Source organism: Lynx canadensis, chromosome X, assembly GCF_007474595.2.
Source record: "Lynx canadensis isolate LIC74 chromosome X, mLynCan4.pri.v2, whole genome shotgun sequence".
Classification (NCBI taxonomy): domain Eukaryota; kingdom Metazoa; phylum Chordata; class Mammalia; order Carnivora; family Felidae; genus Lynx; species Lynx canadensis.
This window is the reverse complement of record NC_044321.2, coordinates 98,944,309-99,005,374: the sequence shown is the minus strand read 5'-3', so window position 1 is coordinate 99,005,374 and position 61,066 is coordinate 98,944,309. Positions and strand designations below refer to the sequence as shown.

The 61,066-nt window shown below is 40.7% G+C and overlaps 1 protein-coding gene across 2 annotated transcripts; it reads right to left on the bottom strand.

Annotated features, from left to right (window-relative positions):
• Window positions 1-9,069: 9,069 nt before the first annotated feature.
• Window positions 9,070-55,005, bottom strand: LOC115507053 (X-linked inhibitor of apoptosis). 2 transcript variants are annotated; one of them, XM_030305150.2, is made up of 9 exons: window positions 54,896-55,005; window positions 54,507-54,633; window positions 30,964-31,076; window positions 26,148-27,056; window positions 24,984-25,083; window positions 23,891-23,969; window positions 23,171-23,213; window positions 17,282-17,482; window positions 9,070-9,905 (listed from the first exon to the last, which is right to left on the bottom strand). In XM_030305150.2, the coding sequence occupies exons 4-9, from the start codon at window positions 27,022-27,024 to the stop codon at window positions 9,712-9,714; spliced, it is 1,494 nt and encodes a 497-aa protein (XP_030161010.1). In that variant the 5' UTR covers window positions 27,025-27,056; window positions 30,964-31,076; window positions 54,507-54,633; window positions 54,896-55,005; the 3' UTR covers window positions 9,070-9,711. The 2 variants fall into 2 exon arrangements, with proteins under 2 accessions (XP_030161010.1, XP_030161009.1); XM_030305149.2 differs by lacking the exon at window positions 30,964-31,076.
• Window positions 55,006-61,066: the final 6,061 nt, after the last annotated feature.

The following is a 61,066-nucleotide window of genomic DNA, read 5'->3' as shown; positions in this document are numbered from 1 at the left end:
CTCTTTCTCACTCCCAAAGTTTTGAGATCAGAAACATACATTTGGGGGCACCCGGCTGGTTCAGTCAGTAGAGCATGCTACTCTTGATCTCAGGCTCGTGAGTTAAAGCCCCACATTAGGGGTAGAGCTTAGTTTCAAAAATCTGTTGGGGGGCGGCTGGGTGGCTCAGTCGGTCAAGCGTCCGACTTTGGCTCAGGTCATGAGCTCACCGTTCGTGAGTTTGAGCCCCACGTCAGGCTCTGTGCTGACAGCTCAGGGCCCGGAGCCTGCTTCGGATTCTGCGTCTCCCTCTCTCTCCGACCCTGCCTGCTCGCACTCTGTCTCTCTCTCTCAAAAATAAATTAACATTAACAAAATTTAAAAAAAAAATTTTTTAAAGAAACAAATTTTGTTTTTTTTTTTAAAGTTACTTTAAATTTTGCAATTCTAGTCGAGTAGCTGCTAAGGACTGCATAGACCTATTTATTACTTCTATGTGGTTTTCTGGTTTGGTATCATATGGCCAGCCAGGTCTTGCCATCGAAAACGGAGCCTGGATTTGGACATATATCCTCTAAGTTCAGACAGTGAGGCAGCCAATTTAGCTAATTCATGCCAAAAATTAGCTAAAAACATTCTCAGTGCCTAGAAGAACAGCTTGACTGGTGAATCACCATATGATGTAGGTGAGTCACATAACCTTTATGTCTGGGGTTCCTTAGCTGTAAATTACAGAGATGCTAGGACTATAATGAATGACAGACACAGTGCCATAGTGCAAGAATACCATACCAATTATTTTATTGTCCCTAAATTTAATCTGTTTTATACATTCTTATTTTCACATGTTAGAAAATAGAGTTGACCTGACTGCCTGAGTAGATGTGTTAGAGAGCCACTTGATTGGCAGGGTTTATGAATACAATTTCCACAATGGTAACACAGCACCGATTTCTCCAATTATCTCGGTGCCATTACCCATACACTTCTGATTTAAACACAAGGAGTGACCGTGTAGAGAGTGGAAGACACTGAGATAATGTATACAAATGTTTTTGAGAGTCATGGAAATGACCACGAAACTTTACAAGGGAATTTCATCACTGGATATCCCTGATTAATCAGATACTGGTCCAGGAGTGTTTCATTTTGTGTAAAACGAACCCACAATTAGTCCAGTAAACTCTAATTAGAGGAATGATTCCTTGGGCCTACAGAGAGGGTTTATACTTTTTGAAGCTCTTTCATGTACGTTTACTCATACGATCCTTGCCACAATCTTCTGAGGTAGGTGGAGAGGGATTATTATCCCTCATGTATTAATCTTTTTGTTACATTTTATTTTACATATTATTTACATATATGTATTACATACATATAAATAATATTTACCTATTATTATATACCTAACCAAATCTTGCTTTATAACCCAGGCTTAGCATAACTTAATTCTTATAGATCACATAACATAATCAAATGACAAACAAACAAACAAAAAACCTAGATGAAAGAAAAACAGGTTTTTCCAGATGAGTTAGGTCATTCTCTTAATGATTCACACAGGCCTTTGTTAAATTTCTACTAGGAAATCTATGCACAATGTCTATGTAACAAAAAACGAGATGATTTTTCGTAAGTTCTTCTCCAATTCAGATTAATTTTATGGGGAAGAATTAGGCTCTTTTGTTTTGAAAAGAAGTTGCTCTGGAAAAAAAGTAATTTAAGTTCCTCTGAAACATCAGTAAGTGTTCATGAACATACTTACATGTTCTTCGCTCCTCAATACGACTGTCAGAAATCTGGCAGAAGCAGAGCCTAATCGCTGCCAAACAAAATTCCAATATTTAATGAGAAAATACATTTTTGATGCTTTAGCCAAAAACGCAAAGCCCCTTATATAAGCTAATGGAATTAAAAAGAAATCCCTCGTACCTGGCAATGGAATAAAGTTAAAGAAATGCAGTGCACAGACTTAAAGAAAAGTAACTGGCAAAACTTTATGTAACGAATGGACGTCGGTTATTTTGTATGTGCAGCAGTCCCCCCTTATCCGCGTGGGATACGTTCGGAGGTCCTTGATGCTTGAAACTGCGGATAGTACCCAACCCTAAATATACTATGTTTTTTCCTACACCTACATACCTATGATCAAGTGTAATTTATAATTTAGGCACAGTAAGAGATTAATAATAAAGAACAATGATAACAAGACTGTAATGAAAGTTATGTGAATGGAGTCTCTCTCAAAACATCTTTTCTTCCCCACTCAAAACATCTTGTTGTACTGTGCTCGCCCTGCTTCTTGTGATGGAAGGTGATAAAATGCCTATGTGGGGAGACGAAGCGAGGGGAATGACGTAGGCATTGTGACCTTCTGATGATTCGTCGGAAAGAGAGTCATCTGTTTCCAGACCACAGTTGACCACAGGTGACTGAAACCGTGGGAAGGGAAACTGAGTAAGGGGAGACTACTGGAAAATATATCTTTCGAATATCGAATAAAGTTTATTATTCAATATTCAATAAAGTTTATTGAAACGAAACTTAGATTTTGGAGCGAGATCATTGTTTAAATACTATTAACCTCAATTGAGTATACTCTAGCTGTGTTTTGTTTTGTTTTTTTCAAATTTAAACTCCTTTGGGAAACTTTGAATGGGGAAAACAATGATCAGAGTCTGGTTTCTCTTAGATTTTTATTCCTTATTTGTTTTGAACCAGTATCCTTCCAGTATTTATTCATAAGCCAAAGTTAACAGGTATAGGCCCAGGCAAAAGAGTTTTTATGCTGTCATCATTAATTATGCTGCATACAACATCTTGGAAATCTCAAATTAACCAGGATAAGATTGGGGGAAAAAAACACCTCTGAGCAGACCAAACCTATAGAAGCCAGATGTCCAGTTTATGTATTTGTTATAAGCAAATTAGCGGTTCACAGGAATAGAACAGAAAACCACCGACTTTCATCTAGCCTGAAGACTTTAGTTTTGGTTACAGTTAAAGAGACCAGTAGTGACCTATGAGTGTGGATTTCTTCAACTCGAAAGGCTTGACGCCACTAGAGGAAAAAAGAATTCAGAACTGCTAGTTATTAACATTAGAGAGGCTTCCGACTTCATCGCAGAGTAACTGTTCACATTTCATTGAAACTTCGGCTCTTTCTAGAAGTGCAGGTCTGTTCTGTACCATTTCAAGTGATTGCTGTCACACTAAGTGCTCATGAGTGTGTCGAGTGGGTCTTCGAATCTTTAACTCTTCCACGGCTTGATTGGAGGATAGTTTAACGGCACGGGCAGCGTGGGGCTATTCTGAATTTAGCAGTGAAAGGGCTGAAGGTTTATACTCATAAAATTCAAAGAGTACTGTATGCAAGAAAGTTTTGTTGAAAAGTAGAATCAGAAGGGACTTTCAGGATGTATTTTGTGTCGCGTTTTGCTAACAGGAGAAAATACAGGACTGGATCAGCACTAAGTTAGAAGGAAAAGAAAGGTGAGGAGGGCAGTCGTTTGTAGAGGGCTGGGCCAATTTGATTTACAGGTTTCAGCCATTTAATTCTTTCTGGATTCGGACCCCTTACGATATCCCAGTGATTTCCAAACTTTAGCCTGCATCAGAACCACCTAGAGGGCCTGTTAAAACACCGAAAGCTAGGTCAAGCCCCAGAATTTCTGATTCAGGAGGTGTGAGATGGGGCCCACACATCTGCATTTCTAACAAGCTCCTGGCTGACGCAGATGCTGATCCCCGGACCGCACTTTCACAACAAGCCATCCATATACCATGCAGTTAGCCTACTAACCGCATTTTATATATATATATATATATATAGATAGATGTACACATACATCTATATATACAATTTCTTTGTATTAAATAAACTCTGTGCCCAATGTGAGGCTTAAACTCATGACCTCAGATCAAGAGCTGCATGCTCTACCGACTGAGCCAGCCAGGTGCCCCCAGCCTACGAACTTTTAGTAAGTACCACGTTTATTCCATCATCTATAAGCAAACTACAAATGATACAGTGAGAACACAGTTTTGGGTTTGTTTTTTTTTAACATTTTGAAGTAATCTCTACACCCAATGTGGGGCTTGAACTTACAACCCCGAGATCAAGAGTCACAGGTTCTACCGACTGAGCCAGCCAGGTGCCCCAAGAACATAGTTTTAAAGTATTTTCATTTTACGTTTGGAGGGAGAGAGAGCGCGCACAAGCATAGGGGGAGAAGGGCAGAGGGAGAGAGAGAATCCTAAGCGGGCTCCCCGCTCCGGACGGAGCACGAAACGGGGCTCGATTCCACAACCCTGGGACCACGACCTGGGCCCAAATCAAGAACCGGATGCTCCATCAGAGCCATCCAGGCACCCCTTTAAGTATTTTTAACTATCGGTTCTGAGGGGTTTATTTACACTAATTTTCAAAGAGGGGAAAGGGGGAATAAAGTTGCCTTTAATTCTTGTGTAGATGTCCATTAAAATTTAGCAATAGCGGGCAGTTAAAAATTCAGTGCTTGTAAAAAATGTTCTGATTACAGGACAAATGACACAAGGGCTAGGATTTGTTCTAGAATATGCAAGTGAACCAAGGATGGGGGATGGGGGAATCCCAGATGAAACGAGATGGGCAAAGTGTTGATATTTATCGAGGCCGAATGAGGAGTGCCATGGGATTAGCTCTGCTTTCCTTTCTATTTTTGTGTAAGTTTGAAAATTTCTGTAAGAGAAAGCTTTTTTAAAAATTTTGTTTTTGGTGTCTTCTTTGGGGCTTGAACTGTAAGAGAAAGCTTTGAAAATTCACATCTTTATCAATATTCACTGAGAGTATAGTTGACACGTATGAAGAAAGGTAGACTGCATTTAAATGGTTTGTTCGAGATTTGTTATGGTGACTATATGATCCCTTGGGACAAACAGGCCACTCTTTGTGGGGAGGGGGTGTTACTAGAGTTCATGTTTTTATACATCTTCAAAACTGTGCTTTTCATGCACAGACAGAATTCTACAAATTAATATGAAAACAGATGTCTGTTTTAACATGCCATGACTTGATGCGTACCTTGATGCCTGGCCCAATGGCAGAAAATGTATGTTATGGTTGGGTTTCATTTGCCTATTTTTAAGAAGGCTATTTCAGCTTCTCTGAGAAAGTAAAATAAATACAAAGTAATATGGTACCATTTTAAAGAATAGTGCTTTATTGAATAAGTTTTATTCACAGAAAAATAAGCTTTAATCTATGATGACTGCCAGATTATACAGTGGAAAGCAATTTTCTTAGTTTTCCATACTGATGGAAAGGTTTCTACTAAATGAAAAAAGCCATAAAATTATATTCACAAATATAGCACTCTATCTCCAAACATTTCACATGATTATTCACAACACTAATACAATGACATAAGAACCTGTCATTCTGTCAGATTAGATAAAATATAACAGTAATGAAAAAAATGCAAAATCTTCTAATAAAAATTACATTAAAGCCTTTATTACAGCAAATTGAAAATGCAAATTTGTTACTAAGCATAGAGAAAATGACAAAATATACTTATATAATCTTAAATGTTACATTAATGATACACAATAAGAATGTAGTAAATGCCAAAAAAAACTATATGCATATCTGCAAACATTAGTCATCAAAATAGAATCTTACCACCCAAAACATTAATGTAGTATTGTACAATTTGAAGATATATGTATTTAAGATTGTCCTATGGTATTAGTCATAAAGTGTCATTTAATATGTAGTGAAAGCTACGGTATAGAAGAAAGAAGAGTTGAAAAAATAAACATCTGAGACCTCCCAGGAGAGGTAACTTGAAGTTTTTCACCTTCAAACTATGTCCCAGTCTGGGCTGCCACTAATTAGCTATACAGCTTTGAGTAAATCACTTCACTTTTGAGCCTCAGCTGCCTCACCTGTGAAATGAGGGGGATGAATCAGATACTCTCTAAGGTCACTTCTAGCTCTGACCCTCTATGATTCTATTAGGCCGCTAATGCAATTCACATTGTGCTAAGTGTACAAGAGTCAAACTGAAACTGATTATGAAAGTGGGAATAAGCCAGTTGTTTCTATTAGGAAAGCTCACCTGAATTTGATAAGAACAGTTTTTTCAAATTTTTTAAAAAAGGAACTTAAATATTTTTAAGGACTTGACCTATTTATTATAATTTACATCTTAACTATGAGAAACACCAAAAAAGAGGAGTTAAGAGTCACTGAAAGAGTTATCATCTAAGCGGTGGCCCAAATTTCCAGAGTCAAGGCAAACCCATGATGGGCGAGGGTGTGCTAGGAAGGGAATTAACATTTGTAGCAGGTATTTTACATACACAGTCTCCCCTGAATTCTCATAATTTTGTAAGATAGGTGAAGAAATAGCTCTTTTTAATCTTTAAAAAAAAATGTTCATTTATTTTTGAGAGACAGAAGAGAATGCAAGCAGGGAAGGGGCAGGGAGAGGGGGAGACAGAGAATCCCAAGCAGGGTTCCACACGGTCAGCGGAGAGCCCGATGCGGGGCTCGAACCCACAAACCGTGAGATCACGACCTGAGCCGACACTGAAAGTCAGACACTTAACTGCCTGAGCCACCCCAGCGCCCAGCTCTTTTTTACAGCAGAGTTGGCTAAAAATAACTACCTCTGTCAAATATCCCCTCTCGTTTTCTTATTTCTCTAGGGGAAATGAAAAGCCTACCCTAGCTCTCCCGTTCCTCCACCCCTTCCCCCTCCTATTCAGCACCTGGGTAATCAGGACACAAATCGGTGATTTGGGCCTAAGGAGTCCCACGCATGCAACTAATGGCGTGATGGCCATTCAGAGAGTTCAAAATTCCAATTTTACCCACTAGAATGAAAACGGGAACAGAACCACCAAGATTTAAATAATGTAACAACAAAAACAAGATCATAACATGCAGGGCCAAATCATATTATACACACCCATTACACCCACCCTACCCCACCTCAGCCCCTAGTCAAAAGGGAAAACAAACCCAAAAAAATCCAAATTTAGCAGTGAAGGCAATACAAAACCGTTAATTAAGAAACTGGGAGTTTACTTTATAAACATTAAACCCATTTTTCAAAAATTGAAACAAGGCTTTTGATCAGCACACCAAATTATTACGAATAAAGAGAACTACTTATCACGGAACAACTTGACTCTTCACGTGACTGAAATGTAGTAAAATAGGTGGTGACTTCTTAATCTTTAGCGTGGACTCTAGAGCAGAAAAGAATGTCTACATGTAGATATGGAGACCTATTTTGGGAAAGGGGAGGCACAGATTTGGATCTGGGTGTATTTGTGACCTTGCGAGTGATCATTTTTTTTGCACAACCGGATGGAAAGGGTCCAGTGCTTTTTATAGTGAGAACACAAACATCGGTAAGTCTTTAAAAAAATTTGATTAGAAGTTGGAGTGTGGAGTGATTTCAGGGTCTGAAGCAACAGCATTTCTAAACAATTCTTAAAATAAACTTGTTAGCCACATCAGCTTCATGCATTACATTTCACAGCTCACGGGGAGAAAAAAAAGGTCTTTCTTAACTCTAAACATACAAGTTTTAAAAAGAAGAGTTTTAAATGAACTGAGGCTCCCAGAACAGGAAAAGCCTTATGTTAAAACAATTCAGTCCTTGGCCAACAACTAGATTGAACTACCTACCTGCCTCGGAGCTGACACGTTCTGGAAAATGCATTTAAAACACGTTAACACTTTTCTCCCCTTATCATTTAAATCCCAAGCTTAGCCTACATATGTAAAATTTAACTTAATGAGTATATAACTACACCTGAGAGGATGTGCAGAAGGTAAAGAAGTGGGAACTTACACAACGGAACAAGAACAGGGCAGTCAGTATTTAATTTAAAAAGTTCTCACTGAAATTCGCAATGCCTTAAATGAGTATCACTGAAAATTGTCATCGACAGAGGTTAGGAGAACATGACGGTACTCTTAGAATATACAATGAAAACAGAACTTGGAAATTTCACTCTCAAATGTTTCTCTGCAGTAAAATGCCTCACTCACCTCTGTGACAGGTCAGTTTAAGAATCCGATTAAGAAAACCCTGGGTGTTCTAGGAAGCACTGTTAAACTTCCATTTTTTATCTATACTGACTCCTATTCAAGTTTTATTTTAAGATTTAAGCAAGTATTCTCGCTTTCCTGTCAATATTTTACAATTTCCAAGAGATTTTAAGGATCTTGAGAGAACATTTCAGAAGTATCCACTACTATTACTAATCAAGAAAAGAAAACAATTAGGTCAAGACTTGACATTTTGTCCTATATACATCTTAATTATCCTAACAGTAAAAACGCACATGAAACTTTAAGATACAAGACGATATGGGAACCTCAACACAGAAAGCTGTCACTCTAACTACAAGCAGTGTACAAACATGCGTCTACTTTTTCCTACATAAGCTGACAGATGTTTAAAATACTGGGTTAACAAAGATCTTTTAGTAAAGTGACTTAGGCAGGCTTAAACTAGCAAGGATTAAGGCTGAATCCTTACTAATTAATTGGAAGATCTGAGACATATTTTATATTTCATTTTACAAAATCAGGAATATTTATTTTGAAACAAGAGAAGAAGACATGGTCTACCTGTCAGAAAACTACCACTCAGAAATATTTTTCATCCACAAAGCAGGAAAAAACATAAAAACATTTAAATTTCACATTGGCACCAAAAAGGTTAACTGCTCTGCCTTCCTGGATTAGAAAAACTAAAGCTGAGCAATAAGTAGTTTTGCAGGCGTTTGAACATGCCTAAGCCTTTAAATCAGTAAAATACTTTCTAAAAATTCTGATTACAAAAGTAATACATACTTATAAAAAATTCAAACAGAACAAAATGAAAAAAAAAAAAAAAAAAAAAGAAAGTGAAAGGCCCCTGCAAACCCCCCCCCCCCCGGGACCCACCCCTTCCCATCAAGAGAAACCACAATTAACAATTTGATGCATCATCTTTTCAAATCTTTTGTTCTATACAAATACAAAACACACACACTTTCATCTGGCTCATTCTATACATAGTGTTTTGCCACTTCCTTTTACACTTAATGTAGCTCTGACATCTTTCCATGTCAGTACGTGTTGGCTACATGCTATTCTATCCTTAAATACCCTTTTGACAATGGCAAAATCATTTTTTAAAATCACCCACCCAAGCACGTGTGTGTAATTTTAAAAGAGAATGGACAGAATCCTAAAACACAAAGACAAACGTCTAAAAATAATCTCTATCTTTCCACCAGTGTGGAACAGTTCATTCCTTTTTCACACAAAACAAATTATGTGATTGGGGAGATTAACTCTAATCTCCACGTTTACACAGAATGCTCCATTTGTTAAGCCTATATGAAAAGAATGAGAAATTCAGTTGATTAATTCACTTACACTTAGAAACCAAGTTAGTGTACTACAAATACACACTGCAGTCAGTTACAATATGATGCTTAGCCTAGCTTTCAATTAAATAACAGTAAAAAAAATAAGATATATAACATAGCTAATATCTCCCTCAAATCCAATCCAGAAATTCATATTTTAGATTACAAACTAGAGCAGCATACTTTACATTTTGTCTACTTGGTAGCAAATGTTAATGGCATTCAATGCTGATTACTTAAAGTCGGTTCACATCACACACTCAATCAGGGTAATGAGAAGAACATAATGCGCCTAACTGTAGAGTTAGATTAAGACATAAAAATTTTTTGCTTGAAAGTAATGATTGTGTAGCACATGGGACATTTGTCAACTGCTTCAGCACATTGTTTACAAGTGACCAGATGTCCACAAGGAATAAAAACCACAGCAATATTTCTATCCATACAGATTTTGCAAAGCTTCTCCTCTTGCAGGAGCCTTAGCTGCTCTTCGGCACTAATCTCTGCACAAAGAGAAAAGAAATGGGTTAATTTTAGACTTCCTTAGCTGCCGACGTTGACTGAAACAACGTGAACCCCTACTACGTGCCAGGCACCAATCAGGTGCTGGGAGACAGGAAGACTCACGTGGGACACCTGTTCCTGAGTAGCTGGTGTGCCGGGGGAGAGGACAGGAGCGGAGGCTGTGCAGGGAAGCACAAAGTACAGAGTGATAAGTGCTATAATAAACTATGTATAAAGGACTCTGGGACAAGATGAGAGGCCAAGTTCTTCTGTTCAGATGCACCGGGGAGGGCTTCCTGGGCTGGTGGCTGCGCGGTGGGGACCTGGGTGATGTGGAAGAGTGACATTTACACACGGCCGGCGACTTGCCCGGCAGAGAAGCAAGGGTGAAGTAAAAGAAGGGACACATGGAAAGGCTATGGCTCACCCCGGAAGCAGAAGCGGATGGATGGGTCTGAGGGACACTTCTGAAGTGAGACTAGGAGGATTTGGTGATTGACTAGATGGCTGAGTGGGGGGGGGGGGGGGGGGGGGAGAAAAAATATGAAACGGGTTGATTGTAAGACTTCTAGTGTGGCTGGCAAGGGGATGGGAATGCCAAAAGGAAATCTAGAAGGAGGTACTGGCTTGGCATTTTTCAAGTTATTTTTGAGATGTCTGCAGGGCATCCGTACATAAAATGTCACTGGACAGCCATGTTTTGAGGTCTGAAGTCAGGGCTAGAGACAGAGATCTGGGTGACATCAGCACACAGGTGGCACTAAGGTACTTGCTTAATTCAGCTTTTCCCAAACTAGGTTTTGTGAAATGTTAAATATGTTACAAAAATGTGTTTTGTGGCCGTAGTAACTGTAATGACCACAACCTCAATGATGGCAGCAGTTAACAATAATACAGTACTTATTACTATGTGCTAGACACTATTCCAAAGGCATTACGTATTTTAACAATCTTTGTAATCTTTGTATACATGTGGTTTCCAAATCTGGCCTCCCATGAGAATCACCTGGGGCATTTTTAAAAAATGTTTCTTCTATTTTGAAAGAGAGAGAAAGCTTGAGCAGGGGAAGAGCAGAGAGGGAGGGAGGGAGAGAGAATCCCAAGCGGGCCCCGTGCCAGCGCAGAGCCAGACGTGGGGCTTGATCCCACTGAACCGTGTGAAATTATGACCTGAGCAGAAATCAAGAGTCTGACACTTAACTGACTGAGCCACCCAGGCGCCCCAGGGCATTTTTAAACACTAGATTGCTAGGCTCCATTCACTAAATCTAAAATTTCTAGGGTTGGTTTTATTTTTTATTTTGTTCTGAAATTAAAGTATGCAAAAAGAAACAGATACGGTTTTATACAACAACAATTTCTGGGCTTGCACACACTGGCGATGGGGAACCACTGCTATGAAGTACAGGACAGTACAACACAGTATATGTCCCCTCTTAGAAAATCACAATGCATGTCCCTATTTAACTACAGAACTCCTTTGTCACCACATTCCTTTTAACATGCTAGGGAATACTATTTTGAAAACAAGTCTGGGAAACAGTGGTTGAGTTTCATTCAATAAGTATTTACTCAACACTTAACTAGGTTCTAGGGACTAGAGATACAATAATTAACATATCTAGACCCCAGGCCCCTAATCGTTCATAGACAAGAAACACAAGTAGACAGGAAATTATAAGAGAGCGTAAGGATAAAGGCAATTACAATGTGTTATCAAGAACACAGGAAAGGTGCAAGCGTGTGCTGGAGTGTGTGCACACACACATAAATGGAAGGCCTCCTGGAGGAAATGATACTTAAACTGGGTCCTAAGGGACGAGTTAACTAGGAAAGAGAGAGAGAGAAGGCCCTGGGGGATGGAGGCAGTGGGAGAAGAGTGTCTAGGCAGGGGAAATGGCATAAGCTGGCTCCAGGAGGAGGGACGGAACCAGACGTGCAAGTACAAGGGTAGGGCTTGGGAAGAGAGTCACAGGGAAACAGCATGACAAGAGGCTATAGAAGGTTAACAGGGGCCCAGTCATGGAGATTTGGAAACCCATGGGGCGCCTGGGCCGCTCAGTTGGTTAGGCGTCCAACTCTTGACCTCGACTCAGGTCATGACCTCACAGTTCTGGAGTTCGAGCCTCGTATCAGACTCTGCGCTGACCGTGCAGACAGACCCTGCCTGGGATTCTCTCTCTTTCTCTCTCTCTCTGCCCATCCCCTGCTCATGCTCTCTCTCTCAAAATAAACATTAAAAAGAAAGATTTGGCCACCCATGTAAAGGAGTTTGGACTTGTTCCTGAGGACGCTGGGAGCCAGGAGGAGAGAGATAGGAGGAGATTTGCGTTTTGGAGAGGTATGCCTGACTAGGGGTGGAGGGAAAGTATTATTTAATCTCTTTCTCCTTCTTCTTTTTTTAAATCTCTTTCTTCTTAAAAAGCAACCTAGAGGGCATAATCAAACCTATGCTCAAACATAGAATGCATCAGAGATAAGATCAAGTGCCTGTCCTCAAAAAGCTTAATCTAATGGGCAGGACAGAAAACAATGTTACAGATGCTCTAATAGCAGGTAAAATCGAGAAGAGGGAGCTCCAGAACGCTCTTCTGGGTAAGCCTGAAAGAATGACCTCTCAGTGGAGCTGGGAAGGAGAAGTTCACAAGATGGATTTAAGGGTGAGAAGGGATGGGGAGGTGTTTAACGGGGACAGAGTTTCGGTTGTGTAGATAAGAAGAGCTATGGAGAGTGGGTGCACAATGTCAATGTACTCAACACTATTGAACTGTATACTTAAAACCTTAAACTTTTTTAAGTTTATTTATTTAGAGGGGAGTACATGAGCACAAGTGGGAGATGGGCAGAAAGAGAGAGAGAGAGAGGATCTCAAGCAGGTTCTGTACTCCTCACCAAGTGTGACGTGGGGCTCGATCTATTGACTGTGAGATCATGACTTTAGCCGAAAGCAAAAGTTGGAGGCTTAACTAAGCCACCCAAGTGCTCCATAAAAATTTTTTTTAAGGAACGCTGGGGGCGCCTGGGTGGCTCAGTCAGCTAAGCGGCAGACTCTGGCTCAGGTCATGACCTGACCTCTGGGTTCACGAGTCAGAGCCCGCATAGGGCTCTCTGCTGTCAGCACAGAGCCCACTTCAGATCCTCAGTACCCCTCGCTCTCTCTCTCTTAAAAAAATAAGGAAACCTGAGTTTTATTCCCAGCTATCTGAATGATGCTGGGCAACAGCATAACTAGCTTCAGTTTTTTCACTGAAGCGATGAAAGTTATTATATGATCTTTCAGGTTCATTCTGGCTCTGATGGTTTGTGATTCCATTTTACAGACCACAGGAGAATGAAATGTGAGGCCTACCAACCACTGTTATCATCAACCTTCTGTACCTCGTTTTGGCCTTATGGACAGCCACTTAACTCAGATGGTTTTACCCCCTCAGACCAATAGTTTACCTCTGAAAATTATAGTTCATTCAAGCCTTAAGGCAACTATCGGATTCTACATCCTTCACTTCGTGCCTTTCCCCTTCAACTTTCTACAAGGCTTTCTTCTAGGTCAGGAGGTTCCTGGCACGTGAACTATGAAGGCAAGACCTAGATAACTTCGGATGGTATTTGCTAATATTTTTACTACATTATTTAAAACTTTCTAGAATATGGGGCACCTGGCTGACTGAGTCGGTGGAGCAACTCTTGATTTCGGGGTTGGCAGTTTGAGCCCCATGCTGGGTAGAGAGATTACTTAGAAAAAAAAAATAAAAACTTAAAAAAACCCATTTCTAGAATAAATTGATGTTACAGAAAAAAAAATAAAAACTTAAAAAAACCCACTTCTAGAATAAATTGATGTTACTCATGTTACTATCAGAGCAGATCCATGTGGACAGGTTGATAAGAAATATGTATGGTGGTTGATTTTTATATACAGTAATACATACATAAAGGTTAAAATAAGCACTTTAGAAGTAAAGGGCTTTACAGCACACTATGTAATCTTGAAAAAGAAAGAATGAAAGATACTATTTGGTACTATTTTTAGAAGACCATTTACTAGGACATTCTCTGTCACACAGCCATTGGGATAAAAGCTAGCGCTGGATGCAGGATTTCTCGGTAAGCAATACAGTGCAGTTTTTCTAATAACTTCCACCTGCTCGACTTCAATTAGACCTGCCTTCTATTTTGCATAAAGATTCCTAGCGCCAGTCTTTCCTCCTCAGCCTTTGAGAAGAGGAATATGCAGCAGCCCTAGTGTGAGAAGACAGCCTGTAGCAGTGACCCTGCCTCGCAATTTAGTGAGACTAAGGAGAGGTCAACTCCTGCCTCTGAGAGCTGCCCTTTGCTCAGACCCTGCTTCCCACACCATCCTAGCTTGCTGTGGTCTCAGTGATTATAGGAGCCGCCAAGGCCTCCTGCTGGCTAGAAAACAGACACTCCCCAGTGCACTCTGTCCCTGCCCCCCGCTGCTACACCCCACTAACTCATTCTGTTGCATTCAACGCCTTCGGGTGTAAAAGCTAACACTTCAACTGTCAAACTTGAGTTACGGTTAAGACGCAAGGAAAAATGATACAATCACTTGAATTTCTATTGCACTAGAAAGATGACTGAGTCAGTGGTCCATTTTACCATCTCCAAGACAAGTGGAGCTATTACAGGTTTTAAATAAACGCATCGTTAGGAAAAGGGTGGTAAGCTTTCTGCTGCATGTTTTATATCAACTGATCTAATTTTAAAAGCCATTAAAATCATCCTGGTTTTTGACTGAGGTAATTATCCGAATAATGTTTTAGAAGCATTTGAAATAACTTAAAGATCAAAAGGGTCTATTTTTTTAAATAAGCTCCACACGCAAAATGGGGCTTGAACTCAGAACTCTGAGATCAAGAGTTACATGTTCTTCCAACTAAGTCAGCCAGGCACCCTAAAAGGGTCATTAATGTAAAAAAAAAAAAATTAGTAAACTTTAAGGTTTATTAGCACTGGGAGAATTTTCAACCTTTGGAAGAGGTGGTTAAGAGCTCAGAGAACAAAGATTATTATTATTTTTTTATTTTTTAGAGGGAGAGAGATAGTCCCAAGTAGGCTCCACACTCAGCGAAGAGCCCAATGCGGGGCTTGATCCCACGACCCTGGGATCAAGAGTCGGACACTCAACCAACTGAGCCACCCAGGCACCCCTCAGAGACCAGTGATTATCACAACGTAACTCACTACCCAAAATGTATTCACAATTTGAAACCTTTTAACCTTCAATGTTGCTGTCAAACATTAGAGTTGCTATCATCCTTAAAGAAGGAACCTGTATTTTTAATTTTTTTTTCCTAAAGGGAGTTCGTATGATTCTCTTGCACATTATTTAATACACTTTCTAGGGATGCCTGGCTGGCTCAGTTGGTAGACAATGTGACTCTTGATGTCAGGGTTCTTGAGTCTAAGCCCCATGATGGGTGTGGAGCCTACTTTAATTAATGTTTTTATTTACTTGTGAGAAACAAGAGTGTGAGTTGGGGAGGGACAGAGAGAGGGAGACAGAATCTAAAGTAGGCTCCAGCTGACAGCTCAGAGCCCGATGTGGGGTTTGAACCCACAAACAGTGAGATCATGACCTGAGCCAAAGTCAGATGCTTAACTGACTGAGCCACCCAGGCGCCCCAATATATGATTTACAGTGTTAGAGTGCCACTCATTCAAGCTCTATTTAGTAATATAGCACTTTTATATGTTCACACCACATGAAAAGTTGCAGAACATTCAAAATCCATTTCAACTACAAAACTTACAGATTCTATACACAGTGATAAAAGCCTTTTTTAAAAAATTTATTTTCAACATTTACTCATTATTGAGAGATACAGAGAGACAGAGCATGAGCATGGGAGGGGCAGAGACAGGGGGAGACACGGAACCCGAAGCAGGTTCCAGGCTCCAAGCTGTCAGCACAGAGCCTGACGCGGGGCTCAAACTCATGAACTGCGAGATCATGACCTGAGCCGAAGCTGGACGTTTAACCGACTGAGCCACCGAGGTGCCCCAATAAAAGCCTTTCTTGTTCTTTATCTAAACTAAAACACATACCCACACTCTAAGATTTTTTTTAAGTATTTATTTTGAAAGAGTACGCAAGAGACAGCACACGAGAGGGAATCCCAAGTAGGTTCCATGCTGTCAGCAGGGCTCGATCTCATGAACCATGAGATCATTATCTGAACCAAAATCAAGAGTCGGGCATTTAATCAACTGAGTCACCCAGGTGCCCCCACACTTAAAATGAATAAATCAGTGGCTCTTACTTGGATCCCGATTAGAAGAAATCAACTGTTAAAAATGTTTTAAGACAAGGGGGAAGATTAAAACCAACTGATTTTCAGATGATATTATAGAAGTACTGGTAATTTTTTAAATGGGGTAACAGTATGTTATGGAATAATGTATCTCCCCAAAATTCGTATTTTGAAGCCCCAAACTCCCAACGTGATGGTACTCACAGAGTGGCCCTTCGGGAGGTAATTACATTTAGATGAGGTCATAAGGGTGGGACCCCCTCATGGAATCAGTTTGCTTTCTCTCTCCTTCTTTCCTTCCTTTCTTTCTATGTATTTGTTTAAGTTTTATTCATATATTTTGAGAGAGAGTGAGAGCGCACAAACAGTGTAGGGGCAGAAAAGGGTGGGAGAGAGAGAATCCCAAGACACAGCTCGGTCTCACAAACCATGAGATCATGACCTGAGCTGAAATCAAGAGTTAGATGCTTAACTGACTGATCTGCCCAGGTGCCGCTGTATGTATTTATTCTTAAAGTAAACTCTATGCCCAACCTGGGGCTCAAACTCACAACTTGGAGATCAAGAGTCACGTGCTCTACTGACTGAGCCAGCCAGACTTCCCATGGACTCAGTGTATCTATAAGAGGAAGAGAGACCAGAGTGCCCTTTCTCGGCCATGTGAGGACACACAGAGAAGGCAGCCATCTACAAGCCTAACCTGAGCACAGTTTAAGTTACTGCTTAACACATGGTATTAAGATTATGTTAAAAAAATCCTTATCTGTTAGATATATATTATTTACAGGTAAATGGTGTATGGGATGCCTGGAATTTTCTTTGAAATACATAACAAAAAAAGTTGGGGAAGAAATCAAACAAGATTGGAAAACTGTTGACAATTATTGAATCTGATCGATGGGTATGTCAGGGTTCATTATATGGCTTTCTCCACTTTTGGGTATTTTTGAATTTTTTATTGTCAAAAAGTCTTTAAAAATGTTTATCCTAAGGGGGATGTGAGAAGGAAAAAAATGAACGGGCCACAAAGTCATGTAAGATGCTGGCCATAAGGAAGTGCTGTTAGGTGTTTCTTGCTTTTTAAAAACAGTCATGCATACCTTTCTGCAATGAGGTCTGGCTTGGTTCATCCTGTGTATTGTCTTTCTGAGCACTCACTAGGTCTGTAACCAGAATCTCAAGTGATTTATAGTTGCTCCCAGATGTCTGAATTTTTTCTTCCATTACTTTCTTAATGTCTCTGAAATTGAATCCCATTCGTATAGCTTGCTGTACCATAGGATCTTGGAAGATGGCATCATCTGAAATAAAAATTGGTGGGAAAAAGGAACGGGGAATTTAAATAATTATTTTCATTAGCACAACTCAACAGCAAAGTATAGTTAAAAAGAAACATAAAAGCAGCAAGCAAAGCCCCGCTCCTCAAAAAAACCAAAAAAACCCAAAATGCTAACCAGCAAATCAAAGCTACTTTGGGAAGAAGATTTTAAAATATTTAAGCACTGAAGAATCTTCCAGAATGTTATAACTGAAAATGCAGTATGTATTTTGTAGCACTATGAATTGAGATTAGGTGATTTAAAGACTAAAGAAACAGTGAACAATTAGGTAAAACTGAGAAGAAAAAGTTAAGTGCTTTGAAAATCAGAACTTTATCAAATCCGCTGTACTCATTAACAACTAACCTAAGTACTTAAAGAGTGGACGTCTTTCCCTTGTCACTAGCAATTATTCTGGAAAAATTGTGGGGAATACGGGGAAGTCCCAGTCTGTGACTTTGAATGTGTGTGAGTTTCCTATCTCTGAGACTTAGTTTCTGTAGCCAAGGGGGGTGAACTAGATAAGGCAACAAAATGAACAGAAATTCGCTTTAATGGTACTCAAAGTAAAATACAGGTTATATAGGGAACTGCTAAAAAAAAAAAAAAAAAAAAGAGACTTACACCCTCTGATTCATCAATTCTACTCTTGAGTATTAAAAATAAGTACAAAGGTCCACCAAAGACATCCACAAGAATATTCACAGCAGTGTCATTTATAACAGCCTCAAACTGGAAACAACTCAAATGTCTATCATCAGGTGAATGGATAAGTAAATTGTGGTATATTCCAATACTACACAGCAAGAAGGAAAAACAAACCACTGCCACAGACAATATAGACGAATCTCACAGATAAGATGAACAAAACGTCATCATAATGATGAACTAGTAACAAAGGAATACACTGTATGATTACATTTGTAAGATGTTCAAATCTAACCTATGGTAATAGAAGTCAGAACGTAACTTGGGGGTAGATACTGATTGGGAAGGGGCCTGCATGAGTTTCGGGCATGGTGGAAATGTTTTATTATCTTGATTTGGCTGATGACTACACATAAATGCATATTAAAATTCACTGAGTTGAATACTTCAGATTGGTCTATTTTATGCATTTTATCGTATGCAGATTATACTTCAATAAATGTTTTTAATTTTTAAATTTTTTAAGTTTATTTATATTGAGAGTGAGCATGTGTGCAAGCGAGCAGGGGAGGGGCAGAGAGAGAGGGAGATAGAGAATCCCAAGCAGGCTCTGCATTGTCAGCACAGAGCCCAAGGTGGGGCTCGAACCCATGAACTGTGAGATTATGATCCGAGCTGAAATCAAGACTCGGCTGCTTCACCAACTGAGCCACCCAGGCACCCCTCAATAAGTGTTTTTTAAAAAGAGAAACTGGAAAAGGATTTGACCATAAGAACTATTATACGGTAAGTAACAAAAGAAGTAAGAAAGTAACTTAAGATTTCTGTTTGATAAAGAAAAATTCTGTTGGGAGGTTATAATGCAGACAAAAGACCATTTATGAGAATACTAACGCATCTGGATGAGAAATAAGGGCAGAAACTAGGGCAGAATCAGTGGATTTTAGACAATATTAAAAAGGTTGAATTCATCAGACCTGGTGGTTAATTAAATGTAGAGGGATTAGGGGGCGCCTGGGTGGCACAGTAGGTTAAGCGTCCGACTTCAGCCAGGTCACGATCTCGCGGTCCGTGAGTTCGAGCCCCGCGTCGGGCTCTGGGCTGATGGCTCAGAGCCTGGAGCCTGTTTCTGATTCTGTGTCTCCCTCTCTCTCTGCCCCTCCCCCGTTCATGCTCTGTCTCTCTCTGTCCCAAAAATAAATAAACGTTGAAAAAAAAAATTAAAAAAAAAAAAATGTAGAGGGATTAAGGAAAGCAAAGAGCTTAAAATGACTCAAATAACTGGGCAACTCTGTGAACTGTGGAACTATTAACCAACTTGGGGGGGCGGAGAGCAGGACTGGATTCAGTCAGGGTGGTTTTTAGAAATGCGGAATTTGAGCTGCTTTTGAGATTTTTAAGTGGAGATGTCCAGAGATCAGCTGGACAGCGCTCTTTCCTGGTTCTACTGTCCGCGTTTTGTTTTGTTTTTTTTTCAGCTTGTTTTGTTGGCTCCTTCTGCTCACCTTCCGCTTCCCTCTTCGATGCACCCTTTTTAATGATCTCTCTGGATGCTTCCCCCTACCACAATTTTACTCTTATTTAGGTGAGTTCCAGGTTTTAATATCCATGTACTTGGATATTCTGTAGGTATCTCAAGGTCACCTTGCTTAAAACTAAAGGCAGAGACAACAGGATACGAGAAACAATTAAAAGGACCCCTACCTTACACATATATAAAAATTAACTCGGGGCGCCTGGGTGGCGCAGTCGGTTAAGCGTCCGACTTCAGCCAGGTCACGATCTCGCGGTCCCTGAGTTCGAGCCCCGCGTCGGGCTCTGGGCTGATGGCTCAGAGCCTGGAGCCTGTTTCCGATTCTGTGTCTCCCTCTCTCTCTGCCCCTCCCCCGTTCATGCTCTGTCTCTCTCTGTCCCAAAAATAAATAAACGTTGAAAAAAAAAATTAAAAAAAAAAAAAAATTAACTCAAAATGGATCAAAGACCTGAATGTAAGAGCTAAAATCATAAAATTCTTTTTATTTTTTAATAAAAAGTTTTTTAATGTTTATTTTTGAGAGAGAGAGAGAGAAAGACAGACAGACAACACGAGCAGGAAGGGGCAGAGAGAAAGGGAGACACAGAATCTGAAGCAGGCTCCAGGCTCTGAGCTGTCAGCACAGAGCCCGATGCGGGGCTCAAACCCACAGACCATGAAATCATGACATGAGCTGAAGTCAGACTTTTTTTTAACCCACTGAACCCCCCAGATGCCCCTAAAACCATAAAACTCTTAAAAGAAAACATAGATGACCTTGGATTAGGCAATGCCTTCTTACATATAACACTATAAAAGCATAAGCAACAAAAACAGATCAACTGGATTTCATCACAATTAAAAACGTATATGCTTCAAAGGACACCAGCTAGAAAGTGAAAAGATAACCCACAGAACGAGAGAAAATATTTGCAAATCATATATCTGACAGGGGGCTTACATATAACAAACTAGAATATATAAAGAACTCCTACAACTCAGTAACAGAAAGATAAATACAACTTAAAAAATGGACAAAGGCAATGAACAGACATTTCTTCAAAGAAGACCTACAATTGGCCAATAAGCACATGAAAGGATTCCCAACATCATTAGCCATCAGGGAGATGCAAATCAAAAGCACAATAAGATACCACTTCACAAACCCACTAGGATGGCTGTAATAAAAGAACATACAATAACAAGCATTAACAAGGATGTGGAGAAATAAACCAGAACCCTTACGCACTGCCAGCGGGAATGTAAAATGGTGCAGCCACCTTGGAAAACTGGCCATTTATCAAAAGGTTAAATGTAGAGTTACTACATGACCCAGCAATTCCATCCCTAAATATATACTCAAGAGAATTCAAAACCTATTTCTACACAGAAATTTGCACACAGATGTTCATAGCAGCATCAGCATCATTCTTAAAAGCTAAGGAGTGGAAACCCAAATGTCTACCAACCGATGAATGGGTAAACATTCATGGTATTATCCATACAAAGGAATATTTTTCCACCATAAAAAAAGAATGAAGTACTCATATAGGAGTACCAAAATGTGGATGAACCTCAAAGCCATATATTATGATTCCATTCATATGAAATGTCCAGAATAGGTAAACCCAGAGAGATGGAAATAAATTAGTGGTTGTTTGGGTTTGAGGGTGAAGGGGCAGCAATGGAGAGTGACTGCTAATGGGTATAGGGTTTCTTTTGGGGGTTACGATAATGTCCTGCAGCAATTAAATAGGTTGTGATGGTTCCACAACCTTGTGAATATACTAAAAACCACTAAAGTGTACAGTTTATAAGGGTGAAATTTTTGCTATATGAATTACATTTCTATTTAAAAACATTAACCCTAAACCAGAGCAAGAGTCTCATTTAGTCATAAAAAACACAGTATGGGGGCGCCTGGGTGGCGCAGTCGGTTAAGCGTCCGACTTCAGCCAGGTCACGATCTCGCGGTCCGTGAGTTCGAGCCCCGCGTCAGGCTCTGGGCTGATGGCTCAGAGCCTGGAGCCTGCTTCCGATTCTGTGTCTCCCTCTCTCTCTGCCCCCCCCCCCCGTTCATGCTCTGTCTCTCTCTGTCCCAAAAATAAATAAACGTTGAAAAAAAAAATTTAAAAAAAAAACAAAAACAAAAAAAAAACACAGTATGCATTGTAAAGGTGATTATTATCAAGAAATACTATAGAATCTTTGTTTCTGGATAATCTGAAAAATACAGGCTGGAATAAATGATTTCTTAAGCTGTATTTTTTATGCTCATTACAAAACCTGTATCAAACATTATCAAAATGGCTCTCTTTCTTAAGCATATTCATGAGTATATATAGTTTTCTCTTGCCTTGTAACCCTTAGGATACTAAACAGATGATGCTATAAGGAGTGGGGAATCAGCAGGCATTCTCAATAAACTTTCTACTATTTTCGGAACATGATGCCTAAGTTGAGAATGAGATCTACAGTGTGATGTAGGTTTCCGAAGACCTCGTTTAGAGTCCTAGTTCCACTGACGATTTGTAAGGTAACTGTGGGCAAGACACTTAACCTCCTTGACTCTGTTCTTCATCTGAAAAGTGGGGATAACAATATCATATTTTCTTAACATAGTATTTTTCTGGTTTTCAAACATGCTTATGATGAGTAAATAATCTCTGAGATAAAAACCTCTACCTCTCTATAAGGTAACAGGAGATAAACCAAACCGTGCCCCTCTGTGAAGAAACTGGGGAAGGCAGAAAGATGGCATGGGATAAGGAAGCAGGTAGGGCCGATCGTGGTGATGGCACATTAGCAGAGCACTGGATTCATGATCCTGGCTAACTGAAGAAGCACCAGGGACAAAAATACACTTAACTCTTCCTTTCGCAATTTTAACAGAAATGGCAATGGACAGCCTATAGCTGTTTCTCCTGAAATAGGAAAAGCTAACTGTCCAACTTCCATATGAATATTCTTTTTTAAAGTCTTATTTTATTTTTAATTTTTTAGTATAATTAATGTAACAAAACATATAATTACATAACTTATGGTTTAGTATAATTTTTAATTTTCCAGTATAATTAATATACTGTTATATTAATCACATGAATGTTCTTAATAGTTAAACATCTGACTTAAATTTACAGGCACTTCACTAATTCTTAATTCATAGCAATGTCATCTCAAATAAACACACCCTGATTACCTTGAAAGAATAAGCTTGTATTTCCAACCTATAAATAACAACTATAATAAATTGGCAATGATGGGGCTCCTGGGTGGCTCAGTCGATTAAGTGTCCGAGTTTAGCTCATGTCATGATCTTGAGGTTCATGAGTTCAAGCCCTGTGTCAATCGAGCTCTGCATAGATGCTTAGAGCCTGGAGCCTGCTTCGAATTCTGTGTCTCCCTCTCTCCCCCCTCCCCCCACTCACTCTTGCTCGCTCTCTCAAAAATAAACACTAAAAAAATAAATCAGTAATGAAATTAAAAGTATATTTAATAGGCATATTTACCAATTCTTTTGGTTAATGATGGCATTTTTTCAGCAGTTCTTACCTAAAACAGAAATACGGATTTTTAAGTTAGAATTCTTTTTGGTAGAGGCAATTACCTCAATTTGAAAAGTTACATTAATCATGCATTTATAAATTGGCTTTATTCCAATGTTCACAAGAGGCATAAACTGATGAAGCTAGAAGTTAAAAGATCATTTAACCCAATCCATTCACTTTACAGACAAGAAGCTGAGACTCAAGGAGATTAAACAACTTGATGGAGGCAACAGAGTTCATGGTGGAGCCATAATGGCAACTCTAGCCCCCTGTTCTAGTCCACGGCTGTTCCCTCATGGTGCCAATACCTTGGCCACCCCAGGCCGCACCATCAATTTAGACACATTTTTGAGACTTAAAATATCATCTATGAAAAGTTTAAAACTATTTATGAGTATAAAACACATTACACAAAAGTCTAATTTCAGAAAGCTGAGGGATTAAGTATTTTAGTTCTTAAAGCCCAGTTCTGCTTACAGTGATAGTTCAATCAGCTCACAGGGAGTCTCTTTTCACAAATCGGCTTCAGAGTAAGAATAACAAGCCATTCTTCAAGATCTCCCCTTTAAAGCTCACCATACACTATTAATTTAAAATACTATACGGTGAATTTTACACCAAGAAATCATTGCAAAAGAAATTACATATTTAAAAATATATATTCTACAATATGTGACTTACCATAGAGTCCTCAAGTGAATGGGTTAAATGAATATTGGTTACATAGTCTTGTCCCTTCTCTTCTAACAGATATTTACACCTAAACAATTAAAAGAAGGTTAAACTTTGGTAGCTGATAAATTAGTAAGGTAGAAGTAAAGATATAATCTCCATTATCTTAATTCCATTAACTTGCTTTTTGGTATTTCTAAGAAGTGGCAAAATAAAATGTTATTCAATTCCCTATCAACTGTCATTTTAAGGTCAAAAAATGTGTTCCCTTTGTTATGCTACTGTGTTAATCTTAGTGAGGCAAAAAATATCACCTATTAAATTATCACCTTAACATTTAAAAATTTTTCTTCAAACAGTTAATCTTAAATTTTATTTAGAGGATTAACCAACTGTACATTTTGAAGGAATTCTTTAGGCTTCTAACCTTTCCTTCTAAGGCTTTTTAAAGTTAAGATTTATTTTCAAACAACTGCTCTGAAGTTTTACGTTGTACTATTTTGCAGGCCACAAATTCACATCATTTACATACGTGTGCACTTGATTTTTAAAGAAGATGGAAAAGAGACGTTTAGCGTATGTTGCTCTCATTCTAAGATGCCATTGATTATATGAAGCACGATTATTTTAAGTACCACCACTGCCAATTCAATTATGACCCACCTCCAGATGTGTCCTCATTTCAGAAATCTGCAAATGTGAACAACTGTGTGTGTTAGAATCACTGAGATAGAGTAAAATCGGCTAGGGGATGTCATGGGTTCTTAAGGAAACTCCTTGACAGCAAGGGCTCTACTGCCCATCATGAAAGAGCCTACCTCCAACAACAACAAAACCATATATTCCTAATCTGGCATTTAGAAACAGAATTATCTGAATGCCAGAGATACAATATGCAAGCAATGAGTGCTTTCTCTGGTCACCAGAGAAGGCTTAGGACTTTTTTTTCCCCTATAAAGTAGGTGACCCCATTTTTATAAACCTGGTGTGAATTTCAAGCCATAGTGAGGGCAAAAATAGTTGAGGTGAAAAGTTATTCAAGATTTTCCTACTGCAAAGTGTCTAACTTGCCTGTTCCTGAATAAGCATTTAAATACCTTACCCTGGATACCACTTAGCATGTTGTTCCCAAGGGTCTTCACTGGGCTTCCAATCAGTTAGCCCTCCTCCACAGTGAAAGCATTTTACTTTATCACCTTCCCCTAAGAAAAGACACAAGTAAAAAAATACATCTGTTTGTGCAATTAAAAGCTAACGCAAAAATACTCCTTTTAACGCTGAAATTAACCATTTCTAAATACATGAAAGCCTCACGGCTTCAAAGAAGACATTCAAATTCACATCTAAGTAACAGACATGGTTGTTTGAGGAGGAAACAGACACTAAATTCACTGAATTAATCTGAGGTATTTTACAGAAGACAAAAATAAAACTGTCCAATTTTTATGTGAAAAATTACAATTGTTACCTTCTCTCTAACATGTCATTTGGGGCCATCCATACTACACTCCTTCAAACTGAAGCTTTAACAGTAAAGCTCAGCATAATGAAATTATTAGTAAGTTTCTCTACGGGTTATAGCTACGTGACACTAAATAAACCTTCATGGTTTCTGTAGGATACTATGTAAATAAAATATTGAAATAACTGAGAGTTTGTATTTTGGCACCGTTCAATCCTAAAGTAAATGGGTCAGATATATCGTGGTATAACTGAATATTCCTGGAAGGCATCACACTAATGGCCCTTCCTGACAAGTTTACAATAGTCCATTTGAGAAGTGCTTATTTGAAGCAATAAGGCATCATACAGGGCAGCTTTCAAACATATAGTCTAGACATAAAAGGCAGATACCAATTTTAATATCGGCCACGCTAAACTCTTGACGTTAACTCTTTTGTGGGGTGTAGAAAGAATGCACGTAAGATATGCACTGAGCACACAGAGTAGGTGCTCGCTCCGTTACAGTCAGCCTTGCCATCAGACCCATTCTTGTACCATCTTTTGCAGGTCACCCTTCTCCAAACAACAATCACACGAAGGGGAAGAGAACTCACGATATGGCGGCCTCTTTCACAGAAACGGAGTGCTTACATTGCAGATTCAACGTAAGGGTTCACAGATTTAATAGTGATACAAACCATCAGGCCAGCCTACACCTAAATATTTACCAGTTCAGGGGGCTACAGCAATCGATTTACTTTTTTAGGAGCCCTGAGATAGTTGGAAAGTTATTTAACAGCCTGATTTTATAAATAACATTTACCTAAAGCATAAAATCCAGCTCTTGCAAGCTGCTCCTTGTTAACGGAGTACATCCACGTCCCAAAAGTAACGATCCGTGCTTCATAATCTGCCATGGCTGGATTTCTTGGAGCATTTGTCGAGTTTGGGAAATTCCTATCAGAACTCACAACATCAGATTCACTTCGAACATTCACATTCCGGCCCAAAACAAAGAAGCAATTAGGAAAGTGCCGCCTGTGTTCTGACCATGCACGATCGCAAGGTTCCCAATTTTTCAGTTTTCCGCCACAACAAAAGCACTGCACTTGATCCTCAATACCTGTGTAGTAGAGTCCAGCGCTAGCTAACTCTCTTGGGGTCAGGTGGGCATAGTCTGGCCAGTTCTGAAATGACTTTAATCTAGCTTCTTCACTATACATGGCAGGGTTCCTCGGGTATATGGTGTCTGATATATCTACGACCTGTCCAGTTCTCAAAAGATAGTCTGCGTGAGTCTCAGATGGCCTGTCTACAACAAAATGATTTCTGTTTCCCAGATAGCTTTCAGCTTTATACTGACCATTTTGGATACCAGGGTTTGTAGGTTGCGCAGCATGACTTTCAAAATAAAAGCCATTGATAAATCTGCAATTTGGGGATACTTTCCTGTGTCGTCCAACCGCTGAGTCTCCATATTGCCATCTATCTACTGCTGCGTGGCAGCTGAAGCAGCGCACAGTGTCTCCTTCGCCGGTATACAGAAAACCCGCTCGTGCCAGCGTTGATGCCGAGACAGGACTATTACTTGGAAAATTAGCGAAAGTCTTTAATCTATTAAACTCTTCTACAAAGTCTTCATCCTTACTGAGATCTGCAGGTACACAAGGTTTAGATGCTTCAAAACTGTTAAAAGTCATCTTCTCCTGAAAATAGGACTTGTCCACCCTTCCTAAAAAGAGAACATTACATGAAGAAATCCAAAATGTGAGACGCAGCCAATATAATTTTGATATCAGAAGCTAATAAACTACTGATGACATAAAAGTAATCATACAATCTCTAAGAAATATTCTAATTCTAAATATTAGAGTTCTACGTTACCACATGATTCAAGTTACAAAGTAAAAACCTGCATTTTTTGTTTTTTAGAGGAAAGTAATATTTAAGTAGGTAGAACTACTCATTTTTAATTGCTTATTTTGCACAAATATGGAAACTATGTGATGCAGAATATATTAACATTATTAACCATGTAAAACCATTAATTAGGAAAAACAGAAAAGCATAAAATATGCAGATTCTTAAACTCCCTGCATAATTGTTATAATGGATCATTGTATAGTCAAGGCATCAAAGTTCAGTTTTAACAATTAAAAAAACTGTGTATGTTCAGAATGTTAATGAACTAATTTTTAATATTTCTTTACTTCCCTGCAGAGCAAAAGATACCTGAGTTTTATGCACGGTATTGGTTCCAATATGTCCTTCAGGAGCATCAAATGTTTCTAGGGGCGCCTGGATGACTTAGTCACTTAAGCGTCCGACTCCAGCTCAGGACATAATCTCACAGATCATGAGTTCAAGCCCTCCGTCAGGCTCTGTGCTGACAGCTCGGAGCCTGGAGCCTGCAGCCTGCTTCGGATTCTGTGTCTCCCTCTCTCTCTGCCCCTCCCCCGCTCATGCTGTCTGTCTGTCTCAAAAATAAAACATTAAAAAAAGTTTAAAGAAAGGAATATCAAATGTTTCTGATTTTCATGCATATGAAAATGGACTCTCGTAGTCCATTTTTTGTTGGAATTGGATCATTTCAGATGTATGTATTACTGCCCTCTAGAGGGCAGCTCCAGAGAGATTCTGAGTATGTGTAGACCTTAACTGCAGTTACTTTTGCTATCAACTTCCCATGGTCAAGAAACAATCTGTTCAAATAGAAGACAAGTACTAGTGTAGCCTCATTAAAGTTGCCAAATTATAGCTGTGTAACATTTAACCCAGAAAAAATTCTAAAAAGAACTAGCTGGGTTATGAGAAGGGTGGCCAGATGATTTAGCCTCCAAACCTGGACACTCTGAAACTGAAAAATGATGTTACTAATAATTACACTGGGACAACAGGCATAAATCAGGGTTGCCCCAAGCAAACCTGGTTCTCCGGAATCTTGCACCCTTCCTAATACTGTGCTCAGTATATGCTTGGCAAAAAAAATTTAAAAAAGGACACAGTAATTTTTTTTAAGTTTATTTATTTTGACAGACAGCAAGAGAGCATACGCGTGCAAGGCAGCGGGCAGAAAGAGGAAAGAGAGGGAGAAACCCAAGCAGGCTCCATGCTGTCAGCACAGAGCCTGACACGGGGCTCAAACTCACGGAACCATGAGATCATGACCTGAGCCGAAATCCAGGGTCGGACATTTAACTGCCCGAGCCACCCAGGCGCCCTGGGACACGGTAATTCTGTCTCTACCACGTATGTGCATTAATGGATTTCTTGGGAAGAATTAACAGCCCTGGCATTATGTTGGCACTACATGTCTCGGAACATCATCTCAGAGTCATGTTGAACACAAGGCTTCTGTCTTGCAGGCTGGCAATAAACTTCAGTCTCTCTTGGCCTTGTCAATTTACAATGGTATTAACTCCTACATATGCAAGAGCTCAGATATATCTGCAAGGAACAATTTTTGGAAGATAGTCTCCATGATTTTTCATTATTGTTTCCCAGATGTCTGAAAACATTTTGACACTAGCTTTAAGACCCCTCGTTGAATCAGAATAAGCTGGATGACAAAAATCAAGATTCAAAGAAACCAAAGCTGGCTGATATGCTGAGATGAAATTTAACAGGGATATTAAACATTACATTCTGACTTTAAAAATCTGTTGCACAGCTAAAGGAAAATGGAAACTTGGTTTGGAAAGAAGTCACGTGAAAGCAACTCTCTAGATTAAAATCTTGGGATTTTAGTTAATTAAAAATTCATTTTGAGGGGTTCCTGTTTGGCTCAGTCAGTACAGCATGTGACTCTTGATCTCAGGGTCGTGAGTTCAAGCCCCATGTTGGGCACAGAGCTTATGTCAGAAAATAAAAATTCATTATATGAGCCAACATTACATGGTTGCTAAAAAAAAAAAAAAACACACACAAAAAAACAAAAACAAAACAAAACTTAAAGCAACTCCAGGCTGCATTAATGTCCAGAAGTGCAACATCAACACAAGGATGAACGGTTATAACAATCAACAGCAATACAGAATGGATTGGGTTGCCTTGTAGATTCCTCCCATTACTGGAAGGCACAACGGCATAGACTAGGAGGCAGGACAAAACATTTCTAAGTCTATAATGACCCTGAAGAATTAATGCTCAATATAATCCAAAACATAGGAAAATTACCTTCTCTGAGGTGGTAAGTTTTATTTCTCAGGTCAATCAAAATAGACAGAAATGTAAAATCAAGGATCTATTCTCATTTCGAGATAGTGGACATCTTGTATGGTTCAAGTAGTCACCCCATTTCAGATAATATTAGATAAAACTCCATCGTTCAATACCAGCAGGAGAATCTGTTTGAACCTTTCAAGTGGAGACCTCATCTTACCAGGGGCTACTTCCATGCTAATAGTTTAGATTTCACTGTTTTGAAAAGCAGATATTTATTCAGAAACACCCAATTGAGCACTACATATACATTATCAGAGTGTGAGCTTTTGTTGCAGGGTGAGAAAGCAGAATTACTAGAGAAATTAAGAGTGAAAGGGAGAAAAATGACTGACAAAAGACAGAAACCTTGGGTTTGGAGGAAGGCACCAAACGAAAGGGATGAGAGAGGATTTTTTTTTTTTTTTAAAGAAGGATTTAAATGGAATGAAGGTGGGAGAGATGATATTTAGAAAATGAGTATATATAGCACAGGAATTGTGAATAGAGAAGAAAATGGGGTATGAATACTGGAGAAGGGTGACCAAAAGGCTTTGGATGTAAACAGGTCTTAATACACTAAAGTATGCGGAGATAATTTAAGGCTTCTTTGTGAAAGCGAGCTTAGGCTTTGTATTAGGGAAGCAGAAAGGTAAGAAGGCACAGAGGGAAAGATGTGAAAGAAAGCTGTCACAGGACTTGCAAATTTGTCTAGTTTAAGAACTTCTAAACCTCTGAGTCAATGACCTGGAATAGGCATGAGAACAGTGTTGCAAGTTTACAATGTTATAATGTTATTAAACGTCCAACTCTGGATTTCAGCTCAGGTCATGATCTCATGGTCATGAGATCCAGCCCCGTGTTGAGCTCCACGCTGAGCATGGAGCCTGCTAAAGATTCTCTCTCTGCCTCTGGCTCTGCCCCTCCCCTGCTCACATACTTTCTCAAACAAAAAAGTTACTAAAATAAATAGCAACAGGAAGTAGATTAGTGGTTGCTAGAGCTGGGGGACGAGGGGAATGAGGAGTAAATACACGTGGTTACTGGGTTTCTTTTTGGAGTAACGAAATATTCTGAATTAGACTGTAGTGACGGTTGCACAACTCTGCGAATACACTAAAACCCACTGAACTGTACACTTTAAAATTAAGTTTATGGTAGGTGAGATGTATCCTGATAATGCTGTTTAAATGCTAGTTTGGTAATAGTATACACTTTGGAGCATCAGAGGTGATTTTCAGGCTAAAACAAAGGGACCCTTGCTAACGAAATTACTTTTTTATATGGAAACCTAGATGTTACAATACATTTTCAGAACTAGGCAGAGGCCTAAATCACTTCTATTTGAAGTGGTTACATATTTAACCTGTTACAAAGATCCCAGTTAATTTTTGTTTCAATTACATTCTTTAAATTCTATCGTGAAGTCTGATTCTTACCTCTTTTGATACTCTGAGGACCTCAATTCTTACGTTCACAATATTTTCTTAATGTCGTTCTTCTGTTGCGAATTGTTGTAAATCATCTTCTGAAGTGCATTTTTTTCTAACTTCTAGGAAATCAAACCAATTGGCTGTTTTTAGGAGCCAATTAGCTTCTTTCCACATTGTGAAGCACTGAAGCTATGTTCCTGAATTATGAAATTCTGTGTTTTTTTAACACTGGGGTTTATTCATCTTACAGTTTATTTATTTATAAACTAATTCCAAATAGGTATAACTGCATTGACTCTGGTAATACAGAAGACTCTAATTCTTCGTTTCTTCACATTGCAAAACATTCCTTTTGTTGTACACACACACACACGTATGGTGTGTGCTTTGGAACTCTTTTAATGTATTCAAGTAGTGTGAATTCTTTTGAATATAAGATACACATAGGTTAAAAGATTTTTATACACAGGACAGACTTGTGCACTTTTTATACAAAGATTTTGGATCTTCTTAAGTGGGATTGTTCCAGGAACACTGGCTACACTTTGGGAGAAAGTTGTATTTATCACGGACAGGTAGAGTTTATCCATATTATTTTCATTAGGCTCTTTATTTCTCACACGTCCACTTAGAACAGTTAAGAGTAAGGCTGCCAACTTTCATTCTCTGCCTGAATTCTTTGGTATTTATCATTGTACGATGTGCACAAGCACTACAGTATGCATGTATATAGAAATTAAGAATAGTATGAAGTACATAACTCCCCTATACTTTACGGATAATTCCCCCAAAAGCTATTTATTATTTTTTTATTTTTTAAATTAAGTAATCTCTGTGCCCAATGTAGGGCTTGAACTCATGACCCCGAGGTCACGAGAGTCACGTGCTCTACTGACTGAGCCATCCAGGAACCCCTATTAATTCTATGGTAGGGCTACTATGGATGCCTTTAGAACATTTGTATGCTATTAAAACAATGGAAGAATCAAATGACTCCATTCTGAGGGACAGATTCTCTAGACGGTTAAAAAAAAAAAAAAAAGATGAAATAAAGTCCTGATTAATTGGGGGGAAAAAAAACCTCTAATGTTCAAGCAATAGAAAAAAAGTCCTATGCAGAAGTATTTTTTGTGAGATTTAATATCAGAACACTACTCAGAAATGTATTTAAATATTAAACTTTCTTTTTATTTTTTTAGTAAAAAATGCTTTTATTTTTAAAGTTTATTTACTTATTTCGACAGAGAACTCAATGAATGGGGGAAAGTCAGAGAGATAGACATAGACATAGACATAGACGTAGACGTAGACATAGAGAGAATCCCAAGCAGGCTCCACACTGTCAGTGCAGAGCCCAATATGGGGCTCAATCTCACGAATCATGAGACCAGGACCTGAGCCGTAATCAAGAGTCAGACACTTAACCAACTGAGCCACCCAGAGCTCCTAAGTATTGAGCTTTCTATTGCCTTACTTGAAACAAAAATTAACAGTAATTTTTTTAAAAAGCTGTTTGGGGGATACCTGGGTGGCACAGTCCATTACGCAGCCATCTCTTGATTTCTGCCTGGGTCATGATCTTGCAGTTCATGGGATTGAATCCTGCGTTGGGCTTTGTGTGCTGACAGTGCACAGCCTGCTTGGGATTCTCGCTCTCCCTTTCTCTCTGCCCCTCCCCCACTCATGCTCTCTCACTCTGTCAAAATGAAGTTAAAAAAAAAGTTGTCTGGTAGTCAATTATTACTGCTTAGGCAATTTTTAAATAAATAATAGGTTTTTTTGTTGGCCCATTTTATTTTAATGTTTATTTATTTTTGAGAGAGACAGACAGAGCATGAGTGGGGTGCGAGCAGAGAGAGAGGGAGACACAGAACCCGAAGCAGGCTCCGGGCTCTGAGCTGCCAGCACAGAGACTGACGCGGGGCTCAAATTCCCGAACCCGTGAGCTCATGACCTGAGCCGAAGTGGGACACTCAACCGACTGAGCCACGCAGGCTTAGGCAACAACGTTTTAAAAATGTACTCCATAATATCATGAGTTTCAGTTATCACAGCATCTTAGAAAACGTAAGTAAGCAGTTTCATATGTGTACCAGACACTGATGAAAGTAATTTTGACTCTGCACAAATTTATTTAAGATGGCTAACTAGGAAATGGTCTCTGATGACTGAAAATTAACTACTATAAATATCCATTACAATGTTTTGTTAGTTTTAATTTTATTTTAGAGAGAGAGAGAAAACGGCAGGGGAGAGAGGCAGAAGGGGAAGGGGGGGGAGAGAGAGGGAGGGAGGGAGGGAGGGAGAGAGAGAGGGAGGGAGGGGAGGGAGGGAGGGAGAGAGGGAGGGGGGAGAGAGAGAGGGAGGGGGGGAGGAGAGAGAGAGGGAGGGGGGAGAGAGAGAGGGAGGGGGGAGAGAGAGAGGGAGGGGGGAGGAGAGAGAGAGGAGAAGGAGGGGGAGAGAGAGAGGGAGGGGGAGAGAGAGAGGGAGGGAGGGAGAGGGAGGGAGGGGAGGGAGAGAGAGGGAGGGAGGGAGGGAGGGAGAGAGAGGGAGGGAGGGAGGGAGGGAGAGAGAGGAGGGAGGGAGGGAGAGAGAGAGAGGGAGGGAGGGAGTCAGAGAGAGAGAGGGAGGGAGAGAGAGAGAGGGAGGGGGAGGGGGGAGGAGAGAGGAGGAGGGAGGGAGAGAGAGAGAGAGAGGGAGGGAGGGAGGGAGAGGGAGAGAGGGAGGAGAGAGAGGGAGGGAGGGAGAGGGAGGGAGGGAGGGAGAGAGAGAGGGAGGGGGAGAGAGAGAGAGGGAGGGAGGGGGAGGGAGGGAGGGAGGGAGAGGGAGAGAGAGAATGAATGAATCCCAAGCAGGCTCCACACTCAACATGAAGCCCAACATGGAGCTCAATCCCACAACCTCTGGATCATGGCCTGAGCTGAAACCAAGAGTCGGGCACTTAACTGACTGAGCCACCCAGCCGCCCCCACCCCCCGCCCCCATTAAAAATTTTTTTTTTTATTTTTTTCTTCAACGTTTATTTATTTTTGGGACAGAGAGAGACAGAGCATGAACGGGGGAGGGGCAGAGAGAGAGGGAGTCACAGAGTCGGAAACAGGCTCCAGGCTCTGAGCCATCAGCCCAGAGCCCGACGCGGGGCTCGAACTCACGGACCGCGAGATCGTGACCTGGCTGAAGTTGGACGCTTAACCGACTGCGCCACCCAGGCGCCCCAAAATGTTTTAAGTCAAAATGGTACCTGAATGACAAATCACCATTCTTAACAAATAACTAGCAAAACCCTTCATGGTTTTATTTTTGTTTTTGTTTTTACCAAGCTCATAGATCTCTACGATCTATGTTTCACTCTTCCGGTGTCTGTAAGAAATTTATCCAGTCACTACTGGCTCACTTAATGAACTACATCTTTTTTTTTTTTTTAAATAAAAAAAATTTTTTAATGTTTATTTATTACTGAGAGACAGAGGCAGAGCATGAGCAGGGGAGGGACAGCGAGAGGGGGAGACACAGAATCTGAAGCAGGCTCCAGGCTCCGAGCTGTCAGCACAGAGCCTGATGTGGGACTCGAACTCACAAACTGTGAGATCATGACCTGAGCCCAAGTCGGACGCTCAACCCACTGAGCCACCCAGGCGCCCCTATAAACTATATAACTTCTTAACATTATTCCTGCAACCAAGGGCTTTGTTAACTTCTCATCATGAAGAAGCATCTAAGTAACTATACTGGGGCATAGTACAAAGGGAGCTGAGTGACTGTTACAAGTTGAATCCCGCCCCCAGGAAAGATACTTTTAAGTCCTACCCACTGGTTAAGAATGTGAATGTATTTGGAAATAGGATCTTTGCAGATGTAATTGAGTGAAGATAGGCTCATTAGGGTGGGCCCTCATCCAATATGACTGAAGTCTTTTCAAGAAGGGAAGAAACTGTGGGGAAGCCGGCCACAGCCACGCGAAGATGGAGGCTGAGGCCGGAGTGCTAATGCACCTGTAAGGCAAGGAGCAACAAGGAGGAGTGGCAACTCCAAGAGCTACGACAAAGGCATGGAACAGATTCTCCCTGGAACCTTCAGAGAGAACATGGCCCTGGCAACAGCCTCATTTCCAACTTGTAGCGTCCAGAACTGTGAGAAAATAAATGTCTCTTGTTTTAAGCCACTCGGTTTGTGGTGCCTTGTTATGGCAGCCCTAAGAAAAGCTAATACGATGATGTTAAAAATACGAACCAGAATTATGTAAGCAACATAATCCTATTAGTTCCCACTGCAGTACTATCATGCTGGCTGAAACACATTATGTAATTAAATAAAGGCATCTGTTTAAAACTCAGAACACGCATGTTTCTAGAATCTCATCTATGACATCTTTACTGATTCTTCCACTCAAAATCCCTCTACCTAATTTGCTGATGATCCAAGTTGTACTAGAACAAGATTTAGTAATTTCTGCATGTTTGTCCAACCTTCTTTTAAAAGTTTATCGATTTATTTTGAGAGAGAGAGAGAGAGAGAGAGTGCAAGCAGGAGAGGGGTGGAGAGACAGGATCCCAAGCAGGCGCTGTGCCACAAGAGCAGAGCCTGACACGGCGCGGGGGGGACCTTGAACTCATGAACTATGAGATCATGAACTAATCCAAAACCAAGAGTCACTTAACCAACTGAGCCACCCAGGCACCCATGCACGCGTGTTTGGATGTGTGTGTATGTATGTTGTCAGCATGAAGGTCCTCTTGGGCAAGGACCGTGTCTTATCACGTCTGTATTCTCAATGCCTAAAACAACGCACAACATGCAGCAGACTTAACAAATGTTGGGCAAAAGAATGAATGCTGCACCACTTCTATCACACTACTGCTGTCATTGTGCTGCACTGCCCTGGACACTTGAGATCACCGTGAGTACTAAAAACTGTTAGTATTTGCCTCGGAAATTGTTAATATATGCCTAGGAAATGTGACCAAAATAGTCAATACGTGTATACCACGCAAACGGTATCATTCTTCAGTAATAAAAACCTATCCTAAAATCACATTTTAGGGGAACCAGCCTGACTCAGTAAAAGGAGCATGTGAATCCTGATCTCCGGGCATGAGTTTGAGCCCCACCTTGGGTGTAGAGATTACTTAAATAAAAACTTAAAAAAAACCCACATTTCAAAAATATTATAGGATTCACAAGCATTTTCATAGTAACACAATCAAAATTTTATATGTGCTAATCATAAGACATCATAATTTTATTTTTTTAAATTTGTTTTATATTTATTTATTTTTAAAAGAGAGAGAGAGAGAGAGAGAGAGAGAGAGCGCGCGCACACAAGTGGTGGAGGTGCAGAGAGAGAGGAGACACAGAATCTGAAGCAGGCTCCAGGCTCCAAGCTGTCAGCACAGAGCCCTATGTGGGGCTCAAACTCACAAACCATGAGATCAGACATCATTATAATTTTAAGTTTATCTTAAGATTCTTTCCCATTACATGCAGAAATATTACAAATTTTTCTCATCAGTTGCCTCTCCCCATAGGGATCTTGTCAAATAAGCAACATTCTCCCTGACCCAACTGAGGTCAATCCATCTTTTAATCGCCTTAAGTATTAGCCAGTTATTTCCATGCTTAGAATTAGCATTTTGACTTACAAAGTTGTAGTATTTATGTAAACGTAGCATAATATTAAGAAGCTGAGGGGCACCTGGGTGGCTCAGTTGGTTAAGTGTTGGACTCTTGATTTGGGCTCAGGTCACGATCTCACAATTCGTGGGATCAAGTCCCATGTCAGGCTCTACATGAGCCTACTTGAGATTCTCTCTCCTTCTCTCTCTGCCCCTCCCCTGCTTGCACTCTCTCAAAATAAATAAATAAAACATTTAACTAAAAAAACCCTGGTATGTATGTATGTGTGTGTGTGTGTGTATATATATATATATATATATATATTTTTTTTTTTTTTTTTAATTTGAGAGAGAGAGAGAGAGAGACCGACCATGAACAGGGGAAAGGGGCAGAGGAGAGAGAATCTCAAGCAGGCTCCAGGCTCAGCACAGAGCCCAAGGCAGAGCTTGATCCAATGACCCTGGAATTATGATCTGAGCAGAAATCAAGAGTCAGACGCTCAACTGGACTGAGCCACCCAGGTGCCCCAAGAAGCTGAATTTAAAAAAATGATACACCCTGAACAAAAAGGGTGTATCATTTTTTTTAATTCAGCTTTTATCCTATATTTACATACAAATTCAAATTTCAGTCAAATTGTTCATTTACAGTAGTGAGGTCCAGGGGCACCTGGGTGGCTCAGTTGGTTAAGTGTCTGACTTTGGCTCAAGTCATAATCTCACAGTTCATGAGTTCAAGGGCCACATCAGGCTCTGTGTTGACACCTCAGAGGCTGGAGCTTGCTTCACGTTCTGTGTCTCCTTCTCTCTCTGCCCCTCGCCCACTCACACTCTGTCCTCTCTCTCTCAAAAATAATGAACATTAAAGAGATTATAGTAGTGAAGTTCTTCTAACCATAAGCATATCTTCTTTTAACTTTAAATGGGCAATAAAATATTTTTGAGATTACATTCAAGCAAATCAAAAGTTCATTCCCTAAAATTAAGTACTAGAGCCATTCAAATAACTAAATGGCATTAATGAGCATTTGGCTCATAAGCTCAGTTAATAAGATAAACTTATGAATACTGCTATATACAATTCTTGATCATGAAACCTACTTCTGTAAACATCCACAAGGGCATGCTGAGAACCAATAAAGAGAATATCAATTACATGTTCCACACTTAATTTACAAAGTCATGGTAATACTCAAATTTGAGCAAAGACCTCCAATCTTTGCCTAATTATTTATAATAATTTACTCCACAGGTACAGTTTGCTCAAAATGGACACACAGTAAGGTATTCCCTCATTTTTTTAAACAAATTATGCAACTGTGCTCCCCAAAATGTTCTGCATGAAGAATACACACGTTTGGGGCTCAGAAATTCACTTAAGATCATAAAAAGGCTCAAGATCACTATTATTACTATTATTGCCTCTTCCATTTCACTGAAAACTGTTCAGACCATAAGACGATTTACAGTGCTTGCTAAACAGTAGCCTTTGATTAAAAAACAAACCATCTACAGTCCAAACTATAGATTCATGACACAGATGAATACTATTTATGCTTATTCAGAGCCCAGATCAAACCCTTTGTTAAAATCAGAACAGGCAGAAAAAAAATTTCAAGATGGATATTCATTCAGTCTTTAATACAAACACATGTTTTCCTTTTTCAAAGAGAGGAATTAAGAAAGAATCTTACTGGGGTACCCGGGAGGCTCAGTCAGTTGAGCATCTGACTTTGGCTCAGGTCACAATCTCGTGATTTGTGAGTTCAAGCCCCACACTGGACTGACTCGCTGCTGTCAGCGCGGAGTCCACTTTGGATCCTCTGTCACCCTCTCTCTGCCCCTCCCCTGCTCACTCTCTCTCAAAAATAAACATTTAAAAAAAGAAATAAGTAAAATAAAAAATAAATAAAAATAAAAAAGAATCTTACTACCCAGGCTGTGGCTTTTAGTATATCTATCCTTTCAGAACCTTTTCTGTATGCATTGGCATATGCACATTATAAATACTTCTAGAGGAAATTTATTATACGTGGTATTTTACAACTTGCTTCTTTTTCCATTTAATAATATATCCTAAGCATCTTCCTACATCAATCTTTATCTTGATTAAAACACTATTTTAAATGGATGACCAGTACAAATCCGTATTTCTGAACATTATGTTTACATGCATATTTTAAAAGAGAGACAATACACAACATGATCAAACAATACAAGAAGTCATCTCATTCATGCCACCCCTTACCTTAAACCTCTGGTTCCCCTTGAAGGGTTTCAGAACAAGCCTTCCCAAAATGTGCCACTTTGGCACGTGGATTACTTTAAGCTGAAGTCAATCAAGGCCCAAAGACTCAGGAAAAGCTTTTACCTCCCCCTTAACTGCCTGAAGGAATTTAGATAGAGGGCTTGGTCCAGGAAGAGAACTATCATCAGAGATCACTACAAAGAATATGGGCTAGGTGTGGTTAAGCTGGGGGAGGTTCTGCAGGGCCTGTAGATCAAATTCCTCTGGGTCTCCCTGTCTCTGGAGGCCAGGCAAATATTTGTTTATCAAACATTTGTTCTTCTCATCTTCTTGTAAACTGTCTTCCTCCCCTTTGAAGTCCCAGACCCCTACCCCTTTCCCTTATCTCAAGATGGCAAGTAAGCGTCAACCACCTGACTGCCTGCGGATCTCATATTCTTATGTGGCTTCTGTATGGGCTCAGATTTGCCCTTCTCCTGTTAGTCTGTCTTATATCAATTTCCTAGCCAAAGCACCTAGAAAAGTAGAAGAAACAAATTTCCTCCCAAACAGTTGGGTGAGCCAGGCAGGAGCAACCGTACTGGCTGATTACTGCTTGCTCCGCGGCTGCGGCAGCTGAGAAATTCTGGCACCTCTGATAAATGTGGCAGAAGGTAGGAATTCTTACCATGTCAGTCTTCTTAATCTCTGCCTGCAGGGCCCAGTGGAAATGAGAGTAGTGAGAGTCCTTTCTTTCCTTTTCTAAATTTAGATCAGTAGGAAAAAATATTTGTGGAACTAGTTCCTTGGGTGCAGCAACTCTGGTAAAGATCTGAGCACTCCTGATTTTTATTGGTCTTTTTCCTCCCAGAGAGGGTCACTGTTTTTGTCTCTGTTGTGTTGTCATAAGAAGGAAGGCCATGGGGTAGAACGCAGGCATAGGCCCTAGAAGCCTGCTGTTTGAGCCGGCCTCACTGATTGGTGAGTTCATGGTTCTCACCAGACCGGTGTCTGTTTAGACAAACTTTGCTGTGGGTTAATGAACACATGAGGTAAACGCTGTTGCTAAGAAACATCTTGGAAGCCAAAGCCACAAAATTGGAGGGCATGGGTCAAGTATTTAAGAACTGTTACAGCACTGGCCACCTAATCCAAAGTCTCCTGTGTTAGGATAAGTTGGTCACAGAACAGGTTAGATTTACACTAGGTCTCTCGCCAACCTCAAAAAAAATTCCATGCCAGGTACTCCGTAAATCACACGATCCCCAACCCGGTGGCACACCCCTCTTAAGTATTAGTTTGGCTCCAAGAGACCCAAGGCTTAGCTAAAGCTGTTAATATACATATACAAAAAGCTAGATGAGGTTTTCCTTTTGTCTTGTTCTATGTCTTCAGAGGTTGAGAACATGCTCTCTTGTCTCTGCCAGCCAGAAGATGCATGTTCCAGTATGCATCTTGGTGACCAGTCAAATAGACAGGGTTCTGAGTCACAAGCAGCACTCTTTTCATCTGACTGTGCCAGCTCTCAGGGGAGTCTGTTATGAGGGGTCCCAGTCCATAAGGGGCTTTTGTCATCTCAACCTCTGTTGTTTTGTTAGTGCTGGAAAAGCCCCGTTCTAGTAGTGCCTGCCGGGTGTCAGATTAGTGGGTCTGGGACTGGAGGTGTCTCGTGTTCTTGTGGGAAAACAGACATGCTGTTTTCACCACACCATTCTTACAGTCTATAACAACAAAGGGCTTTACTTTCTCAAACAATCTTTGGGAGTGAACTTTCTGGATTTTGTATGGCCTGAATCTTTTACTCTCTCGTGGGATGCCTCTTGCATCCTTGGTTAAGCCATAAAAAGGCTTCCTGATTTGAATGGCTATGGACATGAATAGATGCTACTCATCAATGGCTAGATGATGGATCTTCTGAAATGAAAAGGTTCTATAGTTGAAAAAAGAATTCTTAGAGAGCTCTCATCCTAAACAACTGTCTTAATGGTACCTATGGGAAGACCAAATTAAAAAGTAGATACAAAGATGGGGCACCTGGGTGGCTCAGTCGGTTGAGCGTCCGACTTCGGCTCAGGTCAGGATCTCACAGCTCGTGAGTTCAAGCCCCGCGTCAGGCTCTGTGCTGACAGCTCGGAGACTGGAGCCTGCTTCGGATTCTGTGTCTCCCTCTCTCTCTGCCCCAACCCACTTGCATTCTGTCTCTCTCTCTCTCAAAAATAAACATTAAAAAAAAAATTTTTTAAAGTAGATACAAAGAAACAGAAGAGCTAACCTTAAGAGACTCCCTTAACAAAATGAAAAGAATGGAAATTAGACTTCGTACAAAAATTAAAGTCCCTAACATAAACTCCATTTCATAAAATCTGGCCCATCTCCTCAGCAAATTCCTTTAGCCCCCAAAGCTCCTTCACTTTCCCCAGAAAATCCCTTAAAACACCTAGCTGCTTGCTTCAGCTTCCCTTTCCCCACAAGATTTGCAGGGAGCACTCCAGCATGATCTCTAAGCCCAGGGTAGACAGGTTACTCATGTAAATACTAAAAGTCAGAAAATAAATTTCACAGAAACACCCAGGATGGACAATATGGCTCAGACATAAGGCTTATTTGGCTGGGTTCTATAATCAGGCTCCTCCAGCTTCCTGCCTTCCTGTGCAGTCCCAAAGAAGTCATGTTCCCCAGACAGGAGCAGATCTTTTCAATTATAAAGTCCTTTTACCTCTACTTTCAGAGGAGCCTACCACATTTAAAGAGGAATTAAAAAGACTAATGGCCATTTACAATCCCACACGTGGGGACCCTGTTTGGCCGCTAAGGGGTGTTCTTCCCACCAATGATTATGCAGACAAGCCAGACCACCCCCCTGAAAACCTCCCCACTTTGGATTTCTACTAGGCCCTCCTACAAATATCAACTAAAGGCGAAGTTCAGGGGCAGAAAGGGAGGCTTTTCCCCTTAAGGTGAGTCTGAGGTTCAACTGTACACTCAGAAAGAAGGCCTTTATGTAGACTTCACAAAGGCATATTGCATTAAACCCTGAAAATGCTTGCTGTTTATCTGCCTAAAAACTGACAAGATATTTAAAAGATTTTTTCAGGGGCACCTGGCTGGCTCAGTCACTAGAGCATGTGACTCTTGATCTCAGGGTTGTGAGTTCAAGCCACATGTTGGGCACAGAACTCACTTTTACAAAAGTTACATATATGGGGGAGGGACAGGGAGGGAGGGAGAGACATGGAGACAGGGAGAGACATGGAGACAGAGACAACACACAGCTCTGTGGTTGGAGACTAGCCAGACTGGAAGCTAATATTCAGAGCCTGACAAGAACTTTTTTTTTTTTTTTTTTTGGTCTCCTCCCCTAAGTAAAAGTAAAACTATGTACCCAGAGGGAAAGAAAAATCTTCTAAAGCCCTTGTAAAAGGATTTATGGGTGGATCAACCTACAAGGCCATTTAAGTTGCAACCCAATTCTTTGAGGGATTGAGAGCAATTGTCCTTATCTTACAAATCTTTGCAGAACCAGAAATGCAACTCTAGAGGCAATTCAAAGTTCTGCCTATTCCTTTTAACCCATCCCAAATCCTCCCCTATTTATCTCACAAGGCTTGTAAATATTGGCCTTAGGAAACTGAACTCTTTCTCGGAGGAACTTGTACTCTTTCCCAGTGCCTTTGAGATTTAAGGGTAAATTCTTATCTAGACTATCCCCAATTTCACATGAAAAAAAAAAAGAGAAAGAGAACTTTTCAAAATACAACTGCTAAAAAGGCACTAGAAAGGCACAACTGCTAAAAATTTTAAAACAAAAACTCTAAGGTCTATACTTGCGTCTGTCTGTATGTTTGTGTGTTGTAGATGGGAGGCATCTTCTACGTCCGGATGATATTACTAAAGTTAATGTGTACAAGAGTTCTATTTCATTGGCTTAAAATTCAGTGCTTATAAACAAAATACTACTTAGGTTCTCAGAAATATAACAGAAGGTAACCCAAATGCCTCTCAGGTTCATGTGATCTGGAAAAATACTCAGTACTGAAGCCAGTTGAAGTTCATTAGTCTAAAACAGCCATGTCTTGGGGAGCCTCGGTGGCTCAGTTGGTTAAGTGTCCAACTTTGGCCCAGGTCATGATCTCGCGCTTTGTGAGTTTGAGCCCTGCATCGGGCTCTGTGCTGACAACTTAGTCTGGAGCCTGCTTCGGATTCTGTGTCTCCCTCTCTCCCTCTGTCCTTCCCCCACTCACACTGTCTCCCTCAAAAATAAATAAAAACTAAACCAAAAAAAAAAAAACCAGGTATGTCTTTAGAGTTATCAACACTGAATATAATGCAGACATTCAAATTTTATTCTGCTTAGGTTTACTACTCAAATAAGTTCATGTTATAGCTCTTACAAAATCTGTCAGCAAGAAAAATAGCTTGGGATAATGGCTGACTGTTTAATATCTCATGAAATTTTTCTGAGTAGTCTAAACATAACTTTTGGGAGCAAGTGATTTAGATATCTGTGAGATTTAAGTGGGATTTAAGAGTTTTTAGGTGAGCTTCTGAGTAATAATTATTTTATGGTATATGTACTTAAAACTAGCTTCTAAAATCTTTTCAATAACTTTCAAGTTTAGAGTTTGGCTAAGTCAAATGACAGAAATTTATTGAATATCTAGATCATTTCCAAATAAGATAAAATAATGAAACATTAATTACTGAAAACAGGTTTTTATTTACTTTTGGCTCCTATTACAGATAAACTAAAGATAAATACATCTTTTTATCTCTACCTGATCCATCCAGAATTTGTAAACTTAGGGAGTATTCTTATTTCCACAGCAATATAGTTACTTGCATAGGTTCAAGAAGAATCTGTTCTGCTGATAACAGGACACAATTGGAAACACTGTTTATAGTACCAAGGCTTTGACTGGAATGCTACGTTTGAGAGAGACATGCATAGACATAGGACCAGACAGCTTTAAGGAGCTAAGGTTGACTTTAAGGAGCTAATAAAGCCCCTTGGAAAAATCAGCCTGGTACTTTATTTACAGGGTTCCTGGTAGCCTTACGAGGTAAGGAAGGAAGGTCACTTTCTGGCAGGTACAGGAACCTAAGGACATCCTAGGAACCACGACAAGAGGAATTAACCCAAAACTGTAAGTATTACAGGTTAAATCAGATGGCAGGTGTTTGGCTTGGCTTTCTAGCCTCAAGAGGCTTTTAAAACGTTCAATCTGAGATTCCTTATGAAAAGTTTTAGCAAAGCAGATTAAAAGAACCTATATGATAAAAACCCTGAGTAGCGAAAACAATCCTAAAAAAGAAAACCAAAGCTGGAGGCATCACAATTCCGGACTTCAAGCTATATTACAAAGCTATAATTATCAAGACAGTACGGTATTGGCACAACAACACACACACAGATCAATGGAACAGAACAGAGAACCCAGAAATGGACCCATAAATGTATGGCCAACTAATCTTTGACAAAGCAGGAAAGAGTATCCAATGGAAAAAAAGTCTCTTCAGCAAATGGTGCTGGGAAAACTGGACAGCGACATGCAGAATGAACCTGGACCACTTTCTTACACCATACACAAAAATAAACTCAAAATGGATGAAAGACCTAAACATAAGGCATGAACCCATCAAAATCCTAGAGGATAAAACAAGCAAAAACCTCTCTGACTTCAGCCACAGCAACTTCTTACTTGACATGTCTCTGGAGACAAGGGAAGCAAAAGCAAAAATGAACTATTGGGACACCATTAAGATAAAAAGCTTCTGGGGGCCTGGGTGGCTCAGTTGGTTAAACATCTGACTTCAGCTCAGGTCACGATCTCACCGTTTGTGGTTCGAGCCCCACGTCAGACTCTGTGCTGACAGCTCAGAGACTGAAGCCTGCTTCAGATTCTGTGTCTCCCTCTCTCTCTGCCCCCTACCCTGCTCATGCTCTCTGTCTCAAAACTAAATAAACATCGAAAACATAAAAAAAAAAAAAAAGATAAAAGGTTCTGCACAGCAAAGGAAACAATCAGTAAAACTAAAAGGCAACTGATGGAATGGGAGAAGATATTTACAAATGACATATCAGATAAAGGGTTAGTATCCAAAATCTGTAAAAACAAAAACAAAAAACTTATCAAACTCAACACCCCAAAAACAAATAATCCAGTGAAGAAATGGGCAGAAGACACAGACACTTTTCCAGAGAAGGCATCCAGATGGCCAGGTGACACATGAAAAAATGCTCAACATCACTCATCACCAGGGAAATACAAATCAAAACCACAATGAGATACCACCTCACACCTGTCAGAATGGCTAACATTAACAACTCAGGCAACAAAAGATGTTGGCGAGGATGTGGAGAAAGAGTTCTCTTTTGCACTGCTGGTGGGGATGCAAACTGGTGCAGCCACTCTGGAAAACAGTATGTAGGTTCCTCAAAAAATTAAAAATAAAACTACCCTACAAGCCAGCAATTGCACTACTAGGTATTTATCCAAAGGATACAGGAGTGCTGATTTGAAGGGGCACATGCCCCCCAATGTTTATAGCAGCACTATCGACAATAGCCAAAGTACGGATAGAGCCCAAATGTTCATCACCTGATGAACAGATAAAGAAGATCTGTATGTACACACATACATACAATGGAATATTACTTGACAATCAAAAAGAATGAAATCTTGCCATTTGCAACAACATGGATGGAACTAGAGTGTATTATGCTAAGGGAAATAAGAAAAAGACAAATGTATGATTTCACTCATATGTGGAATGTAAGATACAAAACAGATGAACATAAGGGAAGGGAAGCAAAAATAATATAAAAACAGAGAGGGAGACAAACCATAAGAGACTCTTAAATACAGAAAACAAACAGGGTTGCTGGTGGGGTGTTGGGTGGGGGGAAGGGCTAAAGGAGTGAGGGGCATTAAGGAGGATACTTGTTGAGATGAGCACTGGATGTTACTTGTGATACATCACGAAATTCTATTCCTAAAATTATTACATTATATGTTAACTAACTTGGATTTAAATTAAAAAAAGGAGCCTATATGATAAATCACTATTCTTGCTGCACTTATGTAAATAATCAGGTCAGGTTTATTGAGACTAGACTGAATTTGCAAATAAACTGATCTTACTGTGATTATCTTTGATAAAAATGGGGATGATTGCAGAGAGTAATACACCATTATGAATATCAAATTCTAGTGCCATTGTCTCTTTAAAAAAATTTTTTAATGTTTATTTATTTTTGAGAAAGAGAGCGTGCAAGCAGGGGAGGAGCAGAGACAGAGAGAGGGAGACACAGAATCCTAAGCAGGCTTCAGGCTCTGAGCTGTCAGCACAGAGCCCGCCGGACGTGGGGCTCAAACTCAGAAGCCGTGAGATCATGACCTGAGCCAATGTCAGATGTCTAACCAACTGAGCCACCCAGGAGCCCCTATTAATTATCTTTTAGGTTCTACCTATAAACTGGACTGGATCTTGAATTCAGAAGTCTCCTCCAATATTTGGCTGCAACTCTCCAAACGAACATTTTCTTTAATGTTTATTCATTAATATTAATGAATGCACGTGCAAGAGAGAGGGAGTGGGGGAGGGGCAAAGAGAGAGAGGGAGAGAAAACCTAAACAACTTCCGTGCTGTCAGCACAGAGGCCAATTCAAGGCTCAATCCTGCGAACTGTAAGACCATGACCTGAGCTGAAATCAAGAGTTGGATGCCCCATCAAGCCACCCAGGCACCCCACCAAACTAACATTTCCAAATTTTTCCCGCCCTTCTTTTTTAATTTCTTAATATGTTTGTTTATTTTGAGAGAGTGAGTTGGGGAGGGGCAGGGAGAGAGAGGGAGAGAGAGAATCCCAAGAAGGCTCCACACTGTCAGCTCTGAGCCCAACGCAGGGCTCAAACCCATGAACCCTGAGACCATGACCTGAGCCAAAATCAAGAGTCAAACACTTAATCAACTGAGCCACCCAAGAACCATCCCCCCCCCCCAACCTTTCTGATTTGGAATCATCGAGAACTAATATTGTCCCTTTTCCAAAGCCATGCAATTTAAAGCTGGACAACTTGATATAAACTTTCGGAGAAATCACAACAGCTCACATATAAACGATTTTCATGCCTGTTGCTATGTGGACCACTCAGATCACCAGAGACATTCAAATTACAGACCAGGAAAATCTTTCAGAATGCCAGTGCCTGCCCTCACTCCATCTGAAGATGCTTTGAGCTGGACATCTACAAATCCTCTCAACTGGCTGCCTTCAGAACTCAGAAACTGGGACTATAATCTGCTCTAATTATTAACCTTTGTTTTTCTTTCATTTCCACAGAAATTGCTCTTATAAAATCCCAGATTGTTTGTACAATAGCCCTAACTTTGGAAGCCCACCTGCATCACCATCTCCTGAAATGAGACACCACTACTTAACTGAACTGATGTATTCTCAGGACTAAGAGACCAATCAGTTCACTGAGATGGAGAAATGTACCAACTCAACTTCTGGGCTGTGAAACTTCTTGGGCAAGTTTCAGAGGCAGGTCTGAAGGGTTTCAGAACAACAAGCCTTCCCAAATGTACCACTTTGGCATAAGGGTTACTTTTTAAAAATTTATTATTATTAATCGATCATAATTTCTAGACCCAGTGTGGGGCTTGTACTCATGACTCAGAAATCAAGAGTCCATGCTGGCTATGTGCCAGGTGACAACACTTCCTTCATCTGTGAACACAGCCCAGCAAACTATCAATAGCAGGGCCTGGTATTGCAAGGTTTTGCCTTTTCATTCTCAAAAGATAATTTTTATAACTTATAACAAGGAGAGGGAAGGATATATTCTTGGCCCTTCTCTTTTTGCCTATCCTGAGAATTTGTGCCAGCCTTCTACTTTGTAATGTTACCGTTAGATTACTAACTCTGAGCCACCCCAATGAGAAAGAACAAATCGTAAATTGATGTCGACACTGTTAATCACCAGGTTAAAAAAAAGAGGGATACAGGTCATCTCCCAGAGGTGAAAGCAGTCATCAGGTCATGTCCACAGTGGTTGGCCACGAACAAATGTCTTCTGGTCCTCTGCTTGGGTGGCAGTAAGTCGCCAGCAGAGAGGGCTGAGAAACACAGGTGTAATGCCTGATTGCTACTTATTGTTAACTTGAGTTGAAAACAACAGGACTTTGTTGAAAATGTCTGATGCCTACCGCTGGAGTTCTGAGCTGTTTACTCACTTCCTTGTAAACATAATCAATTAATTTGGGGCCTGGTAAGAAGTGAAGAGTTTCCTGTAATCTTTGCCCCAAAATTTCCCTAATTTTTACTAAAGGGCAGCTCTGAATCAAGTACACTGTAAATTAAAATCATCTTACCCACAAGCGAAACTTGTTCACTATCACTGAATGCATTTGTGCTGACATAATAATAGAAATCACTCTTTCATTTTAAAGATATGGAAACGAAAGCATAAGGAAGTTAAATGATTTGGCTAAGGCCATAGAGCTGATTAGTGGCACAGAACTGGAACTTACTCTATTTGATATTTATTAAGATCAAGATTAACTTATCCTGACAGAGTGATTAGGACGCAGTACTTAAAAATCTGATGGTTATACAAGTGCCATACCAAGCGAGGTTCTTTTAATAGATGACTTGGTGAGAGCCTAACACCTACCCTAGATATTTCTCAGAATTAAGTACTCTCTTTCCTGATCATGTTAAGATCTGAAGCAAGTTCTAAAACAAATTCTTTATAAAAGCCAACATCTTTTCTTTTTCTCCAGTAAAAATACTTAGTTCTATCTGAAAGCCACTTGGCCACCTATATATTTAGTGAGTGCCCACGTGTTCCAAACTATCTATAAACTAATATTCATTTCCCTCCATGTCATCATTTTAGCTACGTGTAAATATTTTTTCTAACCTACAACATGCTGAAATGACACTAAAAAACGTCTAATCCCATTTAACAGAAGGTCAAAACCTAAGTATGAGCTTGTGTGATTCCACAGCCCAGCCTCTTTTTTTCACCATGTTACTTCTGATAATAACTAAAATATGTATGTGATTTACATTGAGAATGTTTTCATTTGTGGTATCTAATTTAACCTATCCAACATATCATAGCCCCATTTGAAATATGGGGAAACTGTGGTCTTCTGATTGTTACTCATCAAAGTTCATGCAGTAAATGACCGTCAAAACCAAACCCAGTGATTAGAACCATTATAGGTCTAAGGAAATTACTGTATGAATTACTGGCAGAAGGGTTAGTCTGATGAGGTAGCAGAAAATGTTAGTTCCTTGCCCTTTCAAGGCTTGAAAAATTAGCAGGTAAATCATATTGAAAGGTAAATCGTATAGCAATACAGGATTGTATACACAGCAGAGGCCTGTGTTTTGAGGCCAACAAAACTATTATAAGTATAAAAGTTAAACCACACGTTAGTATTTATAGATTCCAAGGAAAGCACAGTGGTAGCAGCTTTACCCAGTTTAGAACGTCAGCCTTAACTCACTCGGTTCAACCTCCGTATGACCATTTGAGGTCAAGCTATTCCCAGTCTATACAGGTAAAACCTCAGTTTTCACCACGACCCATATCCTTGAAAACACATTATAAAGGCAGATCATGGTAAGTGAATCACACACATCCTTAACAAAGACTGGATACCAATCATACAAAAATCAAACTCCAAAATGCATTATACAGCAGCACTAAAACTATACCATAATGAAAAATAATAAAAGCCCAGGCCAAGTCCTACAAAATCACCTAAAATATGCTTTTAGGGGCACCTGGGTGGCTCAGTCGGTTAAGCATCTGGCTCTTGATTTCGGCTCAGGTCACGATCTCACGGTTCATGAATTTGAGCCCCACGTTGGGCTCCATGCTACAGTGTCAAGCCTGCTTGGGATTCACTCTCTCCCCCCCACCTCGGCCCCTCTCCCGCTCATACTCTCTCTCAAAATAAATAAATAAACTTTGAAAAATAAAGTATGCTTTTATCACACAAAGGACAACCTACCATTAGGTATAATCACAGTAACATAAAGCACAACTCATAAGTTTGGCCTCAAATTCTTATGGCGAATACAATTATAGGGGCGCCTGGGTGGCGCAGTCGGTTAAGCGTCCGACTTCAGCCAGGTCACGATCTCGCGGTCCGTGAGTTCGAGCCCCGCGTCAGGCTCTGGGCTGATGGCTCAGAGCCTGGAGCCTGCTTCCGATTCTGTGTCTCCCTCTCTCTCTGCCCCTCCCCCCGTTCATGCTCTGTCTATGTCCCAAAAATAAATAAAAAAAAGTTGAAAAAAAAAAACAATTATCAACGACTGCTTTGGTTAATTTCTCAGAGCACGAAAAGTCCTTCATTTCAAATTATCTGGAAGGCCTTAGAAGTTTTCTCCTTTTTCATCTAATACATTTCTTTATCAACGCAGAGGAATTCAGTCAACAATTTTTTACCAGGCCCGCATTTGCTACATGCCAGCCACTGTTAACATACTGATGTTGGAGCTCAGCTCAAAGCAGAAGGTGCTCAAGGTGTGCTGTTTGGGTTGTCTCAAGCTGAAAACCATTTCCTAAGTGCTAGTTCAACATTTCCCACCTTAGCTCAATTTATCCAAAGATACCAAATTAGTCAATTTTGATCAAAGCGGTACCATCAAAAAACGTGTAGCCAAGGGGCACCTGGGTGGCTCAGTCACTTAAGCGTCCAACTCTTGACCTTGGATCAGGTTGTCAAATCAAGTCCTGCATCAGGCTCCTTGCTGGGGCCTGGAGCCTGCTTGAGATCCTCTCTCCCTCTCCCTCTCCTCCCCCCAACTCTCTTGCACATGCGCACACTCTCTCAAAAAAAAATGTCTAAGAGATCTTCATCTTTTGAAACACAGCATGCAATGGAAGAAAAGCATCACTACTAGAATCAGAGAAATGTGAATCCAAATCCTACCCCTGCACCTTAATAGCTATTTGGACCTTGGGCAAGTTACTGAGTACTTCTGAGCTTCCGCAAATTTCCCCTCCTCTGTACTACGGTAATCCCAGAATCTCAAGCCCAGAAGCCCAACTTATTCTTCAACCTATTCTATACCCATCCAAGTTGGTAAAATAGGCCATCTTTCAACACAGCAATGACCCATATATCATTCACATCTCCAACAAATTGAAATTCAAGTCTTAGCACTTGAAATTTTAAAATAAATGAAAATATTCAAATCAGAAAGGCAGAAAAAGATAAATGAAAGTAGAATTCACAAATTATTAAGGTTTATCTGTCCACCTTGTTCTTTTAAGAGAGAGAGTATGAGCACTGGAGTGGGGGAGAGGGGCAGAGGTAAAGAGAGAATCCTAAGCAGGCTCCAAGCTCAGCACAGAGTCCGACACAGGGCTTGACCCTACAACCCCGGGATCACGAATCAAGATCCCTGAGCCGGAGTCGAGAGTCGACGATCGACCGACTGAGCCACCCTGATGCCCCTCCACCTTGTTCTTAATTCATTCTCACTTTAAGTATTTATTCCAAACAGATTTGGAATTGTTACATGGGATTTTTTTCCTTGATAAGATCTGAGATAATCAGTTTAAAAAAAACTACTATCACAGGTTTTGAATCTTTTAAATCAACTAGCCCAAATCTGTTACTTTATAAAACTGAAGAAACTGGGACATAGAATAATATGGAGGATAAATAAAAACTACATTTTAAAAGACTTTTCACGACATAGGAGTGTTCAATACAGAATACTGAATGAGAAAAAAGGATTATGACAATCTACACACAATATGAGCCTAAATAAAAAAAATAAACATAAAAGAATGTGGATTATATTCTTTATACAATTCTGAATTTCATAAATTTTCTATAAGAAACATATTTAAAATTTAAAATATTCACAATATTCTGTTTCCAATTAAATGGGGTATTTAATTCATAAAAAGTTATGAAGAAAACAGAAATGTGTAGGCACTGAAATATGTAGAAATATGTAGTGACTTGCTCACAATCCCACAGCTAAATGGAAACAAAGCCAAGACAAGAACCCAGGCATCAAATCCAGGGCCCTTCTCATTGTACCACGTGACCTCTAAGACACGAAAACAATATTTGCTCCCCAGTAATTGCAATGGAAGAACTGGTAAAAAGCTGGAAGCCCGGGACTTTTAAATTTTGTGAGCCATACATGCTCTTTTTTCCCCCTTAAATAAAAAGTAAAAGAAAAAGAGCACTTGTTCAATTCAATTATCAACTTATTTTACCAATACTGTTTTTGTCTCCTCAAATCTACTGCCAATGACCTTAAACTGTGCTACAGATTACATTTCATAATACTATTACCAGATTAGACCACACAGATAAAGCTGGAGAGTTGACAGCTCATGATAATCTCCCAGCCTTAAAAGAACAAGGACATCTATTTTGCCACATTTGTCTTTGGAACCCTGCACCACATAGTGCAATCCCTGGCATAGAGTAGGTGCTCAATAAATGTTTATTTTATAAAGCGTAACCTTCCACCCCTCACATTACCACTAGCTACCAGACTTTTAAATATGAGAACAAAACTAGTAAAATATCATAATTTCATATTTGGAGTCTGTAAGCATTTACAATATAAAGGATTTATTAGATTGTTTACAATCAAATGTAAGGGGAACACGTCAGTAGAATATTTCAAGCACTGAACAAATTAATTTGCACATTAATTACAATAATTATCTATTGAAATGGGCCTAACCTTTACTCGGCATTTTTTTTCTGTGTAGTTGGAGTCACTGAATGCACTAGAAAGCAATAAAGTTCCAAATATAGCACAAGGGGCACTGGACTAGAACCTAGACCCTAGTCCAAGCTCTGCCAATAATCAGATACATAATCTTGGGCAATTCACTTTTTCTTCTTTTGAGTCCTAGTTAACGTACTCATGAAAAATAAAGAGCTGAACTACAAATCACCAGGGATCCTTCCAATCTTAATTTTTTTTAATGATTTCTTATCCGTAAAGATTCTATATTCAGATATTTTTTCATTGCATCAAATACAATTATCTTGAATGTTTGTCGTATTATTCGATAATCAAAACTTAGCACATTTCCTACAAATATAGAAATATTAGTACCATATATTCTTTTTACCATCTTATATTAGGAGCAACAGAAGAAAACAAGAAATGTGAGCATCTGATAGTCGGGCCTGCTTTGCCAGTTGGGCTGACAGGAACCACGGTGGATTTTACAAGACAAACCACTGATACATAAATACACACACGTATATATCTATATATACATACGATGGGTGAATACTTATTTTTATTGATATACATATATGTGTGCAAATTTAAAAAATTGTATGTAATTATAAAATACTTGTTTATGGTAAGAAATCCAAACAGGACATTAGGCCATGTGCAAATTCAAAAGCGTCCCACCCCTCTCCATCCTCCCTTAAGTAGCCACTGTTAACATTTTTCTTGTGTACCCTTCAAGAAGTTATCCGAGGCCATTCAAATACGTAGATGCGTGTGTGTATAAATCTTTTTAAACCAAACTGCTGCCACTTCTTGAATGGTGGGGAAAAAATATCTCAAGCACTGGCTTCATAAAATGTTAAATACGTACATCGAAAGTGGTAGCACAGTTGTACGGTACCAAGTGTATACGCTTCGGAAGTGTGCAATGAACTGAATATTTAATTTTCTTCCTTGGAGGTTCTGGGCAGCAGTTGCGCAGAAAGAGCGGTGAGCAAGGAGCCAGACAACCTGGGTTCCAATCTAAGTAGTTGAGTAGCCTTAGACAAGCCTTGAAATCTTCCTGTGCCTTACTTTCTACTTTTGTAAAATATCAGTGTTGGACTAAGATCCCTTCCAACTCTAAAATGTTATAGTTCTAAGATGGCCGTCTGTAACAGTTCTATTGAACTGGTTTTAAGAAATGTGAAGTAAAAAAAGAGAAGAAAGAAACACTATAGCAACCTCCAGTCTTACAAGAGTACATTTCTATGCGTCATTAGCCATCCGAGGCATAGTGGGACAGACCTAGGGACAGAATTCGATTTGAAAGCAAAGTAGTAGATTATTAAAATCGGATAGGCAGGTTTTTACAGAGCTTTGATTGACATTTTTCTTTTTTTTGGAGGTGGAGGGGGCTATTTTAGTTTCAGCAATAACCACTCCCCCTCTTCCCGAAAACAATTAAGTGTATTAAGGAGTTAATATAATGAAACTGAAAGTTAGACTGAATTTTGCTTTACTCACAGAATATCCTGGGGAGGTGACTAGGGCAGCAAAGATCGGAAAGAATTACTAGCTAATTTCCTCTCCCGGAAGCTCTCCGGTTCCTATTCTTTCTGCTTCACAAGCCCCCGGCAGGCACACTCCACCCAGCTCCGTACCTGCCACACGCAACAGATTCGGGGGGTGGGGTGAGGGCGGTCCCTTTGATAATTAAAAAAAAAAAAAAAAAGTTCTTTGACTCGATTTACCTTAGGGGTCACAGGGGTTGGGAGGGCACCGGCCGGCCCGAAGCCACACACCCACCCACGCCTTCCTTCGGCGCTCCCGGGAACCTGGGCAAGGAGCCGCGGCTGGGCCACCCGCGCCGCGCAGGGGCGGCCTTCCCGCCCTCCCCCGCAGCGCGGGGCCCGCGGGGAGGGGAGGGGGAGGAGGAGGAGGAGGAGAAGTAGGAACCCGTACGGGCAGTACCCACCGCGCCAGGAGAGTCAACCCGGATCGCCCGCGGCGTCTAGCGCGGTCCGGAGGGGAGGGTCCTGGAGAAGGGGCGGCCCGAGCCCCAATCTGGAAATGCCAACTCCGCTCGGCGGCCGGGCCCCAGCCTGGAAGGAAACGGAAGTCCCTTCGTCTCCCTCAGGCGCACCCACCAGCCCGCCCATCTCCCGGAGGAGCCCCGAGTCGGGGAACCCGAGGCGCGTCCGCGACAGGGCCTCAAAGAGACACCGGCCACGGTCCGACGGTCTCACAGCCCCAGCCGCCCCACTGGGCCCCCTCGCAGGCTTCTTTTTGCTGCCCCCGCTGGGAGGCCAGCCCCCCGCCCTGCAAGGCCCCTCCTTCTTCGCCCTCCGCCATTTTCGAACTTACCCTTCGGGCCCCGAAGTCCCTCGAAGAGCGCTGAGCCCTCCCGGGGCGCAGCCAAGGTCCCGCCACTTCCCTGGGCCGGAGCGGGGCTGCCAGGACAATCGTGGCCCTCTTCCCCCCCCCAACCCCCACCCCCCCCCCCCAGCTGGAAGCCCGAACCTGACCTGGCCGGCGCGCCTGCGCAATGGGCACGTCGCAGTCCCCGCCCCCAGCTCAAGCGTTTCCTCTTTAGCCTCGGGGTGTTTTTTCCCACGGCTTTTACCTGCTAGGCTCTAGCGTTGAGCAGCAGGTGAATTGGGGTAAAAGGATGAAAAGAGAGCGAACGAGTTTTCTTACTATAGACCAGGCACTGTGATAGGCTTGTGACGTGTTCTTTGTTGTGATTTTGGCAACCCTGTAAGATAGGCACTCTCTTATTAAATCCATTTTACAGACGAAATTGACATCCAGAGAGAATTAACTACCTCCACTAGCACGCAGCTAGTAAGTGAGGGAACTGAGGTTGGAATACGGTCTGTATTCAGGGCGCATGGTTCAGTCGGTTAAGCATCCGACCTCGGCTCAGGTCATGATCTCATGGTTTTGTGAGTTTGAGCCTCACGTCGGGCTCTGTGCTGACAGCTCAGCCTGGAGCCTGCCTCGGATTTTGTCTCTCTCTCTCTCTCTCTCTCTCTCTCTCTCTCTCTCTCCTGCTTGCACTCTGTCTCTGGCGCGCTGTCTCTCAAAAATATGAAAATGAAGAGCCTGGAGGCTGCTTCAGATTCTGGTCTCCCTTTCTCTGCTTCTCGCCCTCTCTCACTGTCTCTCAAGGGTAAATAAATGTTAAAAGATTTTTCTTTTAAATATATGGTTTGCGTCCTAGATGGCAAGGGTAAAAGGCAAAAAGAATTGAAGACACAGTCGGGACAGGAAGGGGAATGGGAGATTAAGGAAGAGTAAATGAATAGGGAAGAAGCAGAAGGCAGGGAAACAGGAAATCTGGTACATAAAATGCTGATCTATCTTGGATTTATTTCAGATATGCTGTAAGATTGTCAAACAGACAAATGATTTTTTGTTTCACAAACTTGGGCTCCCTTATATGTTAGCATAGTGAGATGAGAGGTTCTGAATGAGAATGTTTCATTGTAAGGGGAAGGTTATAATTATCACCTGCCACCTGAAATCATGCTGCCCTTCTTGAGAAGGGCACTTGGAGGGAGGAGAAGAGAGGAGAGACTTCTTTTTGGTTTTTAGGCTTTTGCTAAATATTAGCCCCTCTGATCCTCTCTTACTGTCATGGCTCTGGGAATCTCACATCTTACATATTGCGTAATAGCAATTGCAAGAAAATAGTTATCTCATTTATTTTTTTTAATGTTTATTTATTCTTGAGAGAGAGAGGAAGACAGAATCCCTAGCAGACTCTGCAGTCATCACAGAGCCCAGTGCGGGACTGGAATTCACAAACCGTGAGATTGCGTCCTGAGTGGAAATCAAGAGTCCACCGCTTAACCGACTGAGCCACCCAGGCACCATAGTTATCTCATTTAATTCTCACAGCAATCTTATGAAATATGTATCTATCATTATTTCCATTTCACAGATGAAAACACTGAGGTTTAGAGAGATTAGGTGGCTTGCCCAAGTTTGTGAAACAAACTGTCAGCACAGAGCCCGATGTGGGGCTCGAACTCATAAACTATGAGATCATGACCTGAGCTGAAACCAAGAGTTGGACGCTTAACCAACCGAGCCACCCTGGTGCCCCCAATAGCTAAATTTTAGAGCAATTTGTTACCCGACGGTAAATAATTAATACAAAGGCTCTACACAGTCACGGTCCTTCTTACCTTTATGTCTTCATTTCCTATTCTTTTCCCTTAATCCTTAGGTTGTCCTGCCTCAGGGCCTTTGCACTTGTTCACTCTGCCTGGAACACTTCCCCCAGATATCTCCATGGCTTGTTCTTCACCTACTTCAAGCCTTTGCTTAATTGTCGCCTTCTCAATAAAGCCTACCATGACCACCATATTTGAAATTACAACTTCTCTCATAGCACTCTCAATGTCCTTTCTCTATTCTACTTCCCCCCTTCTGCATGGCATCTATCTCTTTCTAACATACTATATGGTTATTTTCTTTATGGTGTTTATTTATTGTATGTCTCCTCCTTCCATCCCCTACTATGCTATAAGCTCCAAGAGGACAGGAATTTTTATTTTGTTCACTGATCTATCCCAAGTACTTAGAACAGTGTCTGGCACAGTTAGGTACTCAGAAGATATTTGTTGAATGAGTGAATAAAAATTTCACAAACATGCCAGACCCTTAGGTGAATTGTCAGTTGGGAGATATGAATAGCAAAGGCAGATACATCTGGAGTATGGTATTTAGGTTTTATACAAAGGGACACATAGAGGTGTGAAGTTAGAGAAACACAATCTAGGGGTGCCTGGGTGACTCAGTTGGTTAAGTGTCCGACTTCTGCTCAGATCATGATCTCACAGTTCATGAGTCCAAGCCCCACATTGGGCTCTCTGCTGTCAGCACAGAGCCCACTTCGGATCCTGTCTCCCTCTCTCTCTGCCTCTCCCCACTTGCCCTCATTCTTCCTCTCTGTCAAAAATAAATAAACATTGGGGTGCCTGGGTGGCTCATTTGGTTGAGGGCTGACTTTGGCTCAAGTAATGATCTCATGGCTCGGGCGTGTGAATTCGACCCCCTGTGTCAGGCTCTGTGCTGACAGCTCAGAGCCTGGAGACTGTTTCCAATTCTGTGTGTCCCTCTCTCTCTCTTGCACTCTGTCTCTGTCTCTCTCTCTCAAAAATAAAATAAACATTAAAACCTTAAAAAACATTAAAAAAAACGAAAAACACAATCTATAGAGAGGTTGATGTTTTGTTGTAATTATTTTTGGTTGAGAAGAAGGAACATTTAGGGAAAAAACAAAGGTATATTAGCATGAACCCTGTGAAACTGCCAATGTTCAACAATTGCCAAGTATCCCAAACAGCAATTTAATACGGAGAAAGGAAAATTGATGGCATAAATACTCAGCAGAAATGAAAAGGAGATGGAATCAAGCATGAGTAGTGGCATTAGCCCCGAGTAGGAAAAAGGATGCGTCCTTAGAGGCTGAAAGCAATGAGATGCGGAAGGAGAGACAAATTTTGGGGGTAGCCACCACACACCTCAATGGCAGCTGGATTCTGGGGAAAGTAAAATGTGTAGTTATCTGCGGAGAAGAACAGCCAAGGTTTAGCACTCTAACACTTTTTTGCAAAGGCAGTTTAAGTGAAAGCCCAACTAAATAAAGAACAGAGTTGTTCTGAGTGAAGGAAGGTGGGCTGAGCCCTGACGTGTGGGCGTTACCCTCGGAGCCATCAGTTTCATGTACCTTCTTCTGGCAGGCAGGGGTACACACCTGCATAGGATTACCCTTGACTCATCACAGAACAGCCTCTGTGAAGGTCAGTCGTGCTGAACAGTGTCTATCAGCAGCACCTGCCCTGCAGTCTTCTGACTTTTGCTCGGGTGACCGGATCGTTAGCCTCTCACCGCCTCCTTGCTGCCAGAAAGACTGCGGCTGTAATTTCCTGTCTTTGAGCAGTCATAGAGACGCCTGGCCTTATCTCGCGCCAGCAAAACTTGCATCTCCAGCCAGCCCTCCCTTTTTTCCTTTGCCTTTATCTTCCAGGACTCAGTCATTCAGAAGTGACTTGCCTGTTTGTGGTAGAGGTAGAAGAGTGCGCTCTCAACTTAAGCTAATGGAAAATTCCACCTGGGCTTTCTATATACGAATCTATTGCTATGGTTATACACAGTGTATTCGCTCTGCAAAAACCCAACAACAATATCAAGGTCAGGATGTTGTCATGGTGTGTCTGGAGTAGGGTGGAGATACATGTTACTGGAGTTGAGGTCCAGGAGAGAGGCTAGCATGTTGGAGGGATCATCGCCCAGGATGGTTGTGGGATTTGTGTTTAGGGAGGAAGACTATGAACAAAAGGCTACAGATGTCAACGGATGCAAGGAAGTGTCCTGAATATACATAGATAATAATTGTTAGCATTTACTGAGTGTTTACCGTATGCCAGGCACTGTCTTAAGTGCTTGGCTTAGTTTGTCTCTCATAATCCTCTCAGTAACCCTATAAGCTAAGTGTTCTTTGTTATTTTTATTCGTCTTGACTCAGAACCTGAGATGGTGCCTGGTATATGGTAGGTACTCAAGCCAGATCAGGTCACTCCTCCACCTTAAACCCTGCGATGGCTTCTCACTTGGTAGAGGCAAGCACTGGGAGATGTGGGAGTCTAGAGAAGAGCTTCAGATGGCGGAGAGTGGATGAGAGCTGGCTCTACACGGGACTTCAGTCTTGAAGGACAACCGAGAGTTAGCTAGGTGACACAGCGGGAGAAAGTCATTCTAATCAGACATGGTAGCATGTGCTAACTCATGGAAGTGGAACAAAACAGCGTGTAGTTGGAGAATGGCAGTTAACGCCTTATGGCCGGACCGTACCTGCTAGTATTTATTGAGTGTAATGTTCACACTGTGTTAAATGCGTTACACAGATGACCACATTTAATCATCATGCAACTCTAGGAAGGTAATGTTACTATCCCCATTTGACAGGTAAGAAAACTGGGGACAGAAAGGTTAGGCGGTCCAAGGTCTCAAAACTAGTAAGGTGGAGGTGTGGGTAGGTGGTGATATGGGGATGGATGGAGCCTGACAGAGAGCTGAGGCTCTAGAGAGGTAGTCAGGGCCCAGATGAAATCCTTGTGTATTAGTCTACTTTAGCTGCCATAACAAAATACCACAGACTGGGTGACTCACACACCAGAAATTTATTTTCTCATGGTTCTGGAGGCTGCAAGTCTGAGATCGAGGTGTTGGCAGGGTCACTGTTCTTTCGAGGTCTGTCCTCTTGGCTTGCAGATGGCTGTCTTCTCTGTGTGTCTAAATTTACGTGGTCTTTCCTCTTGTGTCCGTATCCTAATCTCCTCTCCTTGATGAAGACAGCTGTCGTATTGGATTAGGGCACACCCTCATCACCTCATTTTAACTTAATTACCTCTTCAAAGGCCTTATCTGCAACTGCAGTCACATTCTGAGGTACTGTGGATTGGGACTTCAACGTGAATTTGGGGGAGGGTACGATCTAGTCCATAAAACCTTGCGTGGCACATTCGATCATTTGGCCTCTATCATATAAGGCAGTGGTTCCCAAACCTGATGGTGACCCAGAATCACCAGAATCACCAGAATCACCTTTGTGATGCTACTCATTCTTGGACACTCCCCCCCCCCCCCCCCCCGTGGCTGTGTGATTCAGAGTCAGTAAAACTAGGTTATGTTTTGGGGAAATGTAAAGCTTCCCCACAGTCTCCAGCTCATTCTGGTGCTGTGTCTATCTGGGCTATGTTTTGGGGAAATCAATTCCAGGTTGATTTCAGATAGAAATGTGAAAGGCAAAACTTCAACATTTTTAAAGAAAATACAAGAGAGTACAATTTCATCATAGGGTAGAAAATGATTTCTTAGACTAGTGGTGTTCATGCTTTTTGCTCTTATGTCTCTAGAAGAATTTTGAAAAATTATGGATCCACTTTCACATGTTTCATGTAACATAAAAAGGTTTTCATTATAAGTTAAAATAATTACAAAGGATGTAATTTCCAGTATATTATAAAGATTGCATTTTTTTAAATTTATTTTTGAGACAGAGAGAGACAGAGCATGAATGGGGGAGGGGTGGAGAGAGAGGGAGACACAGAATCGGAAGCAGGCTCCAGGCTCTGAGCCATCAGCCCAGAGCCCGACGCGGGGCTCGAGCTCACGGACCGCGAGATCGTGACCTGAGCTGAAGTCGGACGCTTAACCGACGGAGCCACCCAGGCACCCCAAAGATTGCATTTTTTAAAGGAATTTCTATACCCAACGTGGGGCTTGAACTCACATCCCTGAGATCAAGAGCCTCACACTCCACCGACTGAGCCAGCCAGGTGCCCCTCCAATGTATTATAAATGTTGGCATAAAAACCAAATCTATCATTAGTTTAACTGAATTTTAAATACCATAGTCATTTGGTACCCACTGTCATCCACTTGAAAATTAAAGGAAAAAGCTCTTCTGTAGGAGCCAGAAAATTTATATCTATTTTTGTCTTTAATTCATTTATCCATTCC

Coding starts and splice junctions, on each gene's coding strand:
- LOC115507053 (XM_030305150.2), bottom strand. CDS start 27,024: ATGACTTTTAACAGTTTTGAAGCATCTAAACCTTGTGTACCTGCAGAT. Junction 17,483..23,170: donor ATCATTAACCAAAAGAATTG/GTAAATATGCCT, acceptor TTTTTATTTCAG/ATGATGCCATCTTCCAAGAT. Junction 9,906..17,281: donor CCAGACCTCATTGCAGAAAG/GTATGCATGACT, acceptor CTCTTTGTGCAG/AGATTAGTGCCGAAGAGCAG.